This window comes from Amphiura filiformis, chromosome 20, assembly GCF_039555335.1.
Source record: "Amphiura filiformis chromosome 20, Afil_fr2py, whole genome shotgun sequence".
Classification (NCBI taxonomy): Eukaryota; Metazoa; Echinodermata; class Ophiuroidea; order Amphilepidida; family Amphiuridae; genus Amphiura; species Amphiura filiformis.
Window position 1 is genome coordinate 29,113,219 of NC_092647.1, and position 72,089 is coordinate 29,185,307.

At 36.9% G+C, this 72,089-nt stretch overlaps 1 protein-coding gene and 1 long non-coding RNA gene across 2 annotated transcripts in view; both read left to right on the plus strand.

The window, feature by feature from the left end:
- The first annotated feature begins 24,862 nt into the window (after positions 1-24,862).
- LOC140142244 (uncharacterized) lies at positions 24,863-28,137 on the plus strand. The gene is made up of 2 exons (XM_072164211.1): positions 24,863-24,959; positions 26,459-28,137. Exons 1-2 carry the CDS (start codon positions 24,863-24,865, stop codon positions 28,135-28,137), a joined length of 1,776 nt encoding a protein of 591 aa, XP_072020312.1.
- Positions 28,138-70,838: 42,701 nt separating this feature from the next.
- LOC140142881 (uncharacterized) overlaps positions 70,839-72,089 on the plus strand; it is a 21,730-nt gene continuing 20,479 nt past the window's right edge. The window contains exon 1 of the long non-coding RNA XR_011857599.1: positions 70,839-71,021. This is a non-coding gene — a long non-coding RNA (uncharacterized lncRNA). The remainder of the gene's footprint in view (positions 71,022-72,089) is intronic.

Below are 72,089 nucleotides of genomic sequence, written 5' to 3' on the forward strand. Positions count from 1 at the left end.
CTATATTTCCCTTTGACCGCTAAATAAGAATCTACTTCTTTTATTACTGATTTAATTCCGCGATTTGTTCCATTAAGCAATATCAATATCAAAGTCAAGCATCTCACAACAGATATTTAGTTGGCTTAGTGGTCTTGCACAGTGCTTTTTAACCGGGAGGTACCGAGATCGATTCCCACCTGTGCCTGCTTTTTTTATAGACTGGGAAATAATAACCTGACATTCGCCGCTGACATTCGTACTGCATGCAGAAGCGGAGTTATAACTTGTTAAACTTTGCTCCTTCCGTAAAAGGGTACATTATTTTGGCACTACATTATTTCTTTTTTTCCACATTGCTGGTATTAAATATCAACTGGTCATAATTGGCGGTCACTTCAAATCATCCCCAACTGAACGAGATTCAGGAATGTCCTCTCATTGTTAAGGTTTTAGCCAAAGCAAACAAAGACTTAAGCTTTTTACTAATGCTATACATAAGTATAAGCTTATTATCCTCTTCAACAATAGGATTAAAGATTGGTGCTTGACAATTTGCCGACTTTACGAGCGGTTTGAGATGGATGGTCACATTACATGCTAGTGTCATTGGTTATTGTTAAAAGGCAATAAGGTGTGTAATTGCAATATTTCCTCTGAATAGGAAAGACTCTCCACATCGAACTATGGATGCTGGTGGTTCGCAATACTGTTATTTAAGAGAAGGTATCTTCCAAATCCAAATCGAAATGACTTTCTATCGCTGCTGTTTATGTTATATTTTCTGCATTCTGATCATTACCAGTGATTTTCAATTTGACATCATGCCACGCCTGTCTGACCAGAATTAGGCAATAAATACACTTGGAATATGATCGCGCACCCGGTACCAGGAAAATGTACATTATAATCGAGTACTTGGTGTCTTTAATGCTATGAGTCTGCTGATGATGCGTGCCGAAATATTTTAATTGAAGAAATACTTTTTGAAATATAGAAACAAATCCAAATGGGTAGTTATTTTTATTTTTCTCGTTTAGATCTACCATGGAAATAGTAGATGAGATCGAATATTCCAATCGTCCCTCTTTAGATGACCATGAAAATAACTTCCTTGATTTATCGTTTTATCGATTGTTTGGAAAATAATTCAACCTAGTGTGATGTGCCCTGAATAATTTAATTTGATTATTTATCTTTGTTTACAAAGTTACATGAGTGATGACATTTTGGGGGAACTCCCCTCTCAAAATGAACAAAACAAGTTGAATCATATCTAATTTGGAATATTTGGAAACCCCCTGAGATTGTAAAAAGAGAAGTGATGTCAGGGGATTCCCCTCAGGAAGTGATGTAATGAGAAAGGTTAATGCTATAATTAAGGCTTGGGAATTTCCACATTTGGCTATTAATATTTGGGATTTCCCCCTGCTTGATATATAAGAAAATGTAAACACAATTATTGTCACAGTTGATAGTGTTGATCTGGGCTAGCTAGCTAATATGCTTACAGTCCAATTCCTTCAAAGAAAGGAAATTGCAAACCAGAAATATTTTATGTAGTCAAAGTACTACTATTTGCCAGTGTTGTCGGAGAAGATCTAGAATGCGTCAAAGAACGTACTTCTTCCAAGAAAGGAAATATATTCTTCTGTCGACTTGCTGAAGTCTGGTATTCTGATTCAACGCCACTGTCAAAATAAGTGGGGACAACTGCATCGCAGTCCTGCTTCCTGAAGATATTGTGTGAAAGGTGGAAATAGCACCAAGTTTGGAGAAAGCAGCGCGAGGAGTTTAATATTGGAGAACGGCGCAAGGAGTAAAGTAATTTGTAGAACTGCGCAAAGAGTTACGAATGTGTTTTGAGAACGACGCAAGGAGTTTAGTACTTGGGAGAAAGTAACACCATTTTCGTATGAGGATTTTATACGCAAGGATTTATCAATGCAAGTATACAAAGGACTTCGCTGATTTTCGCAGGACAAGTGAATAAGGATATATCAGTCGTCCAGAACATTGCAAGAACTTTATGATCGCCAAGAAGAAGAATGCTGGCTAAGTACAAAATAGATAAAGAGTGATTATATTTGATTATTGTGTATGTGCATTTGTTGTCATATATTGTACCAATAATAACGTGCTTTCAATTAAAGACTTAGATTTTGTTAGCATAATCAAACAGTATTTTGTGTTGTGCATTCGTGTGAGTTCGGGTAAAAGGTGATTTTGGCCTTGAGTCAAGTACGACTGGTAACAAAATTGGGGGGCTCGTCCGGGAAATACACTGTAAAAAAGTTGACATTAATATACTGAGTCTTGAAAGTGAAAGTACAGTATGGAAGAGTTCAAAGCAGAAGAGTTTCTTGAAACTATAGATTGGGAGAAGTTTGATAAGTTGAAGAAACCTGATTTATTAGCATTTGCAAAATACTATGAATTGGATGTAAAGCAAGCCAACAGAAAACAAATAATCAAAAATGCCTTAATTGATGTTTTGGTTGATGAAGAGTATTTTGAAGAATCCATTTTGGACAAGAGAAAAGAGGTCAAAACTGAAATCGGGGATGCAGTAAAGTTGAAAGAACTAGAAGTTCAGGTGGAAATGGAAAAATGAAAATGCAATTGCAGTGGGACATGCAAAAGCAAGATATGCGAAGTAAAGAAAAACAAGAAAGATTAGACATGTAAAACAAGAAATTAGAAATGGAAGAAAAAGCACGCTAAGAAAAGATGGCGCTTGAGCACCACAAATTAGAAACAGAAGAAAAGGAAAAGGTAGCAAAATTGGAACTTGAAAAACAAAAGTTGGAAATGGAAGAAAAGGAAAAACAAATGGAAGCACATTTGAAAGAAAAAGAAATTGAAGAAAAGTACAAGTTTGAACAAGAAAAGTTGGCAAAGCTAGGTGACAAATACTCATCAAGTTTCTCCTCAAAGTCAGGGTTTGATGTTACAAAGTATGTAAAGCTGGTGCCTAAATTCAAAGAAAAAGATGTTGACGAGTATTTCCAACATTTTGAAAAGGTAGCTACAAATTTGAAATGGCCTCCAGAGCATTGGACCCTACTGTTACAAAGTAGTTTTGTGGGGAAGGCCAGGGAAACTTACTCAGCTCTACCAATAGAGAAGTGTAACAATTATGAAGAAGTCAAACAGGCAGTCCTTAAGGCCTATGAGCTGCATGGTGCCTGAAGCATACAGACAAAAGTTCAGAGATTCAAGAAAGCAAGCAGATCAAACCCATGTAGAATTTGCTAGAGTAAAGGAACAAATGTTTGACAGGTGGCTTGGTTCAAAAGAAGTCAAAGATGATTTCGGCCAACTTAAGCAATTGGTTCTTATAGAAAAGTTCAAAAATGTGTCCACGCTGACATTAAAACCCACTTGGATGAAAGCGCTAGCAAAATTAAGACGCTAAGTGACGCGGCGACGATGGCGGACGACTATGGCTTAACTCACAAATTGAATGCGAGTAGATTTAGTCATAACAGAAGTTATTCAAACAGGTTCAGCAATAACGAACCTAGAGCAAATCAGGGTGGTACACAAGAAGGGAGATCTCAGTCTAATCACAGATCCTGGTCTAATTCACAGCATAGTGCTGGTGGTAGAGGGACCCCATGGAGTTCAGGTACCAGACCAACAGGTGGGACTGAATTTAAATCCCAATTATTTTGCAATTTCTATAAGAAACCAGGACATACAGTGACCACGTGTCGGACCTTAAAAGCCAAACAAGACGCACAAAAACAGCAGCAAACTGCTAGTAATACTGTAGGATGTGCAGTGTCACTGGAGTCAAAGAAACAAGTCAGTCAAATCAAGAAACAAGAATTCTCACAAAAGGGAGGTGACACAGACAAGGTGTGCGAGGAATTTGAACCATTTGTGTTAGAGGGAGTAGTATCACTTGGTGATAATGTAGTAGTCCAAAGCCCATTAAGATTGTGCGAGATACGTGTTGTGCACGGTCTATGATTCTGGAAGTAACTTTGCCCTTTAATGAGGATAGTTCAGCTGGTAATGCTTTGATCCAGGGTATTGGGATGGAAATAATTAGTGTACCTCTCCACACAATTAACTTGACATCTGACTTGGTTTCTGGTCCTGTAACCATAGGAGTTAGACATGAATTGCCAGTCAAGGGAGTGTTCATGTTGCTAGGAAATGATCTGGCAGGGGGGAAGGTTTTTCCTGACCCAATAGTTACAGATAAGCCCTGTTTACAGGATGACAATAGTGAGGAAAAGGAGATATTTCCTGCATGTGCAGTGACACGGGCAATGAGTAAGAAGGCCTCATTAGAAACAATTGAGGATAACCAAATTGATGACTTAGGCTACAATTTGGAAGACACATTTGTGTCAAAGTTGAATGAGAAAGAAGATAAACTTCCTTCTTCTGGGGATAAAAATACCCCTACAAATGACACAGCCTCTGAGCATGAACAACTTGGGGAAACCATAAAAGACCCATTAAGTCATGACAAGCTGATTCTGGAGCAACAAAATGACCCAGAACTCAAAGAGATCAATCAAAGGGCATTGACCCTAGAAGAAGCAGAACAAAATTCTGTCTGTTTTACAAACAAGACGATGTGCTAATGAGAAAATGGCGCCCCCCTGATGCACCTGCCGATGAAGAGTGGAAGGTAGTGCATCAAATTGTGGTACCAAAAGTCTACCACACTGAAGTTATTAACATAGCACATGATAGTCCCATGGCAGGGCATTTGGGTGTTAAGAAAACTCATGAAAGAATTCTGAGACATTTGTGGTGGCCCACTCTCAGAAAAGATGTTTCTGAATATTGCAAAACATGTCACATATGCCAAGTAGTAGGGAAGCCCAATCAGAAAATACCTCCTGCTCCATTAAAGCCAATTCCAGCCTTTGATGAACCATTTAGTAGGGTTATTATTGATTGTGTAAGCCCCCTACCAAAGACTAAGTCGGGTAATCAATACCTTCTGACAATTATGTGCGTGTCAACACGCTTTCCTGAAGCCATACCCTTGAGAAATATTAAAGCAGTGACTATAGTGAAAGCTTTAACTAAGTTCTTCACATTTGTGGGGCTCCCCAAGTCCATACAGTCAGATCAAGGATCAAACTTTACTTCTGGAATATTCCAGCAGGTCATGTATCAATTAGGTATTGAACAGTATACCTCAAGTGCATACCATCCAGAATCACAAGGTGCACTAGAAAGGTTCCACCAAACATTGAAAAACATGATCAGGACATACTGTTTGGAATTTCAGAGGGACTGGGATGAGGGAGTGCACTTGTTGTTGTTTGCTGCTAGGGAAGCTGTTCAGGAAACTTTAGGATTTAGTCCTTTTGAGTTAGTGTTTGGACACACAGTGCGCGGGCCCTTAAAGTTGTTGAAAGAAAAGTGGCTCAATGAGAAATCAGATATCAATTTATTGGATTATGTCTCCAATTTTAAGCATAGGCTTAATAGAGCAACGGATATCGCCAAAGAAAACTTGAAACAGGGTCAGGCCAAAATGAAACAATGGTATGATCAACATGCCAGAGAAAGAGTGTTCAAACCAGGTGACAAAGTTCTAGTATTGTTTCCAATTCCAGGACACCCATTACAAGCCAGATATCATGGCCCATGTGAGGTAGAGTCAAAAGTGGGTGAAGTAGATTATATTATCAAGACTCCTGGTAGACGCAACAGCAGGCAGTTATGCCACATAGATATGCTCAAAGAGTATGTTGAAAGAAGTGACAGTGGCATTCCAAAACCTGTGTGTACAGTAAAACATACTGATAATGTAGACAAACATGCCGATGTAGACAAAATCGCCAATGTAGACAAGAGTAAAGATGACAATTCTGATGTCACATTTGACCAGGATAAAGAGCTGGAGCACAAAGAGTATAATGTAAAATTGAACAATTCTGATGTGCTCACTAATTTGGACTCAAAGTTAGGTCATCTTTCTCAAGATCAACAAAGTCAAATTACAAATTTGATTCACAAATTTGACAATATATTTCCTGATACTCCAAGTAGAACAAATGCTGCATTCCATGATGTAGATGTTGGTGATACAAAACCAATCAAGCAGCATCCGTACAGAGTCAATCCATTGAAAATGGAACATCTCAAAAATGAGATCAATTATATGCTAGACAATGATATCATAGAACCAAGTAGTAGTGAGTGGAGTTCACCATGCATTCTTGTTCCCAAGCCTGATGGTTCATACAGATTAGTCGCAGACATGAGAGCTGCAAATGTTCATTCAAAGACAGACTCGTACCCAATTCCAAGAATTGATGATTGCATTGACAGAATTGGAAATGCAAAATTTGTTAGCAAATTTGATCTATTGAAAGGGTACTGGCAGCTTCCACTCACAGACCGTGCCAAAGAGATTTCTGCTTTTTGTACACCATTTGGTCTTTACCAATACAAAGTTATGCCATTTGGGTTGAAAAACGCGCCAGCGATATTTCAGAGAATGGTGAACCAAATTGTGGCAGACATAGAGGGATGTGAAGCGTATGTAGATGATTTGATTGTTTACAGTCAAACTTGGGAACAACACATGGAACAACTCCATCAATTGTTTAAGAAGCTGTCTGAAGTACAATTGACAGTCAATCTGGTAAAAAGTGAGTTTTGCCATGCCACAGTCACATACTTGGGATATGTTGTAGGTCAAGGTCAGGTGAAACCTATCAAAGCCAAAGTTGAAGCAATTGAGCAATACCCCACACCTGTAAACAAGAAGGCACTCATGAGATTTCTAGGAATGGTTGGCTATTATAGAAAGTTCTGTCCAAACTTTTCAGAGATAGCAAGTCCTTTGACTGATTTGTTGAAGAAAGATGCAAAATTCATTTGGTTAGAACAGTGTGAAAATGCTTTTCACAAAGTCAAATCAATACTCATGAGTTCACCAGTACTTACTGCACCTGATTTTCAGAAGCAGTTCAAGTTGACTGTTGATGCCAGTGACATAGGCTGTGGAGGTGTTGTGATGCAAGAGGGTGAAGATCAAATAGATCACCCCATTTGTTACTTTTCAAGGAAATTCAACAAGCACCAGAGAAATTACTCCACAATTGAGAAGGAGTGTCTAGCATTGCTATTAGCATTGCTACATTTTGATGTGTATTTGGGTACCACAGTATACCCTGTGCTTGTTTTCACAGATCACAATCCCCTCACCTTCATCAACAGGATGAAGAACAAAAATCAAAGACTGGTGAGGTGGAGTTTGACCTTGCAAGAGTACAATCTGGACATCAAACATATTAAGGGAAAAGACAATGTAATGGCTGATGCCTTGTCCAGAATTGCATAAAAACTGACAAACAAAAATTCCTTTAAAAAGGAACTTGTGTGACAAGTAGTCACTGTGTATGCTGAGTTAAGCACTCAAAGTTAATATTATGTTGAAGTTGATGTAAAAGAAGAAAACATTTAAGAAAGTTTTCATTACATTTAAACTTTCTTCTTTTAAGGGGGACGGTGTGATGTGCCCTGAATAATTTAATTTGAGTATTTATCTTTGTTTACAAAGTTACATGAGTGATGACATTTTGGGGGAATTCCCCTCTCAAAATGAACAAAACAAGTTGAATCATATCTAATTTGGAATATTTGGAAACCCCCTGAGATTGTAAAAAGAGAAGTGATGTCAGGGGATTCCCATCAGGAAGAGATGTAATGAGAAAGGTTAATGCTATAATTAAGGCTTGGGAATTTCCACATTTGGCTATTAATATTTGGGATTTCCCCTGCTTGATATATAAGAAAATGTAAACACAATTATTGTCACAGTTGATAGTGTTGATCTGGGCTAGCTAGCTAATATGCTTACAGTCCAATTCCTTCAAAGAAAGGAAATTGCAAACCAGAAATATTTTATGTAGTCAAAGTACTACTATTTGCCAGTGTTGTCGGAGAAGATCTAGAATGCGTCAAAGAACGTACTTCTTCCAAGAAAGGAAATATATTCTTCTGTCGACTTGCTGAAGTCTGGTATTCTGATTCAACGCAACTGTCAAAATAAGTGGGGACAACTGCATCGCAGTCCTGCTTCCTGAAGATATTGTGTGAAAGGTGGAAATAGCACCAAGTTTGGAGAAAGCAGCGCAAGGAGTTTAATATTGGAGAACGGCGCAAGGAGTAAAGTGATTTGGAGAACTGCGCAAAGAGTTACGAATGTGTTTGGAGAACGACGCAAGGAGCTTAGTACTTGGGAGAAAGTAACACCATTTTCGTATGAGGATTTTATACGCAAGGATTTATCAATGCAAGTATACAAAGGACTTCGCTGATTTTCGCAGGACAAGTGAATAAGGATATATCAGTCGTCCAGAACATTGCAACAACTTTATGATCGCCAAGAAGAAGAATGCTGGCTAAGTACAAAATAGATAAAGAGTGATTATATTTGATTATTGTGTATGTGCATTTGTTGTCATATATTGTACCAATAATAACGTGCTTTCAATTAAAGACTTAGATTTTGTTAGCATAATCAAACAGTGTATTTGTGTTGTGCATTCGTGTGAGTTCGGGTAAAAGGTGATTTTGGCCTTGAGTCAAGTACGACTCGTAACACTAGACCCTGTTCACAGTAGGCAAATTGCTTCATTCAACTAAGATTCAATTAAGATAAAAACCCTATGTGTACGCTCATTGTTTTATTCGATAAAGATTAAATGTGCTTCATTGAATGAAGCAAAACAGGTTGTTTCAATTAAGACATTGCTTAATTCGATTAAGAAATTTGAGTGTGTACGCTCGCTGCATTGAATGAAGCAACTTGATGCATTCACTTTTCAGTCAGTTAATGGAAAGATCAACCAATTTATCCAGCTTGTGTGCCTAAAAAATGATACAACATACATTTATAATTTAAGGATATCTTAATGTATATTTTCTTATTGAAATCATTCGTATTGCATGCTTCTTGATTCCCGACGCTGATATTATCTTTGACGAATTGAAAACAAAAATAGAAGAAAAAAATGGTTTCTATGACTTTTGTGGTTTTCTGAGGTTTTTTTTTTTTTTTTTTTGTATCAATATGACCAGATTACACTATCAAAGTTTTTGGCATTTTGCTTCATCCAATCTTAATTAGTTTTCACCTAATATGAACGCATCTGTATCTTCATTGAGTGTAATGTGAACGCACACTTCATTAACTAATTAAGATTAACTGATCTTCGTTGAATTAAGCTATTTTCTAGTGTGAATGAGTTTTTAGTAAATTTAAGAAAGCAGGAATAATAAAGTATAAGACTGCTATGGTGATTTGTTGAAAGCTGAACAAAGACAATTATGATAGAAAATTGAACTTCTAACTTCTAAATAATGTTGAATTATGTCGCTGGATATCTCAAGAAAGCATCTAAAGGGACGTTTATTTCAGACGGTCCTATGTATACTATTGGTCAATTTGCTATCAAAGAACTCGTGGGGAATGTGTTCTGGTTGCTGGGGTCATCCCGTGATACTGGTAGGCGTATTTGTTAGGATTGAATCACGGAGCATTTGCATGACTTCACCCACTACCGCATCCACTATATGTCACCATCCAAAGCTTCATAAATGGGTACGAGCAGGGCCGGATTTACCATAGGTCCAGATGGGCCCGAACCCAGGGCCCCCATTCTAAAAAAGTCCGTTGACCATGCCCACAAAATCTGGCCCTTTAAACAACTAGGATTTTCCGTAACTAACCCACTTGCTTAAGGGCTTTGTGAAAAGTTAACGGATCTTAAACTTCTCTGTTTAAACCTGTTAAACCAAATTGTTTAAAAGAAAACGTGTGCTTTTAAACAGATATTTATTAAAATGCTAAACCATTTTTCTTAAATCTTAACTGAAATGAGAGTGTGCATAGTTTACGTTCTCGTGGGGATTAATGGTAGTGTTTTAAGCTGGTCCAGTTTGTCAATGTCTATACTGTTTGTAAAACAGCGAAGTCTTTTTTTTTTAAATATATTTTTATACAAAGGAGAACACAAGGCAATAAGAGGCACAGTATATGTGACACGATCTGCTCCACGGGTGCCACAGGAGACATTTTTGAAAATTGAGTTACTATAATTATTTTGTGGTAACATTAGACTATCATGTACTGAAAACACCAAAGGTCTTGTATATTTGGTTCTAAAGTTATGAGGTTTTGTGATGTGTATTTTCTTATGTATTTGTTTGTTTTTTGTTTTTACTCCATATTTTTGCCTTTATCTCAATTTCAAATTTGCAGCCTTTGGCCCCTATGGACCAGATCGTGTCACATTTTTAAATGTTTTCCGTTCAGACAAGATCATATCTATGAATCATCAGTTTGAAGTACCATCGGATTTAACAATAACTTTTCTTGTTAGACCAAATAAAGTGTTAGATGTCCATATGTTACCCATTAATTTTTACTTTCTTTAATATCTTTCAATATTAGAATTTAGAATAGAATTTTATCTTGCATATCTCCAAAGAAATTGTTGGTTATTACGAATTTAAAGAAAGAACCAGATATATAGATTGTGTCAATCTAAAGTGGCTATCATTTAACATTACTGCATTAGTTCGAAAGATTAGAATAAATGCTTGTCAGAAAGGACCAGTTGTGCGTAATACAGGTTTACGCCCCTACCACTGACTACGAAGACATAGATGTAGAAGAGTTTTATCAAGACATTGATAAAGTCATTAAAGACAACAAAGGCAAATTGTTGTGGGTGATATCAATGCCAAGGTTGGAGAATGTAAAAATAGTGAAGTACCGATAATCAATCTTGGGCAAATTCGGAGTTGTAGAAAGGTATAGACCAGGAGAAATGCACATTGAGCTAGTTTGCCGCAGAACACGCAGAACAGAGGGGAGGGGTTTGTGGCATGCCGAGAGGGGGTAGGGGCAATGTTTTTATGGCATGCCGAGCGGGGTAAAGCATTTCTTGGCATGACACTTTGAAATTTGCCCACCCCGAAGGGAAAGACAAATAGTGCACAGCCCTTACAGCACGTCCGTGATTATTTAAGATGCTGATTTATAGCTGACGTGAATTTGATCAGTGTGTCGTTGTGAACCATATATTCGAGAAAGGTGTAGCACACTTACGTTGCCAGTGTACGTGAAATGTACGTGATTTTGAAACAGACAAGCAGTGAATGCAAACTGTCGGAGCAGAACGTGTATCCCGTTGGAACTCCCTTGGATTATAGAGGATCTTATTAGTTTTAATTGCAATCTATTCCGTTCCAAGCGGTAAACCTGACACCTGTCCACAAAGTCCTGCCTGTGGGGTGGTCTCTTTTGGTAGATGTTTCTAGAATCACTGTTGTACCCGCAGTGTTTTATATATTGCCTCTGAATGGAGTCTAGTATTGGAGGTCAGAAGTTGTAGCTCAATGCCATACAAGGAAGCAATACTGAATTTGTATTTCATATTGTCCACAAAGTCCCGTCTGTGGGACATATTTTGATCACACCCTTCTAACAGCACTCTTTGCTAGATCGATGTGGGGTCCCTGTGTACATTTTCTGTAGATGGTAGCTCTTACTAGGGTGATATCTTTAGTGCTTCACCCAGCAAGTGAAGGGGTGGGTGGCCGTAGAGCCGTCTCTTACTCAGAGTGCAATGGGTTTTTGTTGTTGAAGAGGACAAACTAGTTGAGATGGAATCTGCCAGAGTATATAAGCGGTGGCCACTTTCAGTGCCGCCGAGAGCCATTACGGGCCCGGGGGCAATGTGAACGCACGGGCCCCTCTGATCAGTGATGACGGTGCAGGACTTTATAAGTGTGTGTGGGGGGCAACAGTGACGTAAATTTCTTTGTGATATGGGGGAGGGAAGTTGGTGTAAAATCCTTGAACATATGTTGAAGCGGAGCGAAAGTAGCATGTTTAGCTGGAAATAATCAAATATGAACATTGAAGGAGACAAATGTGCGCTAAGCGCGCACAAATTTGCAATTTGAAAGTGGCATTTTGCTCCCAGATTAAATTTCTCTTAACACTTCCAAGCGAAGTGAAAAACTTTTGACAATTTTAAGCTAAAATGATCCAAGTATGAACCGTTGAATTGGACAAATGCGCGCGAGAAAATTAGCCATTCGAATTAGCGTCTTTTGCTCCCAGACAGTGGCGTAGATTTCTTTTTGACATTGGGGGGATGGGGTTGGAAAGTTTTCTTGAAGTATAGTGAATTCGGACACCTTTTGGCGACATAAGAAGTTTATGGTACAAATGCGCGCGAAGCTAAACTGTTCAAATATGATGCAAAAGGGGGTAAATTCGCGCGAAGCAAAAAAAAATTGCATTTGTGGGCTAAAATGGCCAAATATATAAATCCCCCATCCACCCGGATCTACGCCTATGCTCCCAGATTGAACTTAGCGAAACAAACTCCGTGCGAAGCGCGGAAAATTCCCAATTTTAGGTAATCAAATAATACCCCTTCGTACATACTGTGTACAATTGTACACATGGACTTCTATTGCTCCCTGTATACCAGGGGAAGCTTATTACTGCAAAGAAACACCATGTGCACAATTGTGTACTCATATGCTATCCTCCAGTGCAGAGCGCCCTCGCCTAACTGAATGTCACTCTTCATAATCTAAGAGGGCATCACCCACTACAGCATGTTGCCAGAAGACGGGTACTTTCCCTTTTTAATTTTATATGAAATATCATTGTGGACAAGCTAAATTCTAGTCAGGGGGTTAGTGTAAGACCTGTAGAACACATGGAACACTATTTTTGATTAAATGCTTCAAACATATGTGGTGTAGAATTTTTTTTTAAATGGTGTGTACAATTGTACACAGTGTGTCTCACCTTGTAAATATATGCACAATATATTGTGTTCAGTTGTACACAGTGTGACTAATCTTATCAAAATATAGGAGTTATTTAGTATACTTTGTGTATCATTATAAGTAATTTTTAACTCTTTTGTTAATACTTCCATTCAGTTTATAATTTGCTCTGGATACATTTTTTGGCAAAACCACTCTGTAGGCCTATTATTACAGAGATAGTTAGGAGTAACTGGTCGGCAATGGGCCCAAGAATGGATCGTGTAGAGTGGAGTAACAAAATTAGTCTCAGAAATCAATTTTTTTAAGTGTGATGTCTTTCTCGGTCTCTCCAAAGACAAGAACTGTTTATTAGTATTTTATACCAAATTAATGACAGTTAAGAGCCTACAGATACGGACGATGAAGACAACAGAAAAAAGAAACACGGGTTAAAGTTTGTTGCTTCACATATGTTACCAAGTTTTATTGCCATTACTTAGTCATAATGTGTACAATTATATCCAAAAAATCATTGTAAACGTCGTCACTTAGTCACAATGTGTACAATTGTACACATGCCCTAATTTGCATAATTGATGAGGTAATTATTTTTTTTTTAGTTTTTCACAAGTAACTATCCAAAATAGTTATAATAAGCATAAAAAATATTTTTTTGATCGAGCCATCTTCCTTCGTGTCCGAAGGGGATAAATTGAAGACGTAATTCACAATGCGCGCGAATCGCGCGAAAATTTGCAATTTGTGTTCCCACGACTAAGCGGCACTCCCTGATTTCTCGGTAGAAGCTCTATAGTCCAACGGTTCTTTATTCCGACAGTTCTTTAGTCCGAAGGTTCTTTAATCCGACGGTTCTTTATTACGAAGGTTCTTTATTCCGACGGTTCTTTATTTCGAAGGTTCTATAGTCCGAATTTTAAAAGAGGTGCCCTAATCCGAATATTAAAAGACATCCTTTAATACGAATTTTAAAACGGTTCTCTAGTCCGAATATGAAAATAGGTTCTATAGTCCGAATTTAAAAAAGGGTTCTATAGTCCGAATATGGAAATAGGCTCTATAGTCCGAATTATAATAAAGGTTCTATAGTCCGAAATTGCAAAACGGTTCTATAGTCCGAAACGGATACCGTGTTCTTTAGTCCGAATTGGTAAACAGGTTCTATAGTCCGAATTTTATTTTCATCATTTGTTTCAGTGTCAAATCATCAATTGTTAAATATAAAGCCGCTGTGGTTTAACATGGTTGCTTTTTCTGGATATTTTTCGTAGCATACATTGACTTTTATCTTCATTCTGGTGGTATTTTCTTTCATTGTTTTTTTTTTTTTTGTATACATTTTGTCTTTTTTCGAATCGTTCTTCTTTTGTCCTTTTGTTCGTCGTTTAGTTTGTTCTTTCATTCATTTGTGCATGGTTTCATTCTTGATTTCGTTCGACATTTTTTTCATTCGTTCTTTCTTAAAATCTCTTTCTCATTTTTGTTTGTTCTATATTCAAATTTCGTTCGTTCTATCTTTATTACATTCATTCTTTTTTCTCCATGTTCTTTCTGTAATGTTCATTATTTTGATCATTATCTTTGTATCCATTGCTCTTTCATTTGGACTTCCTTTTAGTCTTTATTCAATTGTTTCATTTGTTCTTTCATTATTTTTCTTTCATTTTGTCTTTTCTGTCTTTTTGTGTGTTTTCTTTCGTACTTCTTCAAGTTTCTTTATATTTTCGTTCAATTCATTATTTTTCTTTGATGGTGGGGGGGCTAAAAGTAGCGTTATCCCGTTTACCATAAACTATCTAGCTAGAGGGCGCAGTAAATGTTAATGTTATAAAATATTCGGACTATAGAGCCTTTTTACTGATTCAGACTAAAGAACACGGTATCCGTTTCGGACTATAGACCCGTTTTGCAATTACGGACTATAGAACCCTTTTTTAAATTCGGACTATAGAGCCTATTTTCATATTCGGACTATACAACCCTTTTTTACATTCGGACTATAGAGCCTATTTTCATATTCGGAATAGAGAACAGTTTTTAAAATTCGGATTAAAGAACCTCATTTAATATTCGGATTAGGGATCCTTTTTTAAAATTAGGACTACAGAACCTTCGAAATAAAGAACCGTCGGAATAAAGTACCTCTTTTTAATTCTTTTTCGGACTAGAGAACCTCTTTTAAAATTCGGACTAGCGAATGCTATGAACACATGTTCGGACTAGCGAACCTTCTGAATAAAGAACCTTCGGATTATAGAAGCGTCGGATTATATATAGAGCAGTCCCCGATTTGTCGAAGATTAATTTTCATTATATCAAGGATGATCATTTTGGCAAGCAAATAGTAAATTCAAGTGAAATATTTATTAGAGTGTGTGCTTTAAAGGCTATCTTGTATATTTAAAAAAAAAAATGCTCTCTTTTCTTTGTTTTTTTACGAGCCCGCTACTTTTGTTTGCTTTTTATGGGCCGTAAAAGAGCAAAGAAAACAGTACCTTATAATGGAACCGTAAAGGCAAAGAAAAGACCCGTGGGCCCGCAAAAAGCAAAGAAACGATACCATAGGCCCGTAAACATGGTAAAGGAAAGAAAAGAAACATTAGTAAGTATGTAAAAAAGCTTAATAAGCAAAGAAAAGATACCCTAATGGACCCATAAAAAGAAAAAAAGAGACCTCGGAGGGCCCGTAAAAAGCAAAGAAGAGATACCTTAGGCCTATAATGGACAAGAAAAGATACCTTTGTTGGCCCGTATAGTAATTTAAGCAAAGAAAATATGCCTTAATTACAAGGTATCTTTTCTTTACCTTTTACGGGCCCCTGATGTCCCTTTTTTTTCTTTTACTGTTTTCTTCACTTTTTACGAGCCTCCTATATAGGACCCCGGGCCCTGGGTAACGCACCCCATCGGCGGCACTGGGCCCACTTTTGCAAAAATTACATCTTTCTCTTTTGTTTAATCATGTTAATGGCAATTGTTTGACTTTAATTTTCACTTCTTCATCATCACTGTCATCGGCGCCTTTTTGGGCGAATTACGCGAAGCTCTTATTGCGATGGTTCTGGGCATACTTAGTTCCTCACAGCGTTGCAGAATAAAAATAAAATAATCGTGCTGCCTATATAATCAGGAAACTACAGAGGCGATAGTGTACATTTAAATTTGTCACTACTACTTCATGTTGATATTCAAACAGTGCTATAAAGTTGTCTTACCAAGGAATGTGTTTGTATTAAAAGAAATAATTGTTTTACAACTTGGATGAACTAGAATTACTTTTATGCAAATCCGAAAATTGCAACAGATATTTTTCATTTCTTTAAGATTTAGCGGTATTGCCAGATTGTACGTACAGTTGGGCTACATTAATAGCCTCATTATAGTTTTATTGATACTGGCAAAATACTTGCCTGTATGTGCACACACAGTCAATTAATTTATGTCAATATGTCCTTTTCTTTTTTTTTATCCCACCTACATACACGTTAAGTAAAAATCATCATTTGCGAATTTCAAAAAATCTAAATTATTTGATATCAGATGGACATTCTTCGTATTCAGAATGCAATTCGATATGTCTGGTGTGCTCTAATGTCCCACAATAAATACTGTCCAAACGTCCATACCCCATCCCTTAAGTGAGGGCTGTTGTTGACATTAAAACATGTTAACATATTATAAATATTTGAACAGGTCGTAGTGCATTCTCTAAATTCAGTAAATTTCATCGTCAACCGTGTAATTGAGTGGGATTATTTTGAAATTTTAAAACGCTTGAAATATCACAAATAAATAGGCCTATGTTAATAAATAATATAAATACAAGCTAAAACCGTTGGGGTTCGATAATGAACCCCACAAAATTAACAGAGTATAAATATTGGAAAATGCCATACGGCCGGGCTGTGTCACAAGTTGCCGGCTCTATCATGCCACTCGCCGCCTGATAGGTTTCTACCTCTTACAAATGTTATTCGGGTCAAATTTATCGTCAGAACACGGAGATAAAATAGCATTGAAATAGAAATAGATGTATCAAGGACGTTTATGAACATTAATAAATAGATGTATCGAGGATGTTACGTTTATGAGCATTAAGACATAGATGTATCAAATTGTTATACGTTTATGAACATTAATAAATAGATGTATATAGAGGATGTTACGCTTATGAACATGATTTTCACATTGTTAACAATATTGCTAGTATGTCAACAAATGAAAGTTCTGTAATTTGTTGAAATTCTTCAATACTAAATTATTTTGAATGTCATCAAATTGTAAATCTCTAGTCACATTTACGATGTGATGTATTAACAACTACCTATGTAGCAAATACGTTAACTTCATGACAAAACATTAACGCTCTTATTTTGTAAACATTGTATACCCATAGCTACTTTAATCAACAATAAATGTTCTGTAATTGTTCATTATCCTTCTTTTTTTTTTCTCTTTTCCATTGAGCACACGCTTAGCAAGTACATGTATATATGTATAACAGATGTTATTCGTTTGTAAACACTTTTTTCATAAACATGTTAGGCTAAGTAAACGTTACAGTATTCAAATTCTGCCTCAAGGTTCCTGCTTAAATTGTGTTCAAGAATCAACTAAGATTTATTTGGCCCACCTTTTGCCAGTAAATAGGCTATCATGAATTATCCAGTGTATTTTTATTATACGTGCCCACCACTTGGTACACAATAGCTCACCAATCTGAAAGCCTGTTTTAATCACAATGGTCAGAATTAAATAGTCAAAATGATTAGACAAATAGGCTACACTGTCCATACACTGAGTACAGTGTCATTGCAAGATCATGGGATAAGTACTGTAGTCCTTGTCATTTGAGGTACGTAAAAACATACTCATTATGATCGATGCGAATTATAGAAACAGTTCAAACAATAAAATAAATACACCTTTATCTTGACACTTCCTCATTTGCTCGCCCTGTTCCTTTTTAAAGGAATTTTTATTCACCATTATCTTCTCTTTTATTCCAGCATACCATTTCTGCTGCAGGTACCGTTAATACCACTGGTGTTGTTTTCCTTCTTGAGGGTTCCTCCTCCCGTTACTACCGACCGTTCGTTTTCTGCCGTGTACGTTCCTGTTATTTTTCTCAGCGTTCTGACTACTGTTATTGCTACTGTTAGTTTAGTCAGTGTTCCTATTGTCACTGTTGAGATTATTGACATTGCTATCATTACTTCATATACTGCTGCTGCCGTAACATCTTAAGCTGATGGGCTCATCTATGAATGTCGCTTTCATCTTTGCGCCCAGGTAAGTCGCCTATACACAGTTCTTCTTCAACAATGGGATGGTCTTCATTGCTATTGCTGTTGAAGTAGTTGTCTTGGTAAGCATGGTCATCACCATCTATTATTATTTTTTCATCATTGTTCGTTCCTTTGAACCCATATTCTGATTTCGTTCTTCATTTCTGTGAATACCACGATGTTTTCCATCTTGATGTTTATATCAACACATCCACTTCTCTTTTGCCTCTCCCCAGTTATTATGACTGTCGTTATCGTTGCTACTGAAGCCCCTCTCAATCATTTATTGTTTCAATTTCATCTGGGAAATTGGAATCATTATGATCTATATAATGTTTAACAAGATGTCTTCTTTCATTTCAGTTTATACCATCTTCAATATTTACCAAAAATGTTTGCCATTGTTTGCCATTCTAAATATGTATACTTTTATATACTTAAGACCAACAATTTAGCAGTTATGAGGCCCAAAAGTGTTCACATTTCCAGAGATACGACCAACCTTAAATATTGTTCTTCTAATGTTGAATCCATATAAAACATATGGCAATCATTATATAATATTGACAATATTAAGTAGTTTACCTTCTTGCATCTCTAGCATAAACCAAGTCACTTGTATCGTACGTAATACAGGAAACAAAATATATAAGACCCAGACAAAGTTTTTGAAAACAACTAATGACATAAAACAAAATCTATTAGGATGTCTAGGTCTACTAAAATGACACCTTAACAGCATGAAATTATGCAGAAGACTCCTTTTTTAGCGTTTAATGCGGACTTGATAATGTAAAAATAATGGCCAGGATAATATTCTTGTTTTTACCATAATATTGTAGGCTTTCAACACGTTCACAACTTGTAACTTTTACATAAATTCACGCTAAACGTGGTTCTTTTAATGTTAGAAAATAAATTAAACATTGCTCTGGACTTTTTGTGCTGATCAGGCTATAGATGTTCTGATCAGATAATAATGTTCCGATTACACTATTGATGAGATGAATTTGTCTGTATTATGCCCGTTGTTCCTTGCCCAGTAATATGCGTGCGCATCATGTTGTGTTCAGGGCCTGTGCCTTTAAAAACACCCGTCACATCAGAATAAGATCCATTCAACAGTGTAGTGGTCGGATGCGTTTCGCTCAAACATATCAGTAGCCCAGTCCCTCAAAATATGTGCTGCATTAGATCAGGGACGCTGCAATCGCTACAGATTGAATATTCTTTGTTTGAGGTCAATAGATAAAAGATTGGCCTTGCATCCCACAGGTGGCCAAAGGTGGCCAAATATTATCAAGCTGTGCTCACTTTTGAACATCGTTTGCATATTGCCAGAGAGATTGCGATTTCAAACGTACGTGCCGAAACACGTGCTATTTATTCAAAATCACTCACCTGTGACGGGATTTTGAATAGATTGCACGGGCGTTCAATACGTACGTTTGGAAATCGCAATCTCTCTACTGTGTTTTGTATAATAACTTGATGGATAAATACATTATACTGAACTTGAACTTGAACAGTTGTGCTCATGCACAGTAATTTATCATCAAGGTTATTACCATAGAAGAACTCGTGTGCGGCATTACCCTGACCTATTCATAATATATCCATCTCAAATTTTCATCAATGCTGTTGTATATTTTATCTTGCTAAGGGCAAGGGCTGGTAAGTTTTCCTCTCCTGTGTTATTACGCGTTAATGTGCCGGTTAGTTCGGTGGCATTTTACCATGTTGGTGTGCTTGATTTTATCATACTGCACTTTGTTTCCAAAAGGCGCTTAATCCAATAGCTGCCTTGTGTCACATTTTCTAGTACATTTTAACATGTTTTAAGTTTAAATGACATTTAACGATTGGAAAAGATATGTTTGAAATTCTAGTTTCTAAATCTATTTAACCTCTTACGTAAGAATAAAACGTAAGAAAATAATAAATAAAATAAAATTTTCTTTTTTTATTTTTATAGCTAAATCCAATGACAGGCATTATAAAACTTTGCATTGGAGAATTTTAGGTGACAAAATGATGTTGAAAATAATTAGAAAATAGACTAGAGTTACAAACATATCCATTGCAATCGTTAAATGTCATTTAATCTTTGAAATATTAAAATATACCAGAAAAATGTGACATAAGGAAGTATTGAATTTAGCGCCGTTTGGAAACAAGCTATTTATTTTATTTATTTTATTTATTTTATTTATTTTATTTATTTTATTTATTTTATTTATTTTATTTATTTTATTTATTTTATTTATTTTATTTATTTTATTTATTTTATTTATTTTATTTATTTTATTTATTTTATTTATTTTATTTATTTTATTTATTTTAAAGATTGCTTGTAATTGTTATTCTAAGATGTGTCGTAGTAGATTTGTTATCACACGAGGAAACATACACAATCTAATTTAGCGCTGTATGGAGAAGGTCAGGTCTGCAAATGTTTGTAATTAAATGAAACACTATAGCTAGATATCATAAAATCGTGACACATTTCTTCTTTTTATGGACGAGAAGTATTAATTTCGATATCATTATAATAAAAGCAATTCCCTCCTCAATTGATTAGGCTTTTTTTCCGAAAAACAACTCATAGCGGCCATGATATAACAAGCATTAAACAGGCAAATTTCGCTAAACTATCGCCTGCTTTATTTGCCACCCTTTAGTGTTAGGTTTAGTTTCATAGTCGACTATACCTAGCCTCAAATTCTAAACCCGCAAACCAGCCAAAGTTGTAAGAGGTTTGACTTGCTAGTAAAAAAATGTAAATTAAGTGTCACCCATCTACGAGGCAGGTGTTGTTTGAAGTGAATTGATTCTGGAAAACAGTTCTGAAATCACCCAACATTTTGTAGGCAAACATTGAGATCAAATACAAGCAAAGAATTAAAATCACCAAATTGAATAAATACCAACCACTAACGGATATTGAGTCAAATTGAAGACTACGTGGGAAGTTTTGGAGTAAGTAAAGCAATTCCTGGTTATTGAAAACAAGAACAATTATGTCCAAAATTCAACTTCTTATCACAACGCTATAATTGCAACAGTGCGTAATTAGAGGGCCTACGATGGTGCTTGTATTTCTAGTTTAAAATGTGTTCATCACCTGCGATCTGACATGGTATCTATGGATTTAGCAAGGTCGAGAGAACTAATGTGCCTAGTTTTGTGGTTAAAAACCCGTTACTGTTAACAATATTTATTATTATTATTCATGGTTTATTCAAACACACTCGCAGCTAAAAGCTGAATTGCTGTGAAGCTCACATATAAAATATACAATATACAACACACAATAAATATGATATTAAAGAGCAAATAATAACACACATTTGACCGAATGGGCCAAACTCCCTCTCCGCAACCAAATCCTAACGTGGAAAAGTCCTCTTATAAAGAGAGGACAAAAGTCCCCTAGAAAAGTTTGCAAAGAGGGGGCCTAGTCCCCGGACAAAAACATAACCAATGAGCTGGCAATACAATCTAAAGCATAAATAAACACAAGAGCAATATTGCACATAAGTTAAAATTGTTCAAATGACATATACAATAGCATATAATTATTAAGCATTATTTAACAGGTTGACCATGTAAGGAATTGGGCTGTCACGGTATCTATTTGTGCGCCACCTAGGAAGAGTAAGTTTGTGTCCATTTCTAAGCTCACGGCCATGCATTTTCACCCTTTCTTCAGGGAGCCATTCACGAAAAGAATCGGATTCCATGAGTTTTGAGCAAATTCAAGACATTTTTTTTCTCTTCTTTGTGTGAGTCTCTCAAGTGCGCAAGTTTGGAGCGCCTCCTCATAAGATGACTGTCTGGTCAGACCTAAAATAATTCTACACGCTCGTTTTTGGATGCGTTCAATTGCAAGAGATTGCTCCCTTGTGATACCACCGTGCCATATTGGCACGACATACTCCAACAGTGGCCTAACATATCCTACGTAAACAGAAATCATGTCTCTAACGGGAAGGTTGAACCGTTTAAGCGTAGTGAGCATATATAACCTGCTAGATGCCCGTTTTATTACATCTCTGATGTATGTGTCCCATTTGAGATCAGAGCTGATCTGGATACCTAAGATTTTGACAACATTAACTTCAGCCAGTTGTTGGTTGGCTATAGTAAGAGGAGATGGGCTCTCTTGTTGTTGTGAAAAACAAGCAGTCATTGACATACATTTTTTTGCATTAAGAGACATGTTGTTGTTGTCTGACCAAGTAACAAACCTGTGTAAGTCCTCCTGTATGACACTGTCTTTGCCTATTTGTGAATTTTCTACAATGGTGAGGTCATCAACATATTTCAGCGCCGTAACATGAGAGTCCTGTGCATTAACTGCATCATTTACCAGACATAGAAATGATGCAGGACCCAGAAGTGTACCCTGTGGGACACCTCCGTTTAACTGCTTCCAGTCAGATGTGACATCTTTGTACTTCACACATTGAGATCTACAAGATAGAAAATCACAAATCCAAGGAATCAGTTCAGATCTCGCACCCATTTGGAGCATTTTTGAAATGACAACGTTATGGTCCACCCTATCATAAGCCTTACTGAAGTCAGTGATCACAATTCGGCTCAAATTCTTGGGCTTATCTGCATGTTTGTGAAGGTTATCAAGTAACTTTGCTAGATAATGTGCTGTGGAGCGACCTTTCCTGTTGCCAATCTGATTACTGTCAAGAATTGGCTCAATGTCTTGCATGAGCCAGTCAGTTATGAATGATTCAGCGGTTTTCACAAAATGATCCGTGAGCGAGACTGGCCGGAGTTTATCCCAGATTGGATGCGCAGTCTTGGGTATCAGGACTACTATAGCTTTCTTCCACTGGTGGGGCACAATACCGCACTTAAAAGACGAGTTCAAGATGATGGCCAAGGGAGAGCTCAACTCATGAGCGAATTCACGTATAATGGATGCCGGTATACCATCGGGACCGCTAGCTTTCTTTGCACCAATCTTACGCAACTTGTTAAACACATCCCATTCATTGATTGTAGGCAATAGAGGTGTGGGTCTGAAGGATGGAAGAGTCTCAAACTGTAAAGGAGTCAAATCCTTGCCTATCGACACAAAGTGGCTATTAATACTGTCAGCAACCATTTTAGGTTTTGACGCGTCAACACCAGGGGGAGGTTGAATAATTGGCTGATTCTTATTGTGTGTAGTCATGATTTTGATTTGACGATACCATGCAGAGGATTTGACTTCTTGAGTCTTTGGACTCGGCCATGATAGAACTCTTGTTTTGCCTTAATTATTGCTCTCGTCACTTTATTGCGGTAGAATCTCCACAGCGGGGGTTTATTGGGGTTAAAAGCTGCTTGTCGCTTCCGAATGAGTTCTTTAACAGCGGGGGTCATCCAAGGCTTATCTTTGACGTGAAGTTTGATCACTTTGGTAGGAAAGTACTCATCTAATGCTTTCTGAAGAGTATTGTAAAAAGCATTACACTTCTCAACTGTTCCTTCAGGCTCCGTAACCTCTGTCCACGAGTGATTAGAAACCCAACGTCCAAACTCGCGAATTCCTGAGTCCTTGATGGGTCTAACACAGCTGCGTGGGGACTAGATTTGGAACTTGCAAGGGGAGGCCAAACAACTCCTGAGTGATCACTCTTTCCAAGCGGTGAAATGGCGGCAGGTTTCCGATAGTGAATCGAAAAATTAGTCAGAATTTTATCAAGGGTAGCACGACCTCTGGTGGGTACCTCCACAATTTGTTTCAGATCATTGTTCTTGCAAAACGCACTTATGTCTAAGCGGTTAAGATCTCCTAAAATGCAGAAACCTGCATCAGGGTGTTTAATGCGTGTTTGATCTAGTCCTGCCTGAAAATGATCAAGCATTTGGGAAGCTTGCTTTTTATCCGGGAAATATGCACAACAGTATATCAATGTAGATACTTCGCGTGGAAGTCTTGTTGGTTTGACTTCAATCCAAAGTACTTCTAAACTGTCTGGATTGTCAATTGACATGATCGTGGCATTTAAATTTTCATTGATGTACACAGCGACTCCGCCCCCTCTGCGATTTGGACGCGCTCGAGAGAAAAGATTGTAGCCCTCAATTTCATATTAATCAAGTGGTTTCTCGGGGGGAAACCAAGTCTCGGACAAAGCGGCAATTTCAAATCCGTGATCAAGAGTTATGGATCTGAATTCATCGAATTTGTTGTTAAGCGACTGAGCGTTACATATGTAAACAGCTGGAAATTTGTACTTGTTTACCGTGGGGGTAGCATTCACATGTTGATGGTGTGCATTAAAGTCTTTCACAACAGGAACATATTTCAAGTTAGAAAAGTTTATACCGTGATTGTTATTATACTGAGCAGCCCTACTGAGTCTTGGCAAGGAATTAATAACACGGATCTTGCGTTGTTTCTTAATTCCTGCACGACAACCTCTCCTAGTTTTTGTAGCACAAATATTGAGTTCATTGAGTCTGCACCACAGACGATTGTCAATTCTATTGGTAAACAAAGTAGTCGATGCACGACGAGCAATACCAGCTAATGCTGATGCTGAATACATCAATGGATTCATTGTCACAGTTCATTAAGCACGAATTATAGCACGGTGCTGATACAACAGTCACACGTATAGCGCGTATAACAGCTCAATGTAGGATGTATATGGTAAACCAGAGAAGATGAGAAATACGCCGATCAAAACTGGTTTTTAGTTTATGCAATTGAAATCAGAAATGCAGTTTATTATGTTCTATAGGTATTTACCAGTTCAAACGTAGAAAACATGACAGTCAGACGTAGAAAACATCGAGATAATTGCAGAAAATTGGAGACAAAAACAAATCCGTGGTGCAGCCAACGAGGGCGCTCCAACCAAAGCGGTATTTAAGCAAGCGACATTTATAGGGTGTACAAGGCATTAAAAAGTGTAGGCTAAAAGAGTTCTACTTTTTAGGAAATAACTTATTTTACTGGAATGGAAAAGTGGGAGGACCGTTACCGTTATGTCCACATGCCAGAAAGCAATATTGTCATATTTACATTTACCCGGTTTAAGGGGGTACTACACCCCTGCCCAATTTTTTGCTTATTTTTGCATTTTTCTCAAAAATAATAGCGCATTGGTGACAAGTAAGATATGTATATTATAGGGGCAAGGACTACAACTACTGCACTGGAAATTTTATTTCAGCACAGACAACAGTTGTGGAGAAAAGGGTGCGCATGCGTGGGAACAAGAAGGACATGATTTTGCTTCTTGTGCCGATTTTTACATTTGTTGGTTATATTCTCCGGCCTCAATTGCTCATCTGCAAAGATTTGTAATATTCCGAAGACCTGGTGTCTATTTGTCCTATTGATGTGAAGTTTGGCGTCGAGTGATCATTTTTTGGCGACTTTTGTTGATTATCAACTTCCTTGCCGTCATCCATACCCGCCGAATTCGGAAGTCTTGTGTATCACCGATCTTGTTCAGCGTCTACGTTCCCATGACATCCGATGTACACCTGTACTTTGGTATCGTGAGTAAAACTGTAGTGTGTATACCTATCCTACACCATCGCTTGCTCCATGCTCTGCTGAACTGAACTCATTTTGCTGTGTTTTATGGCTTTTATTTATGCATGATCATCCATGTGTGTATACCTTATCCTACACCTATCCAATGTCAACCCATCATTCATATCCATGCTTTACATGTATATATTATGCATTGTGAATATGTGTATACCCATCCTACACCAATGATTGCTGTACAATGTTATGTGTATACCTATCCTACACCGAACCCCACTCCATCATCCATGCTTTTGTTCCTGCTGAGCTAAAAAGTAACCATCATTGCTGTGTTATAATATGCAATATTATCATATTCCAGCTCCAATTGTTTTAAGGATGACTCTGATACTGCACATGCTGTGTTGATTTCCTACTGAATCAATCTGCACTCAATATTGATGCGTATGTATGATTGTGTGTATATCTATCCTACACCAATGTTTATTCAGTACTTTTGTTTAATATACATGTATGTTTGACTGCTCTCCAACATGCTATGACCAAGATCTTGGGCTTGCAGACTATTTTGCCAAGCCCATCAGTGTTTACCACAACTGTACACATACTGATGGTAGTACTTTATTATTACTCGTCACCTGTTCACACCACCATTGGATAGTCAAAGCAGCATCCATTATTGCGTGCTCTTCTGCCCAGTTAACGCACATCCTCATCCTATTAGCAGGTGATGTTGAGCTTAACCCAGGACCTCGACGCCCCAAATACCCATGTGGTACTATCAGATGAAGTTCTTAGCACCTCGGTCGTTCCGATCTCCCGTGGGAGTGCTATAAGTGTGGAGCTCCTAACCTCTCTTCAGGACTCTTTGATACCATCATCCTCGATAGTTCGGCTGAAACCACCTGTCCATCAAGCTTAAACCTCTCCAGATCTAGCTCCACCAGCTCCTGCCAGCCTGGTTCACCTCTGGCGAAATCTTCCCCTGCTAAACAGAGTGGCAAACAAGCTCCACGCGGTCTTCGTGCCCTCGAAATAAATTTCCAGAGTATTTACTCCAAGCGAGAGGAATTCTGGAGCCTTGTTGATGCGGTGAAACCTGATGTTATCTATGGTTGTGAAACATGGCTCAAGCCAAGTATGAGTCAAGCCGAAGTCTTCCCACCAGGTTATGATCTCTACAGAGTTGACAGGAAGGGTGGTCATGGCGGGGTCATAATTGGCATTCATAATAGCCTGAACAATCACCAACTCTCCCTGGACACAGAGGCAGAATTTGTGGCTGCTAAGATTATTAATGGCAACCAATCGATCATCGTCGCTGCTCTCTACCGTCCTACTGACAACAATCAAGTGTACATGGATGAGCTGAATCGATCTATCACCCATCTGTGTGCAAGTAACCCGGGGGCTGCCATCTGGATAGCCGGCGATGCCAATCTCCCCGACATCAACTGGGAAAACAATACTATCGTCTCACACCAATACAAGATCTCCATCAACCAATCCTTCTTACAGATGCTTGATGCTACTGGTCTGGAACAGGTGATTGATTTTCCCACAAGAGGAGACAACATACTTGATATCGTCATCACAAACAGACCTTCCTTGGTCAACCGTTGCTGCAGCCTCCCTGGTCTTAGTGACCATGATGTTGTCTTCATGGACATGAATGTACGTGCATTCAAGCGAAAGCCCATCAGGAGGAAGATCCTGCTGTGGAAGAGAACTGACTTTGACAGTATTATCCAAAGACTCAAGAAGTGGGCAGAGAATTACACCTCTACTTATTCCACCTCAACTCCGGTTGAAGAGCTAGCTGAGGCCATGCAGAGTGAGTTGGATCAGGTCATTGAAGAGCACGTACCCAGTAAACTCAGCTCAACTAGATATAGCCAACCCTGGTTTAATTCTTCCACCAAAAGTGCATCCAGGCGGAAAGCTCGAGCCTTCAAGAAAGCCCGGAGGACTGGAAGAATCAAGGACTGGAAGCGCTTCAGGCATCTCAAGAAAGAGTCTCAGAAGAGCTGCCGATTGACATACAACCAGTATGTGTATGACATCGTCTGCAGTGCGCCTGGCAGTAGCAACAAGAAACTTGGCGCCTTGGTGAAGTCAAAAAGATGCAACCAGATGGGAGTAGCTCCTCTGAAGGATGGTGGCTATCTGCATGCTGACCCGAAGGTGAAAGCCAACATCCTGAACAAGCAGTTCACATCAGTTTTCTCTGTTGATAATAGCTCAGCTCTCCCAGAATTGGGACCCAGACAGAATCCACCCATGAGTAACATCACTGTTGACCTCAATGGAGTCATCAAGCTGCTCAAGAATCTGAAGCCACACACTGCATCAGGACCTGATGGTATTCCGGCTAAGCTCCTCAAAGAAACAGCTGAAGAACTGGCGCCTGCAGTGACACTCCTCTTCCAAGCATCAATCAACCAGGGTAGAGTCCCATCACATTGGAAGAAGGCATGCATAGTACCAATCTATAAGAAGGAAGCCGATCAGAAGCTGCCAACTACCGCCCCATCTCTTTGACAGCCATCTTATGCAAGCTCTGTGAGCACATCATACATTGTGCCATGATCCGTCACCTTTCTGAACACAAGACCCTTTCAGACAGCCAGCATGGATTCAGGAGGCGGCGCTCCTGCGACACACAACTTCTCGTCACACTACAAGACCTAGCCAAACGACTGGACGACAAATCACAAACTGACGTCATCCTACTGGACTACGAGAAGGCTTTTGACAAAGTTTCACATCGTCATCTGCTGTTAAAAGTCGAGCATTATGGAGTAAGTGGGCCAACCTTGGAATGGATTCGGGACTTCCTACACAATCGCTCCCAGCAAGTCCTCCTAGATGGTCAACGCAGCAGTGAGGCTACAGTATCATCTGGCGTCCCTCAAGGCAGCGTCCCTGGGCCGTTACTATTTCTCATCTACATAAACGACCTGCCCAACTGTGTTTCCAACTCAACCACTAGATTGTTCGCAGACGACAGCCTAGTGTACAGGGACATATCTTCTCCAGCTGACTCTGCACTCCTTCAGGAAGACCTTGACTCCCTTCAAGCATGGGAAGACAAGTGGCTGATGAAGTTCAACGCATCTAAATGCCAGGTCCTACAGATCACCAACAAACGCAATCCAATCCCTCCATCCTACACCATCCATGGACACAGCCTGGAGAATGTGAGCTCGGCAAAATATCTTGGAGTGCACTTGGACTCACGACTTAGCTTTAATGCCCATGTTGATGCCATCACCAGGAAGGCTAACTCCACCGGGCCTTCTTGAATCGCAAACTTAGTCACTGTATCCGTAAGATCAAGGCAGCTGCATACACAACCTTTGTAAGACCAATCGTCGAGTATGCTGCAACCTCCTGGGATCCCCACACCCAGCGTAACATCCGCAAAGTTGAACAGGTTCAGCGTACCTCTGCACGTTTCGTCACCAGTGACTACAGTCGTGAGAGCAGTGTGACTGCCATGCTGAAACACCTGGAATGGCCATCACTACAGGAGAGACGCCAACAAAGCCGCCTTGTAATGATGTATAAGATCCACCAAGATTTAGTCGACATTGATTGGACCAACTACCTTACCCAATCCACATCTCGGACAAGAGGACACACGTCTCGCTTCGTGTACCCTCAGACCAGCTCATCAGTCTATGCCAATTCCTTCTTCCCACGTACCATCAAGGATTGGAACATCTTGAAGAAGGATCCAGCTGAGTACTCATCCCTCGACGCCTTCAAGATTGCGCTGAGGGATCGTCTCCTGATGTAGCTCCGCACCACCCAGTTTTTAACCTGCACTGTATATTTCGCACCTGTCTACAATTTTACGTTCAAGTTGTTCCCACCCAAGCATACAAGCAGTGCGGTTTTCCTCATAATTGAGGCTACACTTTAAAGGAAGGAAGGAAGGAAAGAAGGAAGGAAGGAAGGAAGGAAGTTACAGTCAAAAATTAGGGAAAACCAATATTTGATCAATAAATCAATAACTACTTGCCTTGAGTTGCTGAATTTTTAGTGCAGTAGTTGTAGTCCTTGCCCCTATAATATACATATCTTACTTGTCACCAATGCGGTATAATTTTTGAGAAAATGCAAAAATAGCACAAAATTGGCCAGGGGTGTAGTACGCCCTTAAGGGAATAATACATTAATAAATTAACTTCTCCTGCAAATATGAAGCCTTTGGCCATTATTTTCCACTCGCTTAGCTTGGTCGATCGGCCGTAGAACAGGGGCGAGGGTTCGTCGCCTAATACTACCTTTTCGCTCTTTTTGGATATTGACTAGATTCATAAACATAAGTACCTGTCAGACCGTATTAAATTATTATTGTGTTTTTCGGTAAGCAATAATATCTCAACTTTTAATCAGCTCACTTTTTGCGATTTGACTCGCACAAGTGTTTTACTTGGCTGCTCATGAACCATAATGGGCTATTTGGGTAAAATTCATTTGAAGATATTCCTAAGAGCAGCATTAACCGTGCCAGTCTAATAACGTTGGAACGCTAGACTACTTATAACAATTATTTTTTGGTTATCTTTAAACAAAAAATGTAAATCTCTTTAACCTCACACGTGCAAAGAAGAAAAGGACCTAAGTCCAATGGCAGTCAGATTTAAACTTTGCATTGGAGAATATTTAGGGGATAAAATGATGTTGAAATTAGTTAGGAACTAAGCTAGCAAACATATGCATTCCAATCATTAAATGTCATTAAAAATAAAAGATAATATACCAGAAAATGTGACACAAGGCAGCTATTGAATTTAGCGCCTTTTATAAACAAGCTCTTCAATGAGCATTTGACCACATATATCATATCCATGAATTGATTTTTATTCGGGTGCGCCGTCGGATATCACATTACCGGTGCACAGCGTCATCAGCCCAATAAAAACGTGTCAAAAATTGCCGTGATAGTACGATGAATCCTCACGTTTTTCAACAGCTACGCATGGTGATTTTGTTCAAGATAGGCCGAGCGACCCAAGCTAAGCATACGATTTGAGATTCCCACAGAGCCTGCCACACTGTTTCTATTCTATGTTTTTACGGTTTTCGCATGATCAGTATATGGCTGGCCGTAACCGCCACAACGTGGAGCTGCTACGCGTAGCTTACTTTTCGCTTCGCGGAGCTAAATTAACCAATCATGTTAGATCTTTTCATTACGCGGAGCCAGTGGATGCATCCTCGTTCCAGAGAGAGAAAACTCTTGCCAAAATCAATGTTTACTATGGGGATTTTAAATGAATCGAATGTAAATAAACCACGACCAGTTGTACAGGATCAATACCATTGTTTGATTAGTGTATAGTCAATGTTAGCTTGCATGCATGTGTCATGTGTGGGGCGTGTTTGTTTGTTTGTTTGTCTACTGTGTCAGGCCAGGATCACTGACACCCACGGTACTGATACTGTCATACTATCACGGTGATCATATTGTTGAATGTTGTTGACTTTAAAATAATCATGATGCACTCATGTCTACAGTAGAATTCACCACGACCTTTGAAGGACTTAAACCCCATTAAAAGCTATTAAACCAAGATAACACTCACAGCTCAACTATGTTACATCAGATTTTCTCTGGTTAAATGCACACCACTGCACTTGTTTCTGTTTTACCTGTGCAATGAGCAATGGGCTGGTATTATAGTTTCAGTTGGGTGAACGATTATTAAGCGAACGCAAGGTAACAATACTGTGTGGGCTTTTGTTTACGAAAATGAGACAATAGTCTGCTTATTGTTAACCAGCGTTCTTGAAAATGAGAAGCATAATGGTTTGCAAACTTAACACGGTTTAGAAATAATTTCTTCATATTTTATGGTGTTATCTGTCGTTTACATATCCTTCCTAAAACACAAAAGTACCAATATTTCCAAACACCTAAATTAGCTAAAAATTTAGGACATGTTACAAAACTATATTTTCTAGAATTTCAGAGAATACTTTAAATATTGGCCGGTTATTTTTTACACAGTGACGTTAACTAGGCAATGGCCTATACTTCTAACATACACTATTTGTAGAGGTCACGTGTCAATGGTGAGCGCACTGTGTATTGTGTATTATATTGGAAAACGGACAGTAACTACAGTATGTATGGCCTACTACTAGTATATAAAGTAAATCCGAACTGGTTTGCTGAAGGTCGAATTCCCTCGTATCAAGCATGATACCAGACAGTTTATAGCGCAGGCCACGCCGCGCAAGTTGTACAATTTAGCTCCCGGCGATACACTGCAGATCGCAGAATTGTGTGCATGGTTTACCACCACTCTGCCTAGCTATATTATAGTTATGTACAATACTGTACGAGGTTCTTATGAATGCATGTCCATCTTAATAATAAGTCGGTTCGTGCTTTTCATAAACTACTTTTTGAATCATAACTTTCGTGACCGAGGATATCTTACAACTACGTGAAGCTCGTCTGGCAAATTCTTAATGAATAAATTCGCTTCACGTAATGAATAAGTCGTACTTGATTGGTCAGTTTTACCTCCGAGTAATGGAAAACTCTAACATGATTGGTCAATTTGACGGAGCAAAAAGTCAGCTACGCGTAGCAGCTCCACGTTGTGGCGGTTGCGGCCTACTATATCAGTATCCCATATGATATTTCTATTGCAAGAAAATGTTATTTGTTGTCAGGCAAATCACAGGTTTTATTTTTAATACACTGACTGGAAATTAAATACACTAATTAGTGAGGACCGGTATTTTGCTGTGGATATGTTTTACTGCAATTTTGATGTAACGATTTTGAAATCCACAGTTAAAATTGTGATATATTCAACTATTTGAGAAATTAATTATATAAAGGAATGCATGTAAAATCCAGGTGTTTTATCTATAAATAAAATGTACATTAATGACACACTATCACTCTCTTTATCTACGTCAATAATAGAATATCGATTTCAATCGAATTGAATACATTGCTCCATTTTCTTGCGTTCGATGAAATACCACTCGCCCGTCGCTCACCAACGGAGTATTAAATTTATATTTATCGTATAGGGCGTCGACACTGTCCGGTGCAGCCCGTCATTTTGTGAAAACTACAGTACTGATGCAGCCAGTCATTGTGTGACCATTTTCATTCATGTCCGGTGGACATATAATTAATGCATCACCCCTGAAAACTTAAAACATTCTAAAAAGGTTTAGAAAAACAATTACGGAAACATTTGAATATTCAAAATTTCCAGTTCGCGATTCTCGTATTATTATCTAGACCATTAAGCTTTGCAAATGGGGATCCAATTATGCAAAGGGGAGGGACAAAGATTTCTTTGCAGGCCAAGGAGGTGCAATTTTAGGCAAGCCAACAGGGGCCAAACAATCTGGCACGCCGTATGAATAAAAAAAGTGCCAACTTTAGCTTCTGTTTTGCACCAGCCGGTCCGTGCCCCCCCCCCCTTTTTTTTCACAGCTAAAAAAGACTACTCCAGAGAAGAGAAAGGGCGACCATGAGGGGGGCAGAAGCAAAGAAAATGGCGAAAAGAGAAAATAAAATTAATTGCACGTAATTGGGTAGGCCCAATTAAGCCTACTTATACAGGGTGTCCAAAAAAGAGGCCCTCATTGCACCCTCTTTTCTCCTATTTCAGAAAAGTTGATCAAGTATATGTTGGTATGTAAAGAAGCTTTTACCCGTTAGCTTTAATAAACCGAAACAATTATTTTAATCGGCTCATAACTTTTGCAGATATGCCCTTTAAAAGAAATGTATCCGTTTTTCACTCTGTCCACGGAGGAGGTTTGGCTACTTCAAAGATTGAAAAGTGCATATACCATGCATGAATATAAAGAATTCCTCGATGATAAATTTATAAAATAACAACTTTATTTTAGGAAATTGGCTTTACCGGTGGGCTTATGGGTTATGGATTTTGTTAAGTGTCATTAAGTTGGGCGAAATTGATGTGGGATGGGAGTTCTCTTGCTATACTTATTTTATGCCTTTTTGTTTTATTATGTTTCTTACTTTCTTACTTTATTGTTTCTTGCTTTCTTTTTATTGACAACATATATCATTTCTCTTTTTGGAATAAAAGGTAGCCCTGATAAGGGCTGTTTAGTTTGTCTTTGGTTCTTTTGAAGTGAAGTTTACTGTGCTGCTCTGCCCTCTACCTGGTTGCCTCCTTGACGAATACAGGTTTCAGCCCTAGTCCTCATTGCATCAACTGCCTTGCGTACCAACCTTGTGTGCCGGATACTTGCGAATATAGCAGTAATACGTTTGCAAAGATCTTGGATTTTGCCACAAATGAAGAAATCGAGTGGTGTGAGATCTGGTAATCTTGCAGGCCACTCCACAGCATGACCCATCCCAACCATTCTGTTTGCTATCCGTGGTCAGCGTGAAAAACGGGTACTTGTCTTTAAAAGGGCGTATCTTCAAAAGTTGTGAGCCGATTGAAATAATTGTTTTGGTTTATTAAAGCTAACAATTAAAGGTTTCTTTACATACCAAAATATACTTGATCAACTTTTCAAAAAATAGGCGAAAAATAGGGCGCAATGAGGGGCCTCTTATTTTGGACACTCTGTATCTGCATCTGTGATTATTTTAGGCATGCTTTAGTAGGCCCTAATTGCGAGTATTAAGTCCAATAATGTGTCAGCGTAGGGACCAGTGTAATATTTTAAATTTTACACATTAATAGTGAAAACTTGTCGACGCATGACTTCAATTTTTCGGCTTTTTAAAATTAAAATTTTACACAATAATAGTCCAAAAATGGTCCACCAAATGGCTTCAATTAGGTCTTCATTTTGCAAAAGTTTTTCACATCCCCTCTGCAGACACCCCTGCGTATGCATCAAGAAGTTACCATTTTGCTTCTGCTTTAAGGTTTAACGGACTGTAATGAAACCGTATTCCTGCATATTAAATATGCAGTAAAACTCTCTCGGAAAACTAAAAAAACCTTCCCGGCTCCGGGTACCCAGGGGGTTGCAATTGACAGGTGCAGTTACAGGCTTTACAACCCATGCGCACAGGACCATTGTGTTCATTTTATTGACCCCCTCTGTATTCAATTGTTTGGTTGTCCTCGACTGACCGCCCCTACTTCTTGAGCCTACCCAAAACATTTTTGTTGAATTATTCCTTTTTTGTTTTTACTTTTTACTTTTACTTACCATTACATTGCCACATTATAAATTGAAAACCACATTTTCAGGGATCATACTAATATTTTGCGGTGATATTGTGACCATGAACACCTGTTTCACCAATCAGTCTTGCATCATTAACCAGGCTGGAAGATATTTCGGCAGTGTGTATTATTTTACAAATTAATAAAGTAATAAATAATTATTTTCTCACTTGAATTCTGCGACAGTGGTACTTTTAGTAAAATTTGACTTTATGGTAATCATTGCTGTTAATCATTGCTGTTACTCTTCTTGACGACAGTTACTTGGAGCTTGTAAACTAATCGAACAATAGTGCTTAACAGCAGCTGACAAAATAGGCTAATAAACACAGTTTCGCACAGTTTTGTCTAGATTTATTTTTTATTTCACATTAATAAGTAGACATATTTTCTTACGTGTAAGGTAATTTCTAATTTATTTTTCAGCAGGCAAAGGCATTCAAACGGTTAAATTCACTCTCTACCCATACATTTTACCATGTAGAAAAGGGTTAGAAGTGCCTGATAGAAAGCAGGCAGTAAAATATGATAATAATGGGATTACACGATGATAGTGTACATGAACATGCGCTTAGCAAAGAATTATTCAACAAGATATTGTAAGTACCTGTACATGATATTTTGTATATCAAAATAGCATAGGTGAAAAGAAATTATGTGATAATTATCTAAAAAAACTGTAGAATGTGTGTGAATGTTACGCATCTCCTGTATTAAATCTGCCATGCAATAATAAAAGCTTTTAAATTAAAATAGGTATTAGATTCATCAAAAGTCATATAAGAACAATGACTTTCTTTAAAGAACTCCCTATCTGTACTTAAATTTTAATAAATCCCGAAGAAAACCTATTGAAATGTGTTCAGACTTACCAGGTCATCCTTGGCTTCTACATTTGCATTGTTATGCAATAGGACCTGGCAGACAGGTTCACTTCCCTCTTTGGCAGCGTAATGTAATGGGGTCCTTTTCTGTAAACACCAAGAACAACATCAATGTGAAATGATAAAATTCAGAAATATAGTATAACATGACATTTTGTGAGACAAAAAATGATAACCCGCAAGAAACAATAATGAAATGTTAATTAATTAATAAGTTCATTACAAACTAAACGCAACAAAAAGGGTGATTCTCTACACGTGGTAGTCGGGTAATTATAACTTGGAGAAAAAAACACCTGACATCATAACCTTTACATGCAAATTCATTACTAATTAAAGGTGATGCCAATGACATACTTCATATTAATGTTTAAGTTTAACGGCTTCAATGAACCTTAAAGCATGTCGGAGTAGTCATGGTTTTTCAACTTTAAAAAAATCATTTTCATCGTCTAGATTAGGGAATTTATGAAAAATTTTACGTTGAAGATTTGAAAGGAAAGCATGCACTTTCAATGCTTTTGAGATATGTGTCGTTTCATGAAGATGTTTTCTTTTCTCGACACTCTTTACATCATAACCAAAGAACCACAAGTCCTACAAAAGTGTAACCGTGTTATTTGAATTATTCGTCTGCTTCAAAATAACCCCAGCAGAGGTCATTACTATTCACAGGATACCAAGATTTGACCAACTTACAACAGCTAACTACTCCGACACGCCTAAACATCATCTTGCACCTTTGCATTGAACAAGCCAAACGATAATACATTAAAACTATGATAATTCAGACTTGGCAAAAAAAAACCTGTTTTACAGGAGGACGGACTTTTCAAGTAGGGACGGTCGGTCGGGATTGTTTTATCTGGAGCGTAAGATATCACCGAGAATTTGAAAAAATCTGCAAAAAAAATAATGCTTTTTGCAAACATACTTTAAAAAAATTCAGTCAAAATTAAATAAAATTTTGGCCTAAAAAATGGCAAAACATAATTTTATCAAAACAAAAAATAAAGGTTTCCCAAAACGCAAAATCTGGATCAGTCGGGTCCGTAAAACAAGGTATTTTCGTCACCCTATGATTCAGAATTCTTTTCAAAGTATCATTTTAATTATAAAAACCGACACTTTGACGGAAACAAAACATATTTTACAATAACATTTTGAAATTTATCGTAGTGTTTTTTAATAAATCGTTTTACCTGTATATAATCCGATATTTAAATGTTATTAAAACGATTTGACCTAAACTAAATATGTGACCATCCACCACAACTGAGCCCGGATGTCTCCAGTGCCACTATTGAGATATGCTCCATTGAACTTAACAATAAACAATAGGAAACAAAGGATTTATTGACTGTTTTATTGATTTTCACTACTTAAATGTCAAGTACTATAGACATGATATACATCATTTTAAAGCTAATTTCAAGCAGAATATTTTGGTTGAATATCTCAAAAATGATGATTGGCGACTTCAGGGCTCAGTTGTGCTGGATGATCACATATGTTTAGAAAGTTTTAAAACATTTTAAGGCTAATTTTCTATATTTCACGGGACATTTCATCAAGAAACCACCTCTTAACTTCATAAATCCATGCACTGAACAGAGAAAGAAAACACGGAGAGAACCTCTGACAGGGACAGCCAAACAATGTTAACAATGCACCTTTGAAGTGACTAAACTCAAAAGGGACAGAGAGCTCCCAATAAGTTAGGATTTAATAAATAAAAAACATGAAACAGCAGGTCAAAGATTTTAGAATAAGATAAAAGTGGACAGTTTAAATAGAAAAATTCCAGCTAAGATATTTATGTTGTTTGGTCCCTACGTAGGTATGAGTAGATATTAAAGTATCTGTGTGATTGGAATTTATTGAGACAAAATGAAAGGGTGAACATCATAAAGCTTCTTCTCATTAGGCCACTTAACAACAAACGAGGTAGTATGTAAAAGAGAAATAAATTCAGCATTTCAAGCCGGTATTCTGCGGAAATGCAAGTGCGCAAGGCGTCTTGTGGTTTTTCTAATACCATTAATACAGGCTGATGAAAATAAAATGATTTATGAACATATCTCATATGATTGTGGAAACACTGGTCGAAAATGAAGAACGCAAAAACCTTTCATGCTAAAAAGGAAGTCAACTAATTAACTTTTGGTAGGGGTGTGAAGCTGAGAATTTTGACTCATTAATATACAAATTTGTCAAGAAATTTGGACCCATCGATATACCAAAAGTCGAAACTTTCAGCCGAATTTATTAACTCAATTTATATTAGTTTTTACAAATCTTTGGCGAAATGTCAATCATTTTGGCTACATTAAGGGGGTACTGCACCCCTGTGGTAAATTTGTGACTATTTTTGCATTTTTCTCAAAAAATAATAACACACTGGTAACAAACGTTATGTATATTATTGGGGCAAGGAATCCAATTACTACACTGAAATTTCAGTGATTCAAGACAAGCGGTTCAGTATATATAATAGGAAATAAGGTACATCCTAGCGGTACCTTATTTCTTATCATAAATAACGAACCGCTTGTCTTGGGTCACTGAAATTCCACTGTAGTAATTGGATTTATTGCCCCTATAATAGACATAACTTTTGTTACCACTGTGTTATTAGTTTTTGAGAAAAATCCAAAAATAGACACAAATTTATCGAGGGCTGTAGTACCCCCTTAAGGCAAAAAAGGGTTATTTTCTGAAAAAAATTGAAAAAAAGAACCGATCCATATCCCGAAAGTGGCCTAGAAAAGGGGATCATTGATATTATACCAAAAGGCTGAAAATGCTACCAAATTTGCGGCACGTTCGTCCCCGTACGGTCATTTGTACTGAGTAAAAGGGGGCGTTCTGACTTCCGCGTACCCGCTTTCGCAGCCTATAGCATGCTGCGCTGAACCTAAATGAACCTTGAATGGGGCTGTCGGGCTTGTATTTTCGCCACCCTCGTACGACCCGTATCGCGTGACCTATACCGCATGGAGTACCCATTAAGCTCTCCCTGGTTTCTTGAAGTCTTCAAACAGCAGCATACGCCATTGCCCAAGTGTTTTTAAAATGCGTAAAAACAACTTTGTTGATTATTGCACTGGTCAATTTTAATACCCACTTACTTCACAATTGATTTAGTATAGAAGGTAGAGTATTTATTTAAAAATTGTATACGCCAATCTTTTTAATTTAGTGAAAATGAAGACTGAAAAGCCGGTAAAATTTTATGAAATATTTACATAGAACCCCACAAAAGATTACCGTTTCGTTGTCATGGTAATCTGACCTTTTAATTTCGTAAATAAATTCAGTGGTTCTATACGATGTTTGGTGCAAAATGCAAAATGGAGTTCGAATGCAGTTCGTAATACAACTTCCGGTAAAATTGCGGGCAATACAAACACGTGTATTGCGCAATATAAATACATAGCATGTAGAACACGTAAGTTAACAACAATTTTGCACTGTAATACACAATGTTTTTAAGCAGATAACATTACAAAATATGGTAAGTTTTCTGTCTTTGTTTGTCATGATATTGTTAATTCTGTACCCAATATGTTGGAGTTTTGTCTTGTCTTGTCTTGTAGGTTACTCACGGCCCTGCACTTCTTAGATCGCCTTGATAAGAGTTCGAAGCCTTGTCGTCAACAGAGGCCAGTAAACTCGAGGTAAAGAATATCCCATATTGCGCTAATGAGCTGGTCAGTAACCGTAGAAAAAGCTCGTTTCTGTCGAAAATTGACAACTAACTTGCACAAATTTCTAGATACAGTTATATAAGGTCGTGCGATGTAGGCCTACCATTTGCTAACCATTTCTTTTTAGGGAGCAATAATTATTTATCATGAATATTACTGTCATGTTGATGACATCATAGTTACTTGCATTTTGTTCATTTTAAATGTTGAAACATTTAACGCTCAAAAGTCACACAAAATCAACCACATATATTTTTCTTTATTTCACCAGAGTGTCCTTGCCAAGATTCTAGCATCAGACCATGCGCTTTCTCAAGATACAGCCTTCATAAGTGTTAGGTCACTTCTGTGCAATTCTTATAGTTTGTTTTATGCATACAAATAGCGATGCACGTATTTGTTGTGTTTTTAACCGATTTTAACGATAAAACATTATTCCCTATAGAAAAACAATATGGGAAAACAACATGCCTAACGAGGGTTTTATAAGCTATGGTTTTGATTTCCCTACTACATGATTTGAGATTCCTGCGGACGAAGCTAAGTGTACGATTTGCTTTTAGCTGAAATACGACATATGTGATGCGATCAAGCAAAATCAGTCGGAACTTGGAAATATATATTAAATTTTCAGATTTTTAGCGGATAGTAAAAAGCATTTACAAAGCTGGATTCAGCAGAAAGCCTCATCGAAATTGAACAACCAGTTCCAAAGATATGAGCACTAAAAGAGTTTCCAAAAACAAAAGGAAATAAAAGGAAATAGTTCCTTTGTTTGGCTATATCTCAAAATCAATATTCCCGCGTTCCGACTGATTTTGCTTGATCGCATCACATATTATGTGTTCACCCCATTCTAAATCATTTGAGATGTCAACACCTAGATAACAATGGTGTGATGTTTCCTGAATCTGTGTATTATTTAATGTGCAAGTAAACTGGTCTGAGATATACGCATCACATAACATTTTTTTCCTGTTAATGCTCATTTGCCAGTAATCTTGCCACTCTGTTAACTTATTTAGATCCTGTTGAAGATTTTCAGCTTCAAATGAGTTCTTCATGGGACGATACAATACACATTTGTCAGCAAAGAGCCGGATGCTGGAGGAGATGTTATCTGGGAGATCATTTATAAAAATCAACAACCAGACAGGGCCTGTCACAGTCCCTTGAGAAACACTGGAGATCACATTAGCCCAATCTGAATACGCCGCATTGATCCTGACTCTTTGCTGGTGATTTGTGAGGAATGATTTCACCCATTCATAAATTTTACCTCTAATGCCATAGTTGGATATTTTGGCAAACAGACGTTTGTGGGGAACTTTATCAAATGCCTTTTCAAAATCCATTACTATCAATTCTGTTTGAATACTTCTATCTGCTGTTGAGGTGAGGTCTTGCATAGTATGGCCACTAAGCTAACCCAATATATCAGCTTTACATGTAGTACATGTAGTTGGGTGTTTTTCTAGTGTTATTGGTTAAAAGTAAATACATTTATTGAAATGTTGCAAATGGCAGCTATTGTATTCTAATGCACTTACGATATTGTAGCACTCTCCCGACGAAGTATCCTTTCCTGAAACCGTGTTACTCTTCCTTGAGTAAGTTATATTTGTCAAGGTGATCCATAACATTAGAGTGAATGATGTGTTCCATCACTTTCGAACAGATTGAAGTGAGGTTGACTGGCCTGTAATTGAGTGGTAAAGTCGTGTCTCCCTTTTTGTGGATAGGGCTGACACAGGCCTGTAACCAATCCTTGGGCAGAATGCCGGTGTCCAAAGTGACTCTGAAGATTGTTGTCAGTGCTGGAGCTAACACATCCGCTGCTGTTTTCAGGACCCATGGTGTGATGCCGTCTGGTCCAGGTTGATTCATGGAGCGGGGTTGCTGCCTGAAACCATTTTAGATGGTACATTCTGGTCAACGGCTGTTTGAACTCCCTGTTTGAAGTCACTCCACAAGCTCTCCGATGTTTCGTTGGAAAGGTCTCTCGATGTGAGGTCCTCACTAATTTCTTTGAGCGAGTCTCTCAAACACTCTATGTTAGCCTTACAAAGTCTCCGGCGATCCAGATACAACTGTGTTTTTTGTTTTCAATTTTGTTCAAAGAATTTATTATTCAGAATCTGAGCTAGGAGGGCGGTAAAACGCACCAATGGCAAGTGATTTGCCACATGTAACTTCAACTTGAAGCCACAAAATCTCACAATCCGTGTCAAGATCGGGTCTATGCATGGCAATTAGATTATATTTGTAAGTTATCATAACACCTCCATAGGCATGGCCTTTTCTAGGATCTATCTTCCTGTCCTTCCAGATGGCACTATAATATTTTGGCAGGAATTCACTGTTAGGTATTGAATCGTCAATCCACGTTTCAGTTCAGATACTAATGTCAGGATTTTCAAGTTCCACGCCGACTGATAATTCATCAGTTTTATTTTATAAGCTTTGAAAGTTAATCACAAACACCTTCACGTTGGATTTTTTGGGATTCGTTTGAACTTTACTCTTTTCAGGTGAAGAAGTGTCCAGTGGGGATTCAAACGAATCCTCGGAACTCACTGAACCAATCCTAGATAAATAACTAAGTTTTGAAGAAGCCAAGCTGATGTAGAGGAAGCAACATTTGGCAGCCCACACTGACAGTAGTACCAGGATAATTTTGTAAATGATACCTTGATATTTTTGTCGAAATGCTATTCTTAGTAATGGGCTAATTAGTTTCCTGCTTTACACAGGATTGAATAGGGATTATTATAGTTCAACTGGCAATTATTGATTAAATAAACCTCTTTTTAATAAGTACTTTCAAGGATTTGAAATTCCACTCAGTCCCAAGGTCAAGTACCATGACATTAAGAATTCCATAATATGATTTTTAGGGACGAAACCAAAACTCGACCGGCGATTGACCGGTGGTTTCGTCCGGTTACGTCCGGTTGCTATTGTTCTAAACAATGGTAACCGGACGGAACCGGGCGGAACCGCCGGTCAACCGCCGGTCGAGTTTTGATTCCATCTCTTATGGAATGTCATCTTTACAGTCCTATAACTCAACAACATGCCTGGCGATTTGTTTCGGGTCTTGTTGGAGCCGGTCACAATAGCTTTATGTTGTAAACAAATATAAATAATCAAACTTACTCAGGGCACATCACAACATAATTCAAGAGAACTATTAGAAAGTTCGTCAATTAAAGACTGTGCAATCGTCGGGTTAATGCAATGTTTCTTTTGTTTTCTTTTTTACGGGCCCGCTAATCTCTTTTGTTTGCTTTTTATCAGCGGGCCGTAAAAGATCAAAGATAGAGATCTTATAATAGACCTGACGCCTAATACTAGTTTTTCACACTTTTTGGATATTAACTGTCAGTCCATACTAAATTATTATTTTGTTTGCTGTTCTAGAAGCAATAAAATCACAACTTTTAATTAGCTCACTTTTACGCTTTGTGTCTGATTTGACTTGACATGGCTCGACCAATCAGTGTCTCAAATGACTTAAGTGAACAGTAACATTAACCTTGACTTGAACTGATGTATTTCGATAGTCGATTTATTTGACTTGACTAATGACATGCTACTCGTTACAACACTTTCTTACATCAGTATAAGAAATGAATTTAGTGAGGAGTAAATAAATCTTGGGTATATGAATCTCAAAATTGAAAACATCGTCATTTCCTAATTTGATTGTATATCTTGCTTTCGTTTGAAAGAGAAATGAAGGTAAATGGTTCAAGATAGTCATAACGGTATATTTACATTATGAATATAGTTCTCCATCAGTTCATTCGTATATAGGCCTACGCAGAACGCCGATTGACTATTTTGAGATTCATATATCCAAGATTTATTCACTAAATTTATTTCTTATAGGCCTACTGATGTAAGAGGGCTGTTCAAGATTCCTTCAGTGTTCTATGACTTTCAGTGTAAATACTAAGGTTCAACAACATCCTTACATGCCAACGCACTAAACATCCTGCTGTAAAGGGGGTGTAAAGGTGCTCTTTAATCATGTTAATAGCATTCCAAGACCCGTGATATCACAACCGGCTATCACGGGTGCCTCTATTGGGCTATTCCATCTAAAATCCACACACCCCCTGTGGACAATTTCAGAATTCCAACCAATATCATCAGTTTTGGGCATTCCATATCCAACCGAATTCCAACCAAAATCAAAATCAATAATCAATGTTCAGCACTACCAAGCCATTTCAGATCCATCCATTTTGGTCTTTTCATAGTATATGGTATATAATGATCACTATACCTAATCATAAAATAGATGCTACAAAATAGTATTTGCTATTAATCATGATAATATTAAACCATCAAATGATGGATATAATGAGACTAGATGCAGTCGCCATGCTCCCTCTCCCGCACTCTTGAACAATTTAAATTGATTTCTCATGTGTTTTTGTTGTTGTTGTTGTTGTTGTTGTTGTTTTGTGGGTTGTTTTTTGGGGTATTTGTTTTTGTTTTGTTTGTTTCGTACGGAGCCCCTGAAGTGACATGTTATTTATTTATTTATTTATTTATTTATTTATTTATTTATTTATTTATTTATTTATTTATGTATTTATTTATTTATTTATTTACTTATTTATTTATTTATTTATTGATTAATTTATTTATTTATTTTTGAAATTATCCGAAATAATAAAAATATCCGGGATAAGATCTCTGTCATGGTGAATAAGATCTCAATACAAGTCTACAGTACTTTGATATGGGAAGTTGAGATAGACTGGAAATAAATCTTGGATTCCTTTGTTATAATTTGTGTGTGAGCATTCAAGCAAAGAAATGATATGGATATAGCTAAATCTCTCCATGGAAAATTCCGGGTCTGAGTTTTGTTCTATTCATGAACATTGAATGAAAAATGCACCTGTTATTTGAATGAATATTGGAAGCATGCTTTTTGTAGAAAGCCAACCTCACTTGCTATCTGGACACCAGGGTGACAACATCAATATGTAGAGAATTCACAATTTACCCATAGGGTTGTGACACCAATATTTTAATTTTCCACTTAATTGCAACTTGGATGCTGAGATCCAGGCTCTGCAGGGAAAATTTCATTTGTGCTTGCGCGTTCATCTTCAATTATGTTACTGACGAGAGTAAATAACCAAGTGTACTTGAACTTCGGCGAAGATGTGAGGAACGGCAGCCATGACAGACATATTGTTGGTGTGATGTTACAGAGTCATCTCCGGATGCAAGTCATATAATTTCAAGTTTTATGTAAGTTCACTTTTCATATTATGCTGGTGTATTTTTATATAAATATCATGTTTTGGATTTACAAACTAGCTTTGCAGAATGTGCGTAACATTCTGCAATGAAAATTTATCGTGATATTTATCAGACCGAAACTTTACCAAATTAAACCATGAAAGAAATTTAGGCCCATTATTTTTCATGTTTTATAGCAATTTGAACTTAGTTGTTTTCAGACAAAGATTTATTATGATATTTGAGGCAAAGACTTTAATGATAAAACTATCCAAAATAAAATGTTGCATTTTATAAGATTTATCATGCAGTCATTGAAAAGATATTCACAGAGTGACATGTTTTGGAAATCATTAATTTATAATTTAAATAACCAAATGTCAATCATTGTTTGAATGTTTGGAAACCTATTTGGACATAATGAAATTGACAAATTAATGTGTCTGGATTTAAAGAATATATAGATTATGTTATTATTTATGTGGTAAATAAATTGAGTAAATTATGTGTAGAAATAAGGATACAAATGGTCGTCAGCAAAACAAAATACGAGCATCGGATCAAGTCAATTGTAAATATAAATGTGACACGATCAAGGGAAATGAGTCGGATGTCGCTAATATTGATTTTGAGATATTGGCAAAGAAAGTGTTAAAATTCTTTTGTTTTCTATTGTTTTCAGCGATTGATAAATTGACGTAACTTCACAAAGAAAAGTCGTATCAACATGGGGTTTTCAGTTTCTGAAAGCTCTAAATGTCCTCTTTAGAAACTTGTGAGAAACTTATTTTCGACCAGGGCCGACATGCGACTCATTCCCCTTGATCATGTCACAAATGATATTTTGTTGCATGGAAAAAGATATTAAATTCATGCTCAATTATTACTTTCGTAAAATGATTTCAGATAAGACTTTGGAGTTAAGCAAACCGAGCATGATGACTTTTGAATTAAAATTTTGATTAAAAGTAAGGCCTACAGAAATTCGGAAACTTAGAATCTTTTTGGTCTATTTTAAATCTGTAGCCCCCGTTTTCGTTGGGTTTGGGAAAATCATTGGCATCGAAGTCTTTTCAACATCATTGGAACCTGGAATCTACCTCAATCTTAACAAGCTTCAGCTTCAAGGAAGATCGTATGGTGTGAACTTTTATATCACGGATTTCGTCATATGAACTTTTGCGTATTCATAGAAAACCGGTAACAGAAACTGTGCACAATTATTTTTCATCAAATAAGACAGTATTTTGGACGTTATAAAAAAATTAAAGAGATCTCTGCCAAATTCAAAGTATATATGTATCTTTTAAAATTAATTGTAAGATTATCTTTTGAAAGTCATAAAGACTTTTTTTTTTTGAATAAATAAATACATTCTTGATTTGTTATAAAACTTAATCTGGTCCAGTTTACATTTACTCTTAGCATCTCGACTGAGTATCTTGGGTAAGGTGACAATCTCGAGATAAGAATATTATTCCGAGATAAGAAAATTATCCCGGGATAAGATCTCGAGATCCCGAGATCTTGCACGAGCTGTGTCCTGGCTGTATCATATACAGCAATGTAGTGCAAATTGAACAACGTACGCTTTTCATGGCCTGCAATACCAACCTCTGTACTCTACGCGATTCATTTACGCCTACTCTATGACGTTTTTTAATGATAAAAACTGGCTCATCTATTTTATTACTCACTTTATATCTGATATTTATTACTTCCACTATTTAGCCAGTACTGCTGGCTTTGACTTTTCACAGGACTTCTGTTGACTGTTTTTACTACTTTACATTGCATTTTCTCTCAACTTGGAACCATTTTATTGCATTATTTAATAATTAATCATTTTACCTCCTTTTTACATGGATCAAATTCTCTATTTACGTTCTTTTTACTGTTACTTTTACAGTGGAAAGTGATGTATTTCTGTATCTAGGTACACGTTCGATTTGAAATTACTTGGTACTCTAGGTCGGTGAACATGAGTAAGATTTGATCTTTCCTAGAGAAGTCCTTTTGAGAGGGCTGCGCTTTCGGAACTCTAGCGAGCGCCATCTTCAGAGCAACTAAATAAACATGATGATGCGCCTTATATACAGCCTGTCTCAAAAAAATTGTGCAAGTGAAAAGCGCCCTCTTTGGCAATTAGAAAATACCGTTGTGACAAGATGATTACATCAACGCCAAGGGCGTAGTCTTAGATCTCAAATAATGTTTGTTCTGTTCAATTTGCTTGTTTTAATCTCGAGATATGCTTAGTTAACGACGAAAGGGTAAAATCACAATTGTGCCACTTTTACTAGGGAAGAGAGCTTTGCATGTAAATCAGCGATAGCATCAAGTTGATCAAGAGTTCCTTCGTGAAATCAAAAGATAAATATTTCACATTCTGCTGTAAAATTAAATACATGTGCACGTCAATGACTTTATCATGGTAAATACTGTTCTCTTAGTCACTCAAGACATGTTAAAAGACAAACAAATATTGCACACTAAGGTCTGTATGCCCAAAAGAGTTAGAGAGGGTCTAAAGTTAGACCTGGTATAACTGGAATTAAGTTCCACCAGGAATGGTCCTTTACTCTTATTTCCTTCCTAGAATAGCTAGTAAATTCTAAAGATTTTAATGCAACGTTCAAAAATAATACAAAATAACTTAAACTCATGTAAAGGAAAATGTCATTTCTCATGGTACTAAATTCCACTTAGATCAGGTCTAATTTTAGACCCGGTCTAACTCTTTTGTGCATACGGACCTTATAAGTTTATATTACTTGTTGGGAGAGAAATTAGACAAAATAATGCATGCGCGCTGATGTTGATGCGAATTATGCGTCTAATACACGAGCCCCGAAGGGAGAGTACATTAGACGCATCAACACCAGCTATATCATTGATTTTACATGTACAGTGTGATTTTACCCTTTCGTTGTTAAATAAACATATCTCGTGATTGCAACAAGCAAATTGAACAGAACAAACGGCATTTGAGAGCTAAGACTATACGCCCTTGACATTGATGTAAGCATAATGTCACAACAGTATTTTCTAATTGTCAAAGAGGGTGCTTTTTGACAGGCTGTACACTAGGGGGAACTGTCAAAAGGACGTGTCAAAGTGATTGACATAAAATGTCAAGAGGAGGGATGTCAAAATGATTGACAGGAAGTGTCAATAAGTCAACAAGGAAAACTTCCTGAGCGGAGAAACAAAACAAGCTAATTAACTTGGTCAGAGGTCCTTTTGAATACTCTATTCCATTCAGGAGGAATGTCCACTCCTTTGTCCCTGTTGAAATTGTCTGTAGTGGAATGGATATGCCAAGCTTCCATGAACTTCCTTTCAGACGACTTGGTGTTCATGTCCAAAATTTTGGTATTGTCCCAGTCAATGTCGTGATGGTTTTGCCACACACACGCCTACTCTATGACGTTTTTTAATGATAAAAACTGGCTCATCTATTTTATTACTCACTTTATATCTGATATTTATTACTTCCACTATTTAGCCAGTACTGCTGGCTTTGACTTTTCACAGGACTTCTGTTGACTGTTTTTACTACTTTACATTGCATTTTCTCTCAACTTGGAACCATTTTATTGCATTATTTAATAATTAATCATTTTACCTCCTTTTTACATGGATCAAATTCTCTATTTACGTTCTTTTTACTGTTACTTTTACAGTGGAAAGTGATGTATTTCTGTATCTAGGTACACGTTCGATTTGAAATTACTTGGTACTCTAGGTCGGTGAACATGAGTAAGATTTGATCTTTCCCTAGAGAAGTCCTTTTGAGAGGGCTGCGCTTTCGGAACTCTAGCGAGCGCCATCTTCAGAGCAACTAAATAAACATGATGATGCGCCTTATATACAGCCTGTCTCAAAAAAAATTGTGCAAGTGAAAAGCGCCCTCTTTGGCAATTAGAAAATACCGTTGTGACAAGATGATTACATCAACGCCAAGGGCGTAGTCTTAGATCTCAAATAATGTTTGTTCTGTTCAATTTGCTTGTTTTAATCTCGAGATATGCTTAGTTAACGACGAAAGGGTAAAATCACAATTGTGCCACTTTTACTAGGAAGAGAGCTTTGCATGTAAATCAGCGATAGCATCAAGTTGATCAAGAGTTCCTTCGTGAAATCAAAAGATAAATATTTCACATTCTGCTGTAAAATTAAATACATGTGCACGTCAATGACTTTATCATGGTAAATACTGTTCTCTTAGTCACTCAAGACATGTTAAAAGACAAACAAATATTGCACACTAAGGTCTGTATGCCCAAAAGAGTTAGAGAGGGTCTAAAGTTAGACCTGGTATAACTGGAATTAAGTTCCACCAGGAATGGTCCTTTACTCTTATTTCCTTCCTAGAATAGCTAGTAAATTCTAAAGATTTTAATGCAACGTTCAAAAATAATACAAAATAACTTAAACTCATGTAAAGGAAAATGTCATTTCTCATGGTACTAAATTCCACTTAGATCAGGTCTAATTTTAGACCCGGTCTAACTCTTTTGTGCATACGGACCTTATAAGTTTATATTACTTGTTGGGAGAGAAATTAGACAAAATAATGCATGCGCGCTGATGTTGATGCGAATTATGCGTCTAATACACGAGCCCCGAAGGGAGAGTACATTAGACGCATCAACACCAGCTATATCATTGATTTTACATGTACAGTGTGATTTTACCCTTTCGTTGTTAAATAAACATATCTCGTGATTGCAACAAGCAAATTGAACAGAACAAACGGCATTTGAGAGCTAAGACTATACGCCCTTGACATTGATGTAAGCATAATGTCACAACAGTATTTTCTAATTGTCAAAGAGGGTGCTTTTTGACAGGCTGTACACTAGGGGGGAACTGTCAAAAGGGACGTGTCAAAGTGATTGACATAAAATGTCAAGAGGAGGGATGTCAAAATGATTGACAGGAAGTGTCAATAAGTCAACAAGGAAAACTTCCTGAGCGGAGAAACAAAACAAGCTAATTAACTTGGTCAGAGGTCCTTTTGAATACTCTATTCCATTCAGGAGGAATGTCCACTCCTTTGTCCCTGTTGAAATTGTCTGTAGTGGAATGGATATGCCAAGCTTCCATGAACTTCCTTTCAGACGACTTGGTGTTCATGTCCAAAATTTTGGTATTGTCCCAGTCAATGTCGTGATGGTTTTGCCACACAAGCCCAGCGACGGCTGATTTTTGTGTGTTGCCAGAGTTGGTGTCTCTTTGGTGTTCACTAGTTCTCTTCTTCAAAGTTATGCCAGTTTCACCAATGTAAACTTGGTCACAAGATCCACATGGAATAGAATAGATAACTCCTGGCTGGTGATCCTTGGGAATTGGGTCCTTGGGGTGTACAAGTTGCTGTTTACGAGTATTGGTCGTTTTGAAGTAAACGCGAAGGTTTTTCTTTTTCCCTACAGGCTGAGTCAAAAGAAGTAAACTCATGTTTGAGGGCTGTAACTCGAGTTCTATAAAGAATCTGCTAAAATTGAAAATACCACTGGAAAGAGCAAATTCTACACGTTGAAATAGAATCGAATTGTTGCAATTACTCACAGCAAACTCAAGTTATACTCATTTTAATATAACCACCCATTTTTTTAGCTGCACACGGTTTCACTTCCCAAGTAGGGCCTACCTATTATATTGATTGGTAAGGCGCGATATTCAAATGCAAATACAGTTTTGTGGCAGGTGTGGTTTCGATCAATAATTTTATTTCATTGCACTACATTATAATAAATGACATCATGGCACCACAATTTACCGCACGGGAGCGCACGTTTCTGTCGACGAAGTATCATGAAACTAAGAGACCCACTGAAGTTCAGCGTCTTTTTCGTCTCCAAATTGAAACGGCTAACCGGGTTTCATGTAAGGGAGCAGTATATAAGAATGTGAACAAGCTCAATGTGCATGGGACACTATTTAGGGAGTGTTCAGAAATACTTTGGTGGAGGGCTGGTAAAAAGGGAGGGGGGCCAAAAAAGTTTTGGACCTTAAAAGAGGGGGGACCAAAAAGTTTTAGGCGGTAGGAAAGGGGGGTCAAAAAAGTTTTCCCCTTTAAAAACCCAAAATTTTTGCGCGCTTCATTGAGACCCTCTATATCACTTTTAACATGGGCAAGTTTTGGTTTTCAGTGCTTTTCTTTGAAAAAATGATAGCACTTAGTGTACACATATCTATTAATTAATTAATATAACATCAAAGATGATCAGCAACATGCAACATCTGGGTTGTCTAAGAAATACTGACACTTTTTATCATATAATTTTATATCTCTTCAAAGTAGGCTACAAACATGTACCAAACTGATCAAAATACAACTACATCAAGAAAATATTGCAAATAAATAGTTTACTATATCTCATCGCAAAATTATTTTGTACTCATGGGTAGATTTACCATAAGACAGAGTGGGCACAGGCCCAGGTGCCACGGTCTTTGGGGGCCAAAACTGATACCTGTGTACATTTGCGTGACCAAATTAATCTCATATTTGACCATTTTAACTTTTTGCATAAATTAGTTCCAGTTTTAACAATATTTGACCATTCAAGCTTCAATATGGCCAATTTTTTTGTGCGGTTCGCGCGCATTTGTACTATCATAATAGCCACAGATCCTAATTATATGCTGATCGATGTGTAGATGAACCTCCAAATAAATCCTCTATTTCATTTATCCCTGTAAAATCAGATAAACACCCTGATTTGGGACAAATCTAAATTAAGTATAAAATGAAAATTTCATGCGCAATTGTTTCAAACATTTGCCTCCCTCAATGACATGTGACCCAGATACCACACCACTGGAAACAACATTAAGTATGTTTGTTATACGATAATGGGGGGGGGGGTCAAAAAAGTTTTGTCTGTCAAAGAGGGGGGTCAAAAAAGTTTAGCGGTCCATCGAGGGGGGGCAAAAAAGTTTTCGAGCGAAACATTTGAGTTAGACCAGCACCCCCTACCAAAGTATTAATGAACACTCCCTAAGGAACAAACAACCGGAAACTTCAGGCAGACCACGAACTGCTAGATCACAAGTGAACATTGCTAGAGTTAGACATGCGTTACAGCAAGACCAAAGATCAACTCAATCCTTTACCCAACATTCCCCAATCAAGCTTCTGCTTCTGTCGTTCGTAAAGACTTAAATTGGTATCCCTACAAACTATATTACCGTCATGGACTTTGTTGAATATTAATTAAAAGCAAAAGTTGTCTTTTCAACAATAAATCCTGTAAGCACTTTGCTGATTCGTCGAAATTGAAATGGATGAAAAGCAATCAGCCGCCCGTAGCTACAAAAATGGGTGGTTGAATTCAAATGAGTATAATTTTAGTTTGCTGTGAGCAATTGCAACAATTCTTTTTTATTCAGACGTGTAGAATTTGCTCTTTCCAATGATACTTTTATTTTTAGCAGATTTCTTGCAGATCTCGAGTTACAACCCTTCAAACATGAGTTAACTTCTTTTGACTCAGCCTGTATGTACACGTTTTTCTAGGTACACGTTGCAACTCGCACATTTATATAATTTAATCATTCCCGCACAGCCTGCCTTACAACAGTCTCCTAATCAGACGTACGCACACCCGACAGTACAAGTGTCTATTACAAAACGATATACATTTGTGTGATTTACATGGCCTTGTTAAAGAGATAAAGATCCCGGGATAATTTTATTATCGCGGGATAATTTTATTATCTCGAGATAATTTCCAAAAAAAATATTTGTGTTTCAGAAAATGAAAATATTTTGAAAAAAAAAATCAAATTTAATATATCTTTTATTTTCTATATTTGTTGTGGAAATACAGTTCACGGTTTTAAGAACTGTAATTGTCATGCAAAATTAATCGCGAACACCCAAATTTGCATAAATTAACATAATTAACAGAGTTTTTGGGTTATTTTAAAATTTGCAACACATCAAGAAACCAATCAGAATATTACACGTCATAAAACATGAATTTTGACTTTATTTCCAACGCGTGCTCCCGATTCACAGTCGTTTTATAGCATGTAAAACTACGTCATTTGAAAGAAAACGTGAATACCGATGTCGCTATTTGTCATAAATCGTGACAGTAAAACATCATAGAAATAGTAACAAATAACAACAAAATTTTCAAAAAAAAACTTTTATCATGAAATGTTAGGAACAACTTAAAATAAAATAAATTTAAAATGTACAGTATTAATTATAGAAAAAAGATGAATAAGACGAAAATCTATGTTAAAAGAGCTGGAATTATTAGCGCATATTGTGTACATATTAGTGCGATAGTTGTTGGTATTGTCCAGGTCTAGAAATTAACATTATATAATGTTTTGTAAAAAATAATAATAAATGATCACATCATACAACCGTGGATTTGAGGTGGGTGAGTGGAAGACTCTACGTATGGGCGGGCAGACACTCTGGACTGCAGTGAAAAGTGGCGGCGTCCTATACAATTCTTGACTCAATAGCTCAAAACCCCGGGATCACAGGGCCTACTAATGCAAACCTTGGAGCATATTCTCACAAATTGCCTATTGCCTATATTCTAAGATATAACTTGCATATTTCTTAGCGAGATTATGGTCTACATTGAATTCCCAGCATGACTGAAAAATTAAGTTTTACTGTGACTGAGACTTAATTTATTCACAGTCATTCAATTGCTGAGTTCAATGATAGGCCTACACAGTTCAAGTTGTGAACGAGCAGTATGACATGCCTCTGGTATTCTAGGGTTATACGATTGAGTGTCATCGGCATAAACATGGAAACTAAGTCTGTATGATATTTCTAACAGGAGATGTGTATAAAATAAAACCCAACGGGCTCAGTACAAATCCCTGAAGAACCCCAGTGTTTAGTTTCTGCATACGAGAGTAAACATCGTCTATTTGAACTTGGAACACTCGACTCTCTAAATAGGATCATATCCACTGGAGAGCCAAATTGCGTGAAATCTCAAAACTCCCTTCAAGATGTTGCAATTACAAAACATGATCAATGATCGAATGCTGCAGACCGATGAAGCATTACAAGGAAAACAACCTCTTCCCTGTCTACAGCATTCAACATATCACTTTGCACTTTGAGGAGAGCAGTTTCGGTGTTCTTATTGAAAACATAGCGGATTGATGCACCTAAAAAGATTGTTCTGACACAAGTATTCCTTGAGCTGATTGCTGTCAACTTTTTGAAACTGATGTTAGACACAGTTCGATCATTGGAAAATTCGTTAGACTCTTATACTTTTACTACACATATAACCTTGTTTCTGAAAAGGTGACACAACTTTTTTTTTCAACAGAGTGTTCACCTTCTGGGAAACTTCCTTTACATAATACATGTAGCATTCAGCTTGACCTAATAGTATTCTGTTTTTGCAATCTCAATAAGTTGGTTAACAAGGATTTTCTGATCAACATACATTTTGTTGACTTTTGGAGAATGACTCTTTCTCCACCTTATTTCATATGTTCTCCGCAAACGTCTTTGCTCATTTTTGGAGTTATTGTACCAGGGACATCTCGACCTAATCATGCTTATAGTGCAAGATTTACTTTCTTCAGGAGCATGACTGTCTAAAACAGATAACATCTTACCATTGAATTGATCTATTATTCTATCCATAGAAATATAGGGTGCACAACTTATAAGTTCCCCCCTACATATTTTTTAAAATAAATCGAAAACTATTTGACGAAATGCAAACCTGTAAAATGATATGGGTAGCCTTATTTGTTTTACACATGTGAACCAAATTTTAGCGTCACACGTCATTGCGTTCAGTCACAATGGTTCATTATGTAAAAAAAGGAGACCGTTTTAAACAGTGTTAAAAGTTGCATCTGAGTCCATAGGACTCAATTCTCAAACAATACAGGAGGCCAGGGATATTCATGTGTTTGTAAAAGAAAACGTAATCTTTGGTATTCTTCTTCTTAAAAAGCAAAGCAGATGTTTTTAATGATAAATGTCTGAGATGGAAGGGATATGTACTGCAGTGAGAATAGACCACATTGCCAGTAGTTCATCACATGTGAAAAGTCACATTTTAATAATGCCGCGTTTGCCAGAATTTCTTCGCGGTAGAGCAATAGGTTTGCTGGATGAAAATGTACCGGTGAAAGAAATTGCTCGTCGTATGGGCCAGCAAAATCCCCTGACATGAACCCCATTGAGCATCTTTGGGACCATGTTAAAAATGAGGTTGACCTTATCAATGAAAACACAACACTGCAAGAGCTAACCCGAGCAATCCAACATGTATGGAACAACATGGACCAGCAACGGGTCCGGAATTTAATAAACAGCATGCGGCGACGTTGCAATGCACTTGTCAACAGTGCAGGAGGACACATCCCCTACTAAACATCTAGACTTTAAGTTTTATTTCCATTACAAACACATGGACAGGCCTAACATACTGTATTGTTTGACAATTGACTCCTATGGACTAAGGTGCAACTTTTAAAACTCCCTCTTTTTTTACATAATGAACCATTGTGGCCAAACGCAATGATGTGTGACACTACAAATTGGCCCAGATTTGTAAAACAAATAAGGTTACTCATAACTTTTTACAATTTTACATTTCGTTAAATAATTTTCGATTTATTTCAAAAAGCATTAGGGGGAACTTATAAGTTGTGCACTGTATATAAAGATTGATACGTTCAAGTTCTTGGGCAACATCATTGCTATACAAATCATGATCAATGGCTTTAACATTACGAACAGTAACAGTTTGCTTTGTCAACATTGGTTTCCTGCAGTATGCATAGGACAATGAACTGTGTAATGATAGGTTGCGCCAGACAAAATGTCGTCTTGAACCCAACAGGGTCTGACAATGTTGTCATCAAGTCTAGATATGACTAGATCCAAAATATGACCATGGGAGTGGGTGGGGGTAATAACATGGTGATGTAAACCATTAGTATGAAGAATAGTTAAAAAGCGTTTGACCTCTTGTTTGAATGGCATATAAACATGTATGTCCTCAATAACAAACACCTTTCTGGGCATTAAGGCAACTTCACTAATGAAATTTTCAAACTCATTGAGAAATGTTGACTGAAGAAAACCATTCTGTTTTGAGGGATGTCTATAGATCACTATTATATTGGACACCATTTGTAAGGTCAGCAACACTTGCATATTCAAAGGTTATTATTATCAGGATTTACAATTTGAACATTCATTGACTGTTTGTGAAGGCGATGCCACCGTGTTCACTATTTCCTCGCGGAAAATTCAAGAATTTCGACATTATATGGGGAATGTAAAAGTATACGATGTTTATAATAGGGTGCAACAACCCCCTTCGTAGTCCGTGATACAAAATATGGCTCAGTATTATCACATAATGTTACTCCAGGCATCGCTGCGGATGGGTAATTAAAGTTCAAAGTTCAGGCATTTCCATAAAAGTGTGTCTACATATTTTCTTACATTTTCGCAACTTAATTATTATTAACCCTAGTACTAGTAGTTTTAACTACTAGTAGTTTTAAAGGTATACTTAAAAGTATACCTTTCAATATAAGAGCCAAATTTTTACATTTCCGGATTGCGTTTCTGATGTCAGCCGAGAAACGAAACTAGTTTCATTTATAGGACAGACATCGTCAGTTGATTGATAGATTGATCATTTATCAATGAAGTAATAAATAAAGTAATAATTATATTTATATAGAATGTCAATCAGTTAATGAGAAAACGTAATTGTCTGATCAATCATTCAATCATTCGTTTGCTCAATTAGTTGGTTGAGTGATTAATCATGTTTATGATTGGTAAGTGATCAAGCAATAATTCTTTTCAATCGGTTGTTTGATGTGATCATGTATTAAATTTTCTAACAAAATGTTATATAATCTTTAATTCTAGACCTGGATGTTACCAACAACTATATATTTCCAGCTCTTTTTTTCATTGATTTTCGTTTCTTTATCAACTTATTCATCTTTTTCAGCTTGTTTGTGGTATTTTTTATTCTAATTGAGGGGGTATTTTACGTTAATTTCTGATTTGATTTAAGTCAAAATCATTGTCCATGCCGGATCAAATTTCGGATGGGTTCCTAATAGACTACCGGTACTTGTCTTTATACGGACCAAGAGCTCTGGAAGCTATAACTACCATAAAAACATGGACAGTAATAAATTTGAAAAGTGGTTATAGGAAAGTTTGCTGTCGAATATACCAGAAACTTGTGCCCTAGTAATCTACCAAAAAAACGTTTCAAAACGTAAAAAAGGGGCCAAAATTTTAAACATCTCTCCTGTGTGGTGTTTATTTTTAAATTTTTAAGTTTTTAAAGTTTTTAAACTTGGTCCCATTTATTTAGTAAAGTCGTGATAACATGAAGAACGGGTCGTAATTTTTACATGCAACAATTTGCACTTATAGTTTTAAGACTGTTCGAAAGCGGTGCAATATGACGTAGGCTATGTATTATCAAAACAGTTGAAGGTTTATGCTTTATTATATTGCGTGTTCATAAAGTAGTAGAGTATTACATATCCTTAGCAAATCGACTGTCTGTCAACCTGCTGCATATAGGCCCTACATCTGTACATAATGCGCAGAATCCAACAGGACGATAAAGAATTTAACAAAGTGAGTATTTGCTACTTTTTCTTAAATCAAAATACATTATAACGTCTATACGGGGAAGAAAATCACGCACGAACATTAATTCGTACTCTACGAAATAAACACTGACAACTAAGAAAACAAAGTATAGATGAATTTGTATGGGTTTTTAGAAACTTTCATAAATGGGACAAGTTAAAAAATGGTGAAAAGCCACACAGGATAGACTACCGTAGAAACCCGTCTATAAGGAATAGAAGCGACTGTGATGATAGCATATTTCACGCTAGCGCCCTCCACAATATTATATCATTATGGAATTTGAGCAAATCATTTACCGACACAAGCAGGTATACAATGTATTATTTTATCTTTATTTCGCATCTCACGAGCATAGCTCACTTGGCAAGGCATAAGACTTTGGTTCTTTAGATCGGAAGATGGTGAGTTCGAGCCTCATCACGGTCACACAAACTTTTATAAACTAAATATTGTTCAAACTTTTCATTTATATTTTCTTGCATTTTCTAAAGACTCCATTCGTGATCATTTTTTTCATATTTAGTTTAATTTATTCTATTGTTTTTCTTTTATTGTTTCTTTTCTTTGTCTTTTTTTTCTTGTTTAATTTTATTTTTCTTTATTTTTCTTTGATTCATATAATATTGGCAGGATAAGGAGAGGAGGGAACTAAAGACCCATTCAGTGATTTGCTCATCCGGACGATCGTAAAAATCATCAAAATTCACCTTTGTCATTGTCATAGATGTGGTAACATAGCCTGCTAGTGGTTCAGCAGAAAACCGTGTGACACATAATATACATTTGGCTACATTTTATTATACGATAAATACGAATTTATTAAACATGGTAACAAATATTCTCTAGCAGATCGGTTATACGATGGAACTGGTAGGCATAGGCCTATTATAAATTCGGGATATTAAATATCTTCCTGACGAGACAGATCTGCGCATGTGGTCAAAGACGATTCCTTACTAGCCACAGACCGTCCGCTGGAATTAGTTGAACATGAACCATTCGCTATGGCTGTTAGTCGGACCTCTCATCTCTCCACATCGATTGTGACCTATAATCCCCGACATTGCCCTTATGAACTCACATCCTCCTGTTTTATTCAATACGCTGGCGAAGTTACGTAATAATCGGATTAACTACCATAGCAATAGGTGAAAACAATTTTGAATATACCGCGTTATACACTGATACGTTCAGGCGGTACCTCTTCATTGAACCATATCATGCTGCACCTGTAAGATCTTTGAAAAGACCAGTATTGTATTCAATCTATGATTGCAGACATATACAGTACAGGTGATGAGTGTAACCTGCTTGTAGCGCAGCGCGATATGTTCAAAATTGTTTTCACCTATTGCTATGGTAATTAATCCGATTAATTACGCAACTTCACCAGCGTATAATGGCCGAATAAATTCTGACCATCACTTGGCTTGTTGGATTCGTCTATACTACAATTCGCTGTCGAAGTGACGTAATAATCGCAATAACTACCATCAAGCAGATTGCACTAATCACCCGCGTATGTCACCAAACATAGATTGAATACCACTCTTTTCATAAATACTAATCTTACATGGCGAGTGATTAGCATTTCTTTGACAACTATGGTTTAATGCATAGGTGCCACGTGAACTATGAAGTGCAGGGCTATATATTCGAAATTGTATTCATCAATTGCTATGGTAGTTAATCCGATTAATTACGTCACATCGACAGCGAATAGCCTATAGTATGGGTTCAAGTGGAACAAAAAATAGTGTATGTCCATTGCTAGCTATGGTAATTAATCATGTTAGTGTTTACATCACTACTTCGGTGAAGACAAGAGAAGTGTGCCTTCTCTACCAACGCCTGTGATATAACAGGTGCAAGCGAAACAAAATTGAATGACCAGAATAGTTTCCTTTGTCATATGAATTGATTGAAGTTTTTGAAGACACTCTATTCTTGATGGGACAATAGATTCAAATATGGAATAATTATTATTCCTCATCTATTTTTTTTATTGAAAAACTGCAATTGTGGCAACAGAACAATATTTATTTTGATTTCATTTCAAGTAGAAACAAAATCGTGCTTAAGCCAAAAACGCACCCTACCTACCATTCCTCAAGAATTGGGATGGCACAAAGGTGCATCTTAGGTTTTTATTGCAAAGACGAGGACAGACAAGTAGTTACAACACATCTGTCTAACCGTGGGTTTCGCTATTATTTAGAATAAATGCTTTTACTAGTTTCTATAAAACCACAAAATTACTAAAAAAACTATAAAAAAACTATAAAAAAATTTAAAAAAACACCTAAAATTAAAAGTAGAAAGGTAGATTTGAAGAAAGATAAAAAGAACATGTCAAAAGTTAAAATTAAACGAGAATGAAAAACGGAACCGGTGCCCGGACCATGCTCTCTTCAGCATGTCTTCAGTTCCAAAGTCTGACGCTCTATCAATTGAGCTATACGATCCTGATATACGAAACAGTCGTTATTATGTCAATACAATTGATTGGTGTTACAACATACTTAGATGGAATGCATAGCCACCCAGTGCCAGTATCGTATTTGCTCAAACTCCAAATACAACAAGCAACCAATTTTATTGAGGGCGTTTCTTAGGTATATCCTTGTAGACGGGGTTTTACGGTATTTAAGCTTTGGCCCTTTCTTACGTTTTGAAACGTTTTTTGGTAGATATTGAAGCTTTTTTGAGTTGGATATCCATGTTGCGCGGTTAGTGGTTCTTTGTAGCCATGTGAGGCAAACTAGTTGGATATCCATATTTCGCGGTTAGTGATTCTTTGTAGCCCTGGGGGCAAACTAGTTGGATATCCATATTTCGCGGTGAGTGTTTTTTTAAGCAAGCTCTGAGGGGCAAACAAGTTGGATATCCATATTTCGCGGTTAGTGGTTCTTTGAAGTTCTTTACAACCCATGCGCACAGAACCATTATTTAAATTTTATTGATCCCCTCTGTATTAGGCAAAAAAAAACTTGTTTGGTTGTCCTCGACTGTCCGACCCTACTTAAAATTTTTACTTACCATTATATTGCCACATTATAAATTGAAAACAAAATTTTCAGGGAACATATTTTTGCGGTAATATTGTGACCATGAATACCTGTTTCATAATCGGTCTTGCATTATTAACCAGGCAGTAACCAGGCTGGAAGATATTTCGGCAGTGTATAATATTTACATATTAATAAAGTAATAAATACTTATTTTTCTCACTTGAATTCTGCGACAGTGGCACTTTTAGTACAATTTGACTTTATGGTAATCATTGCTGTCAATCATTGATGTTAAACTCTTCTTGACGACAGTTACTTGGAGCTTGTAAACTAATCGAACAATAGTGCTTAACAGCAGCTGACAAAATAGGTCAATAAACAGAGTTTTTGTCTAGATTTATTGTTTATTTCATATTAATAAGTAGCCATATTTTCTGGCGTGTATGGTAACAATATAATTTATTTTTTCACCAGTGAAAGTCATTTGGACGTTTAAATAACCGTTAGCTTGGTATTTTAAGCAAGGGCGTAAATCGGGTGGGGGACAGGGGGACACGTCCCCCTCACTTTTCAAAGTGGGGGGGGGACACAATATCAAATGTCCCCCCCCGCAGGCCTCGAAATAAGAACAAAAATCCAAGGGTCCGACGGACCCTTGCCTTTGAAATTTCAAGGGTCCTCACTAATTGTCACGGGTCCTACCCGGACGCTTACCTTTGAAATTTCAAGAGAGAGAATTGGTTATGGCGATCCGGGTTGAAAACTTAATGGGAAACAAAAATTAAAGTGTATTCAGGGAGCTGTAGGGGAGAGCGGGGAGTGTTCGCCCTAGGGGCAGGTTCGCCCACCCCTTGTTTCTCAGCACTACGGCTATCAGGGAATTTGGTGATGGCAAAATTAGGTGACATAGGTCATTATAAACTTCTCATATTAGCTACGCGACATATAGGGACGTGTTCATCGAACTGCAGCCAAAACAAAAAAAATACACCAAAACGTAATTTTTTCTTGCATTCATAATGTTGTATTATCATTGATACATAAATACAGATGGTTTTAATGAAAATCTGTATTGGGAACATATGGGATTTGTCAAAGATTTAATGGAGTTGTAATCTCCTTATTCGATTTGTGTTTTGCATACCCTGAAGAAAATACAAAAAATGTGCACAAGGGGCACGTTCGCCCTTTTGAGGATGGGGCATGTTCGCCCTATATCTTCCCCGGGCGGACTTACCCCAAACTGGAGGGCGGACCTGCCCCATCCGCGTGTTATGCAAAATATTGATAATTATACCATTAAACAAGGTAAAACAACTGAAAAGCATGTTTTTTAAAGTTATGTGGTATCAGTATTGCTCATACCACCGGAGTATTTCCTAATCCATAATCTCCCCGAAGTTGTAAACATGATACGTTTAAACTCACTTTGGACCCCTACATTTTACCCTGACCCGATCCCTGCAACAAATTTAGTGACTCCCCAGAAGAGAATGAATGCCCTGTATACCCTTGCTAAATGTTTGCATTGAATATGTTATTGTTATGCAATGTTTAAACCTTTTTGGGGGATTAGGGTGAACTTACCCCGCCATATGGGCGAACCTGCCCCAATATGGGGCAAGTTCGCCACTTTGCAAAACTTTTTTGTTTGCTCTATCCTGTTGCTATTGTAAGCTAAGACATAGGGCTTTCACATGGGTTAATCAGGTCATCCCTAACCTTAAAATTGACATCGCTAGGCTGGTCAGAAAAAAATAGGGCGAACACTCCCCGCTCTCCCCTACGTATTATGTGAATCAGATTTTCCAGTGCAACAATAAAACTTGCATTTTCTGCTTTTTGCTTGGTTCAATTTTTGCGGGTCACGCGGACCCGTACCGTAGGAAATTTGCGGGTCCGCACCTACTTTCACGGGTATTTGACGCAAGGACGCGCCTTATTTCGAGCGCTGCCTCCCCCACATTTTGGTCCCCACCCCCCCAAAGGAAAGGAGAGAAGAGAAAGGGAGAAAAGGAGAAAAAGAGAAGAGAAAGGGAGAAAAGGATAAGAGAAAAGGGAGAAAAAGAGAAGAAAAATATTAAATTGCTCATAATTGAGTAGGCCTATCACTGCCCATACCTAAAAATCCGCACAGCCGGGTCGATCGTAAGTATAATATATTATAGGCCTGTGATTATTTTGGGCATTGCTTGAAGGCGGGTCCTCGGCCCAAAAGCCTGTACTGCGGGCCCGTCGATATGCAGGGCCCGTCACATTTTATCACCAAAGTCAGTTTTAAGACGGACTCGATGCTGACTTCAACATCAATCCATGCATGCTTTAGTAATAATTCCGAATCTCAAATCTCAAGTAAAATTTTGTAAATCGAGTTAAGGGCTGGGGTATGAACGTTTGGACAGTATTTATTTTGGGACATTAGAGCACATCAGACATATCGAATTGCATTCTGAATACGAAGAATGTCATTCTGATATCAAATAATTTTGATTTTTGAAATTTGCAATTTAATACACATTTTATGGCAAATCATTAAAATTGATATTTTGATATTTACCAGTACTTGAAGTAAACTTTATAAATCTGATGATTTATACTTAAAGTGTATGTAGGTGGGATGAAAAGCCGACGATCAATTGAAAATTTTGACCTTTCGTATTGAAGATATGGATTTTTTCCCCAAAACACCAAAAAAATTAGGTCTTTTTGGGAAAAAATCCATATCTTCAATATGAAAGGTCAAAATTTTCAATTGACTGTCGGCTTTTTTCTCCTGCTACATACACTTTAAAGTATATCATTAGATTTATATAATTTACTTCGAGGACTGTTATATATCAAAAATTTGAAAAATATCAAATTTTTATAATTTGTCGTAAAATTTGTATTATATTGTGATTTTCAAAAAATGAAAATTATTTGGTATCAGAAAGACATGCTTCGTATTCAGAATGCAATTCGATAGGTCTGAGGTGCTCTCATGTCCCACAAAAAATACTGTCGAAACCCAATAAACGCTCATTTTAGATCCCTTAAGTCCTTTTTTATGATAACAGTGTAAAAAATCTGCCATCAAAAGTCATATTAAAACAATGACTTTCTTTGAAAAACTCCCTATCCGTACTTAAATAAACCCCGAAGAAAACTTGTTGAAGTGTGTTCAGACTTACATACTCATCCTTGGCTTCTACATTTGCATTGTTATGCAATAGGATTTGGCAGACAGGTTCACTTCCTTTTTCGGCAGCGTAATGTAATGGGGTCTTTTCCTGTAAAACATCAAGAACAAAATCATTATGAAATAATAAAATTCAGAAATATAGTATAATATAACATTTTGTGAGACAAAAAATGATAACCTGGGAGAAACAATAATGAAATGTTAATTAATTAATAAGTTCATTACAAACTAAACGCAACAAAAAGGGTGATTCCCTACAAGTGGTATTCGGGTAATTATATCTTGGAGAAAAAACACCTGACATCATAACCTTTACATGCAAATTCATTACTAATTAAAGGTGATGCCAATGACCTACTTCATACTAATGTTTAAGTTAAACGGCTTCAATAAACATTAAAGCATGTCGGAGTAGTCATGGTTGTTCAACTTCAAAAAATCATTTTCATCGTCTAGATTAGGGAATTAATGGAAACCTTTACGTTGAAGATTTGAATGGAAAACAAACACTTTCAAAAATTGCTTAATATAATGGTTCTTGAGATATGTGTCATTTCCTGAAGATGTTTCGTTTCTCGACACTCTTTACATCATAGCCAAAGAACCACAATGCCTACAAAAGTGTAACTGTGCTATTTGACTTATTCGTCATGTCCGCTTCAAAATAACCTCAGCAGAGGTCATTACTATTCACAGGATACCAAGATGTGCCCAATTTACAACAGCTAACTACTCCGACACGCCTAAACATCATCTTGCACCTTTGCATTGAACAAGCCAAACGATAATACATTAAAACTATAATAATTCAGACTTAGCAAAAAAAACTGTTTTACAGGAGGACGGACTTTTCAAGTAGGGACGATCGGTCAGGATTTTTTTTTTATCTGGAGGATAAAATATCACCGAGAATTTAAAACATCTGCAAAAAATAATGATTTTGCAAACATACTTTAACAATATTTAGTCAAAATCAATTAATTTTGGCAAAAAAATGGCAGAACATAATTTTAACAAAAAAAAAAAAAGGTTTCCCAAAACGCAAAATTTGGATCGTTTGGGTCCGTAAAACAAGGTATTTTCGTCGCCCTATGATTCAGAATTCTTTTCAAAGTATCACTTCAATTATAAAAACCGAAACTTTGAAGGAAACAAAAATATTTTACAATAACATTTTGAAATTTATCGTAGTGTTTTTCATATATAAATAGTTTTAACTTGTCTTCGTGTTTTTATTACCTGTATAATCCAACATTTAAATGTTATTAAGGGGGTACACTATAGGTCTACTGGTTTGATTGGTCTAAACATTTTTTTTTTTATTTAGGTAGGCGATATGAGCATGGATCATGTGAAATAAAAAACAATTATGAAAAAACATCGTGAAAATGTCTTTTTTCACCTATTTGTCTTAAAGTTGACTGGTTGTTAAAGCCATATTATAACATTTGATGAGGAGGACGCCCTCACTGATTTTTTTTAAATTATTTTTACACGATTATATTGTACTTTATTAAACCAATATACCCTGCAAAAATCAAGACTATAGGTGCTGTAGTTTTGTCAAAATCCGAGATTTTGAACGATGGAATTATTAGTCGAACGCATACACGATGTTCATAACACACAGTACGTACACGGCGTGCGGACGGCGATCTACACAGCAAAGGGTCGTACCATAACATGACCGAAGGAGTGGTACGTATTGGCGACACATGCGCTGGTAGTAAATTCAAATTTTCTTTGCTTTGCCGTAGTTGTTCGGCTCAAAAATAAAAGGAGATATATCTGACAGTAAAAACTAACATTTTACGGCAAAGAAATGCTAATCTATTTTGTATGAAAATGTTATAATATGGCTTTAAGGACGCTTATTTTTTAGCGATCCACGTAGTCTCCTTCACAACCGGTTTTTGCCGTTTCTAACATTCATCGGTATTCACATACAGTATTAGACTCGCTACCAGTCCAAAATACGACCTGCCTATGTATATTTAGGGCTGACACGTCAATTTGTATTACCAATAGGAAATACACAGGTCAGACTTTTGAAAATAATTCTTTAAGATTTGGTCAAAAAGTTGGTAGCCGCCTCATTATGCTAACTAATCAGAAATTTTGTTGAAATAAAATTAAGGATCGAATGCGTTTTAGTGTCCAAAAAGGCAAAATTACCGTCAAACTTTCGCCGAATTCTGCACTCTTGCGAAGCATTCGAGCGGGTGTACAGTTAAATCGGGAATAAAAAATATCCGACCTCTGCGATCAAAAACAACAAATTACAACTTTGGAGCGTTGGAACTTAACACAAATGACCATACGGGTATAGTCCTTCAAGGAGGACCACGCTCCATTTAGTACGATAGTCCACGCCGTCAGGCGTGGGTCCTTCTACATTAGACATATCCTTCCCGGAAAGTCGGGGGAAATGTCAAACTGATTAACCACGCCTACTGACAGCTACTAGTGATATTCAGCCAATCCGATTGACTGAATATCATCAATAGCTGTCAGTAGGTGTGGCTTGCCTACCTGCTACCAGAACACTAGCTTCTAGCTTGGGATTGACACAAGTATTGCGTAACGAAATTGATTATTAATCCTCTTCAGTTGATATGTGTTAATGATATTATATACTCGGTTTTCTTCTTACCCTCAGTTCACTGACCTGTAGGTTGCACACAATCAATTCCTTTTGTTTGTCATCACTACATTTAATATTGTCCTGGTTAACCACGATTCGTTACTATTTTTGTATAGAGATTGTGCTTGAAATTAGTGATTGGCTACAAACAAAGGATTTGAACCGGTGTCCTTCACCGTAATCATGGGCCAGTGCAGTCCATTTAATCAAATGTTGTAATCAACCTATTTGATCGTAGTGCATTTGTTATGTATGTGAGACGAACTGTCTCGGTAGATTGCACTCATGCTTTTGTTGAATGGATTTGAGTAGTCCGCCATATTTACGGTATATGATACGTCATATGCACAACCTCTATTAACTGTGATAGTTGGCCTATTCGTTTAACACATGATGCAGTCATGTCTACAGTAGAATTCATCTCGACCTTTACAGGACTTAACCCCAAGCTATTAAACCAAGATAACACTCATTGAAACAGCTCAACTGATTAAATCGGATCTTCTCTGGTTGTGCACAAGTGACTGTTTTCATGTGCGATATCGCAATAAAACTGGTATTCATAGCTTCAGTTGGGTAACCGATTATAAAGGAAACGAAAGGAAACAATGTTATGTGTGGCTTTGTTCACGAAATCAGACAATGTCGTGCTTTTTGTAAACCAGCATTCTTGAAAATGAGCAACATAATGATTTTTGACTTAACACGGTTTAGAAATAATTTCTTCATATTTTTGGTGTTATCTGTCGTTTACATATCCTTCCTAAAACACCAAAGTACGAGTATTTCCAAACATCTAAATTTGCTAAAAATTTAGGACATGTTACAAAACTATATTGTCTAGAATTTTAGAAGAGTACTTTTAATATTGGCCGGTTATTTTTCACACAGCGACGTTAACTGGGCAATGTACTATTACCTATAACATTAACTAAAACACCAAAGTACGAATATTTCCAAACATCTAAATTAGCTAAAAATTTAGGACATGTTAAAAAACTATATTTTCTAGAACTTTAGAAGAGTACTTTTAATATTGGCCGGTTATTTTTCACACAGCGACGTTAACTAGTCATATCCCCATACTGTTAACGTAGGGCTATTTGTAAAGGTCACGCGTCAATGGGAAAGAGCACTGTGTATTGTGTATAGGAAAACGGACAGTAACTGCAGTATGATGTTTAAGAAAAATATAGAATTGGAGGCACACGCTTCATAAAAACTTTGGGTTTCACTCATAAAAGAAAGAAAGAAAGAAAGAAAGAAAGAAAGAAAGAAAGAAAGAAAGGAAGAAACAACGAAAGAAAGAAAGAAAGAAAGAAAGAAAGAAAGAAAGAAAGAAAGAAAGAAAGAAAGAAAGAAAGAAAGAAAGAAAGAAAGAAAGAAAGAAAGAAAGAAAGAAAGAAAGAAAGAAAGAAAGAAAGAAAGAAAGAAAGAAGGAAGGAAAGAAAGAAAGAAAAAAAGAAAAAAGGAAGGAAGGAAAGAAAGAAAGAACTTGCTGAACTTATTATTTTCAAGAAAAGGAATTAACCTAATGTGTATTCATTAATTATTCGTTAATATATATATTTATTTCTATTCATCAGTATTGGTGTTATTATTCATTTATTTATTTTCTATTCATTTATTGATTTATATATTGTCATTTATCAGGCTTATGGTTGTTATTTATTTTATTCGAATTATTTGTTGATTTATTTATCCATTTATTTATAGAAAGAAAATATTTATTTATTTACATTAAATTTATATTATTTTATTAAATCATCAATTCATTTTCGATTGATCAATTAAAAGTGGTGAATCCCATGCCCTCGGTTAAAACGAGAGGACCATGTTGTTTTTTAAAGAGTTGATATTAAAATAGTTTAAATCAAAACCCTAAATTCAAATAGTAATCACAGGCCCTTTCATGCCTTCGGGATTAAAGAAATATACTGTAATTTTTCCGTTCCTTTTTTTCTTCACATGCATTTGAAATATTAACAGTACTTGCGAGTTGTATCGCCTTTTGTTTTATTTTACTCACTCTATTATTTCCAGTTAGGTGTTAAAGGCTTAATGTACGATTTCCTTCAAATTTTAAATTTGTCATTATATATTCAAAATGCTGAAATAATACCAGTAATAGGCCCTAATTATCGGGAATGGTTTCTGTCCATTTTGAGCGGAAATAACGAGGTAAACACTGCTTGTTATTTTGGCCGTTTAACACGCAGTTCTATAGGAGGACATAAAGTCATAATTCTTGAATTATGACTTTATGTCAAACTTTGCTCTGTTTACATACAAACACAACAAATTTGGCTGATTCCATTCAGGTGGAAGTTGTGACATGTGTATACATTACAAATATGCCAAAAAAATCAGGTTTGAAAAAAAAATAACCAAATTCATATTTATATAAGATCGTACATTATGACTTAGACTTTAATAAATCAAAGTTCAGTTCCAAATAAACGGTGTGTAGAATTAATGTTCTTTTAGCTTTTTTAATTGTATCACGGTTAGGCCTATCGACAAATGTGACAATTTTAAATAAAAACGAAAACAAACCTAGAATCATATAAATGACTTTTTGTTAACACTGATTATGCCTACATTATCTCTGCACTGATATAGCAACAAAAAACTTTCATTTAATTCATACTATCCCGATTTACACTGGTCATGGAAATAGTAGATATCTACTATGCACTGGTAAGCGACCTCAAAAGTTTGTATTGCTTTTATTGCATTATCAAAATCAATCGATTGAGATACCAAGTACTAGAGATGACTTGAGAGTCCCAGTTATGTAATAGATGCGGTTGAATGATGGCCCGAATGGTGGGCGGGGCTATTTTCCATATTTGGATTCATGACGTAACTCATCGACTGGGTTGGTTTTGGTCACTGTTTATTATAATGAGGGTGCACTGCTGGGGGTAGCGACCCAATGTGTAAGGACCAACGCCTGACGGCGTTGATTATGGTGCTAAATATTCCGTTGGTCCTGTATGGACTATACGGGTATGCTCTCCCGGAAAGACCCCCTCCATTTTTTGGATTCTGCAGCTCCAAAAGACCCGTGACCAAAATAGAGCATAGGCATACATAAACACGGAAACTTGACAATTTCAGCTCTAAAAGACCTACATTGCTCGATCATTTCTGGTTTTTTTCAGGCGTTATTCAACCAGAGAGCCAAGAAAGACCCAATTTTGACTATTCGCAGCTCCAAAAGACCCCCTTATATATTTGTTGGCAGGTCCAAAACATCCCTTTCCGGCATACGCCGTCAGCTCCCCCGGAGCTCCCCGGGACCCACCACCTACTAAATTCTGAGGGAGCATACCTCAGGAGCATACCCACCAGAAATGTGCCCCCCCTCCCCGTGAAGTGGCGTCATGGGGGATCATGGGTGTAGCTAGGACTTTTTTAGGGGGTCAAAGGAGTCAAAGGGGCAACCCGCATTCAAGGGGGAAATCTTTAACGAAACAAAATAGGCTCAAAAGTACAAAAAGACCCTAGTAAAATTCTTCAGGGAGACCGCATCCAAGGGGGGCGGACTTCCCACAGGGGGTGGGGTATAGCTTTCCCCATTTCCTTATGTACGGCCAGGCGGCGGATGACATGATCGAGCCGGCAACTCGTGAAACCGCCCGCCCGTATGGCATTTTCCATATACTCGGTTAGTTTTGTGGGGTTCATTATCGAACCCCAACGGTTTTAGCTTGTATTTATATTATTTATCAACATAGGCCTATTTGTTTGTGATATTTCAAGCGTTTTAAAATTTCAAAATAATCCCATTCAATTACACGGTTGACGATGAAAATTTACTGAATTTAGGGACTGCATGTCATACACCACCTGTGTACGGCACTGGACGTGTGAGAAATTTGCTTAATTCCGCAATTTGGACATTTTAACAAATCCGCATTAATTTTATACATTTTAAATGGTAGTTAAAATAAAGTGAGCAGAAAAAGTGAACATATTAGATATTATAGGTGTTATGTGCGCCCCAAAATTATTCCATAATAATCATTAAAAGTTATATATTTTGTCATCAAACATTAATTTTCACTTGTTTTGATATTTATCTCCATTTGTTTGTGCATGGAATATTCTAGAAGGTTAATGATTAAAGTGATCAAGAAATTCATATATCTACCCAGCAAACACAGAAACGTTTTAAAACGTTTTAAATAAGTTATATTTTGGCTTTTGGTTTAAGTAAAAACGTTTTAATAACATTAAAATGTCGGGGTATATAAAGGTCATGATAACGTTTTAAAACGTTTTGTATGAAAACACACTACAACAATATTTTTAAATGTTTTCAAAAAATGTTTTTGTAAACTATTTAGGCAAACATTTTGGCCAAATATTGTGTCAATACTTCAATAACATTATGTTAAAATATTTGAACCCGGCAAACCCAGAAATGTTCTTAAAATGTTTTTTCAAAACCTTTTAATAACATTTAAATGTCGGGTTATATAAAGGTCATGAAAACGTTTTTAAAACGTTATTGAAAATATTTTGGGCAAACATTTTTCGCAAAATATTTTTTCAACCCCAAAATAACATTCTGTTTAGAATGTTTTGTCTTAAGTTTTCAAGAATGTTTTTGGAATGTTATTATAACGTTTTTATACCCTTTATATAACCCGACATTTAAACGTTTTCTGTAAAACATTTTTGTTTGCTGAGCAGTAGATTATCAAAGAATGGTTTTTAAGGTTATGAAAACGTTTTATACTCTTAATATATCCTTTATATAACCCGACATTTAAACGTTTTCTGACAACCTTTTATAACCTTTTGCGAATGATGTCGAAAACGTTTTGTGTTTGCTGGGTAGTAATGTGGAGAAAGTTCTAGCAACAATTAGATCATACTCTTATGATCATGATTACTTGATTACCACAGTAGTAAAGTGCTGGCACTGTGCCAAAAATCAGTGTACAGTGTCTGATTGGTTTGTGTTGAGGTAATGTGCTATTTTTAGAACTATGTGTACAGAGTAATTGATCTGATTGGCTTGTGGTGATTTCATGCACTATTTTGGGAATTGAGGTAATGATTACATATATGGGATGATTAAATGCTGCAATTTATGCAGATTATTCTAGAATAGGTAAAATTTAGATAAAAGCCTGGAGGTTGAATGATTGAGGCAGCAATCTTGAGGTGTAAGAGGAAACTCTGTGAAACTTATGTTAGCCAGTATTGGTACAAAGTTATACCATTGAAGTCTTCAAACTTCGGTTCGCGGTTCTTGTGTGTGCGTGTTGGAGAGAATTATTTACGCCAAAGGCGGCAGTGAAAGCCAATAGTATCTCCATCACCGAACTGTGATATTTTGCTGGACTAGCGTAGAGTGTTATCTGTCTGTCAAGTGGAGCAGAAAGCTTACTCAAGAGATCTCCGAGAGAGGAGCTTAAGGTCAACATAGAAGACCATTTGGAGAACACTAGCAGAGTAGCAAGGGTAGTGGAAGTATAGTCATCAGGACTTTGGACTGAGATTGTGGTAGATAGGATCGCGGACATTGCCGGATCTTGGATCAAGAATTGAGACCATCAACGGAATCTCATCAGAAAGCCATCCAATCAAGATCTCCAGGCTTAGCTAAGTAAGAAGTCTTTATCGTAATCTTACATAATTGTTGTAACATTGTATAAGGATTGACTGATAGCCATACTGTACTAATTAATAAATAATCAAAAGTGTTTTAAAAGGGCATTTCGTGATCCACAGCCTCATCCCCCCACTTTTCTCAAAAAAAGTTGAGATTTTTATATCACTGGAAACCTCTGGCTACATAATGTTTATGTACAAAATATTTCTTGCAGATTAATTCGTTTAGCAAAGATATCGTGAAATTTGAATTTCGTTCTGGTGCACCAGAACGAAATTACAACG

Coding starts and splice junctions, on each gene's coding strand:
- LOC140142244 (XM_072164211.1), top strand. CDS start 24,863: ATGACAGTCAGACGTAGAAAACATCGAGATAATTGCAGAAAATTGGAG. Junction 24,960..26,458: donor AGGGCGCTCCAACCAAAGCG/GTATTTAAGCAA, acceptor ACCTCTCTTCAG/GACTCTTTGATACCATCATC.